This window comes from Cupressus sempervirens, chromosome 10 (genome assembly GCF_028749045.1).
Source record: "Cupressus sempervirens isolate cs-2001-9-10 chromosome 10, ASM2874904v1, whole genome shotgun sequence".
Lineage (NCBI taxonomy): Eukaryota > Viridiplantae > Streptophyta > Pinopsida > Cupressales > Cupressaceae > Cupressus > Cupressus sempervirens.
This window is the reverse complement of record NC_143127.1, coordinates 74,174,356-74,246,444: the sequence shown is the minus strand read 5'-3', so window position 1 is coordinate 74,246,444 and position 72,089 is coordinate 74,174,356. Positions and strand designations below refer to the sequence as shown.

The 72,089-nt window shown below is 35.8% G+C and overlaps 2 protein-coding genes and 1 pseudogene across 3 annotated transcripts; all 3 read right to left on the bottom strand.

The window, feature by feature from the left end:
- Positions 1-12,662: 12,662 nt before the first annotated feature.
- LOC149532654 (uncharacterized) lies at positions 12,663-42,814 on the bottom strand. Of its 2 annotated transcripts, none has more exons than XM_089807735.1 (5): positions 42,572-42,814; positions 42,390-42,463; positions 13,760-13,892; positions 13,296-13,607; positions 12,663-13,191 (listed from the first exon to the last, which is right to left on the bottom strand). In XM_089807735.1, the coding sequence occupies exons 1-5, from the start codon at positions 42,743-42,745 to the stop codon at positions 12,919-12,921; spliced, it is 966 nt and encodes a 321-aa protein (XP_089663861.1). In that variant the 5' UTR covers positions 42,746-42,814; the 3' UTR covers positions 12,663-12,918. The 2 variants fall into 2 exon arrangements, with proteins under 2 accessions (XP_089663861.1, XP_089663862.1); XM_089807736.1 differs by having other exon boundaries at positions 13,760-13,889.
- Positions 35,445-36,521, bottom strand: LOC149532655 (uncharacterized). Its single transcript, XM_089807737.1, has 2 exons — positions 35,721-36,521; positions 35,445-35,613 (listed from the first exon to the last, which is right to left on the bottom strand). The coding sequence occupies exons 1-2, from the start codon at positions 36,426-36,428 to the stop codon at positions 35,533-35,535; spliced, it is 789 nt and encodes a 262-aa protein (XP_089663863.1). The 5' UTR covers positions 36,429-36,521; the 3' UTR covers positions 35,445-35,532.
- A 2,479-nt stretch (positions 42,815-45,293) lies between the features above and the next one.
- On the bottom strand, positions 45,294-47,100 carry LOC149532653 (heat shock cognate 70 kDa protein-like; annotated as a pseudogene).
- Between the last annotated feature and the right edge of the window lie 24,989 nt (positions 47,101-72,089).

Genomic DNA, 72,089 nt, shown 5'->3' with positions numbered 1-72,089 from the left:
CCATGATGCAATTAAAGTAAATGAAACCACAAACCATACATGATACATCATCACAAAAGATATAAACATCCATCATAAAAGATAACCATTTATCAGAAACATAAATAACTAAGTGCACAGTTCCTCCCAACTGTAAATAGCATCATTAGACCATCATAGATCTTAGCCATCCCTCCGTGCGTAACATTCCAAATCACCGAAGAGATCATTGGCTATTAACATAGTTAGGAATGTCACTCCTAAAACATCCTACATCATATGCAGAGAGAAATCTAACATGCAAAGTAAAGCATAAGATATCATCATCTAACATATGCAAATCATCAAAGTAAGGATACATGTCCACCATCATAATCCATGAAGATAGATGCCAACAAAGAATGCATCAGCCACGGTGTCTCAAACGGATCTCAAATGATAAGAGTGATAAACACTACCACCTGACCACGTGGAACCTAAGTGGTCCACTCCCACCGTGCTGAGGAGATAATCTCAAGTCCCAAATAGGCTATCAAAAATCACATGACAAAGATATTCTCTAAGTCCAAGAATCTTAAAAGTATTCTAACTCAAAGATTCCAATCACAAACTAACATCTAATCCTAGAGGCACACAATGACATGTAGGAACCTACTATGCAAGCAGGAAAGTGTCGCATATATCATGTAGAAGTTACCCTGGCAGTTAGCTAAACTCCACGGGTCCCTACTGATCCTCATGCAGCCACTAGTATCCTCTCATACTGACAAGGCATACTATGGAATGCAAGGTCGCAACCAAGCGTTCTCTCTACTCCCATCCTAGTCTGTACTAGCACTCGAAGCATGGGCGAGACCCAAAACAATTATCTTTTTAGGTTCATTTAATCCTCATTTAGTGTAAATGTTATCACTTATTAACAAAACTTACAATGAGTTACCCTGGCAGCCACTTAGGGCCTCGGCCCCCATTGCAAGCCACTTCCCAACACTACAAGTAGATAACCTACCCTAAGCTCATAGAATCATAAATCACCCCAGTCCTATACAAGCGACTGAAAAGAAATACCAAAAGATAATCCATAATAAGAACATCAAATATCCACAATAAAAGCATCAAATCTCCATGAGCATCTGAAAAGCATCCATAGATAATCATGACCACAACAGTTCTCTATTGGCAACTGAAGGTATCACTGATAATCAAAAGTATCCATTGGTTCTCAATAACCAAAATATATCTCAAAATCATACTGATTGAAGACTCCAAAAAGGTTGAGTCAAACATGTCACAACATGACATCATCAAGAAATAAATCAACATTTCAGTCCCATCATGACAACTAGAAAATAATCCAAAGATAATTGATCGATGACTCAAAAATGGTTAAGTCAAATGTCTCAGATACATAAGAATCTCAACTATAACAATCAGTAAATACAAACATCTCATAGAGCATTCCATCACATAACCATGGTTGGGCTTAGAAAGATCGAGACCAAATAAGATCAACATGCCATCACATCTCATAACCCCCGAGCCTCTGGTAACATCCTAAGACTGGTCAACACTAGTCAACCCAAAAACCCAAAACAAGAAATATTGAGAAAACACAATGCAGACACATGTTTTGGTTTACTAAAATCACATAGCTGAATAATGTGTGGAGTTTCAGTTTCTGTTTACCAGTATACTTCAAGTGTATTTTATCATTTGACCTACAAGTCAACCCGTTTGTTCCCCGATAGCATTATCCTTCCATTAATTAAAAATAATATTCTAAGAATAACTTAAGAGTAAATACTTTACTCATTAAATTGGTCATCATTGACCTTTAATTAGATTGCTCTTTATTTAACTAAGATCCATATTCTAATTGATTAACTTTTCTTTAGTGTTACTTCAACTTTTCAAACTAAACCCAAGGATCATATTCTTTTAAATTATAAGAAAGCCAATTACTAGTCTTCGAATAAGAAGATTATAACTTTATGACCAATTAATTCAATCAATTAACATAGGTACACAATCCATGATCTTTTATCATTCTAATAATACTTAATTAAAACTCAATTAAATATTACTGAATTTAAGCCTTTTAATATTAATCGTTATAACAATTAAATCATCACTAATAACCATTAAAATATCTAAAGTCATTATTCAAGTCATTAGAATAGGACTCATCAACTTCGATGTAAATACTTCACAACTTCACTAGAGGAATCGATATTAGCATATCAATTAGAACTTTATTAATTATTAATTAAATTTAATTAACTCGAATTAATTAATTTAATTAATAATTACATAACCATACCAACAACCCAATAAATATCAGTTGATTAATAACTAACTATAATTTGTACGTTAAAAGTCACAAATACTCATATTCATAGTTCAATAATAATAACTTGTTAATATTTAATAACAAGCTATATTGGGAATCTTATTAATAAATCTATAATGACCACCTTCGTCATTCTTTCAATGAACACTAATATTTCTTTAACAAATTTGTATTATTGATGCTCATTTAGACCATTATGCTATTATTTATTAATAATTTGCTAGACCCAACAAACATTAATAAATAGTAGACTCGTCAAAACTATTATTAATCAATCTAGAGAAACCTTACAAAGACTTCATTAGTTAATATTTAACTAACTCTTAACACCATTAAGGTATATCAATAAGTTATTTAATAATACATAATGTATTAATCAATATAATAATAATTCAAATCGTAGCTATGTTATAAAAATGTTGTAATGTAACAATGACTCCTTGTCAATTTAATAATACTTAATCTAAATCCAATATCATTAAAATTTGAGTCTCTTAATTTAAATCATTATAATAATCATCATTTTTAAGGAAAATCCATATTCCACTAAATATTAACTAATCTTAATTAAATAACATTTAATTATATTGATTAATAAAGTATATATAATTTCGCAATCTATACTTCTAAATTATTTAATAATAGCTCAATGAATATTCATCGATTAATGACTAACAATAATTTTGTAAAGAATCAACTATATTATAATCCATTATTAGTAAGTTAATGATAACTTGTTAATAAACAAGTTATATTAAAATTCTCATTAACAACTCTACAACACCGGATCCTTCATCATTTTCTTTCGAATATTAATATCTCTTTTAATAATAATCAACAAGTTCATATTTAACAATGTTAATACATTGAATTAATATTTTTTAACAATATATATTTACATTGACATTGATTTATTACCAAATATATTAATAAATTAAATCTTATATAACATTTTTTAAAATATATATATATATATATATATATATAAACTTAATAATATAATAACAACTAATTTACATCATATCATAAATCGATATATCCAAAATCGAATTACCAAATCTTAAATCACATATATATATTTATATATATATAAAAACTTAAATAGCAAATATAACACTTACCTTATACTAATGCATACGAGTGCAGGCTTCTTTTTAAGCCGCTGACACTCCATATGAGAACAGCATATGCTTTAAATAACGAGGCATGCGGCAGTAAAAGGGTCTATCGCGGGTACCCTGCGACCACAGTACCCGCTAACGCATCAAAATAGAGGGGAGTACGGGGGGTGGGGAAAATATCCCGCCCCTCATATACATATAGTTTTTATTTATCATTTTCCAAAAATGTTACCCATATGTTATTCGAAATTTTAACAAAGTTTGCCCATTGCAATTTTAATATCGATAATTCCATCAAAGCTAATACATATATATATATATATGTATATATATATATATATATATATATATATATATATATATATATATATATATGTATATATATATATATATATATATATATATATGTATATATATATGTATATGTATATGTATATGTATATGTATATATGTGTGTGTGTGTGTGTGTGTGTGTGTGTGTGTGTGTGTGTGCAAATTAGTATCTTCAAAGAGAACATATTCATAATGTTTAAACCAAAAAAGTCTTTTTAATTTGGTGAACTAAGAATTTTCTCTTTAAAGGTAATTGTTCTATAAATTATCTATTAATTTTTCTAATAGATTTGACTGTAGATTTTGAAACCCTTTTCAAATCTATTTAACAATTCGATTCTAATTCGAACCCAAATCCGATTTAGATCTAATTTCTTTCTTAAATTAAAACTAAAGTTTTTCTATTATTTTCTTCTCAACCAATATCTAGATTCTAATTTCAAAATTAAAGATTCATTCACAGAGAATATTCAGACACATATAACAGTCACGAAGAAGACAGGGAGAGAAAGAGTGCAAATAGAATATGCGAAAATCACGAGTGCACCTAGACACTGATGCTAATTTTTCATGCCTTAGAAGTCCATAGAAAAAAATCCCTTCCTTCTCCAACATTCGCAATTCCTCCAAGATCCAAGCCAACCGAAATTCCCACGTGACTAGAAGTGCTTGTAGAAGCATATGAGCATGTAGAAACATATGAGCATGTAAAAGCATATGAGCTTCTCAAATGCATGTAAGCTTTGAAGCTTGTCCAAACACACTAGGAGGGCCTCTATTTAAAGGCCTCTAAGATACATCTAGAATGTGTCTAGAAAGAACTAGAAGATAAGCATGACAACTAAGCATGAGTCTTCTCCAACCTTCTAGATGAGTCATAAGGTTGTAGACACCGTGTGCTCAAATAATATGCTAACTCTTAAGTGTAGACAACTTGTGCATTCTTAGAGTGCAAACTTCTGTGTGAACAAATATTAAAATAATACACAATAATTAATTTAATATTCACTTTATTTATTTTCAATTTAATTTATTAATTTTTAAATCTCATGCACTAACTTTAATAACTCCACTTGTTTTATCTTAATATATTTATATTTTAATCACATGTGCACATCATGCAATTTAGAATCTTTTAATAATTTAATATCTTTTCCACTTTTAAATTCATTTTGGAAACTTTAATTGCTAAAATATTTATTAACTTAAATAAATATTATCACATTTCATCATTGAAATTATAACTTTTATCTTCAAATTTAATTATTTTATTTAATTAATTTCCCAGTTAATTAAATAAAATAAATATTAAAATATCATATTAATTTTTCATTAAATTAAACCATTAATTAAATTTTTGAATTAGGCTTAATTAATAGAAAATACACTAAAGACTCATAAAATAAAATACGAAAACCCACCATAGCAAAACACATACAAAATCAAACCAAAAGGGTTAATATCACAAATTACGTCATCTGACGCATTCGGAGAGTACTCAACTCAAATACTTGTCCTAATTTCCAATTAGGACAAATGGCTTAAAGGGTTGGGATTTGGACTTGAGAATTTATCTCCCCTCTCTTACCATTGAGATAATGCGATAGGGTACACTCATCCTGGCAATTCAGGGAAGTCGATACTCAGTACCTGCAACCTACATAAAAACCACGCATGTACATACAATATATACTAGACTAAACAGACAATGGCAGGAAGTGGTGCATCGTGTAGATCCCGACTAACAGGTGACTACGACTCCCTTTCTTAACCACATCAGACACGCCATACATAAAGAAAACAAACACGCACACCATACACATGCAAGTATGGGGTAAGTATCCATAAGAAAACACATGTGACAATAAACCATCTAACTAATCATCTTCAATAAATTAAATCACTGAATAATCATCATGCATACATAAACTATAAAGTACCAAGTAATCTCATCATATATTAACTGAATCCATAGCACAATATCTGATAGTCTCAAAACAATGCTACTATTAACCATCAATATAAAACTAGCTCTAAAAGAGTTCGACATTGATAACAAAATACGAACCAGGGGCAAGCACTACATCTGATGCAGGAGCATCCAGTCGTGTAAGGGCAATCCTGTGTCACCCAAAAATATGCTTAGAGATAGTTTATGTTTAATATGTTTTCATTTCTGGATACCCATTTGGGTCAAATAAAGGTTCCAACTCTCACAGTTCCACTATTAGTTTTATGGGTTAGAGTTCTATCAACTTTTAAGCACCTTGGGATACATGTAAATGCCGAAAAAGTAGGACTATGTAATTGAGCCATAATTATGGTGAGTTAGAGGGTGTAAATTAGAGGGAAGGTTATATTTGTAATTTAAAGCACTCCAGAAAAAGAACCATGTCAAAAGGGTTCACGGTTAGAAAGTTATTGCAATTTTTTAGTTCTTGGAGACTTCCTAGGAGCGCTTCAAAATCAAATATGGGGCACTAAATGACCTCATACAGGGCCAAAAAATGGGGGACAAGAAGAGCTAGTCCACAGGGCTATAGAGCGCTTTGCGAGCTTTCAAGAAATGTAAACAGTTCGTCAATCGGAGTTATGGTTCAAATGTTATGCCTCCCGAAAGTTGGACTACTATTTTTGGATTCCTCTAATTTTACACCGACTTCTAATTGATTTCTGGAACCTTCTATATTGGCGGTGGATGCCAACTAGCATGTTCTAGAATGTATTTCTAACCCTAAACCATTTGGGGCTTATTTAAGAGCATTTCTGGCATTGTAAAGGCAGCTTTTAGTGGAGTTAGAGAGAGGGTACTATGTGGAGGATTACTTTCTCCAAAATCATACTATTGTAAGCCCATAGGGCATTTTTTATTGATAATAATATTTCCCTTTTCCTGTGTGTTCATTCTTGTCTTTGGATGTGTCTCCATCAATATGTCTTGTTATCTCCTTCTTTCATTACCCATAGGGTTAGTATTCCTAGGCATTCTACTATTTGCATTGTTACCATTAAACTTAGTTTTCTTATATTCTACTTCCTTAGTCCATAACCATGATAATTATAACAATAGAAATTAGTAATAGGTTTAAAAGACTTACCTGTGCAATTTCTCTTCATGTGTCCAACTTCAATACAAATGAAGCATCTACCTCTAAATTCATGTCTTACTTCCTTGGGTGGTTCATCTTGCTTAGATTTATCAACTTGCTCTATTTTCTTAGGTTCATCAATTTTAATTGTTAAATCAATTAACTCGACTTCCTTTGATATTCCAATAGATGTGCTTGATTCTACTTTACTCAGATCAGATTCTTTAGGGGATTCAATAACTGGATCTAGTTCTCTCCTGATTTCAACTTTCTTGGCCGATTTCTCTCCAATCAGATATCCAGGTCTTGTCTTGTCATAAGAAGGTCTCTGATGAAATATTTGTTGATCTATCTTCTCACTACTAGAATAAAGTTTTTCTAATTGTTGTTTAGCTTGTGTCAATTCTCCTTTCACAATAATGTTGTATTTCTCTAACTCAACATGTTCGATCTTGATAGTATCTAATTCAAATGTAACTTGACTTAACTGGAATCTTAGATCTACATTCTCAGTTTTCAATCTCGGTTCACTAATGCCACCATTTTTCTTAAGACTTAAGTTCAACTATTTTCAGTTCATGTTTCAAGATTTCATTTTCCTTCTGAAGATCTCCTACTTCATCATTGTCACTAGTCTACGCAATTGATTCCTTGCCAGATTTAAGATCATCAATCTCATCTTTTAGTTTGCTAATGTACACTTTTTCATCTTTGTATCTATATTTCAAAGTGTCTCTTTATTCTGTAAAAAGATCTATCTGCTCAAAAGCTTCTTCAAGATTCTTCTTCAATTGTTTCATATTCATTGTGATCTTACTTAAGTTGTTAAGCCTCTTCAAAGTAACTATGCTCTGATACCAATTATTAGAAATAGATAATATTGAGAGGGGGGGTGAATCAATATTCTACAAAATTTTGTCCACAACTGAATATTGTTACTTTCTTTATAACTTGCATATGAAAGTAAACCAACAATGTTGAATAGTAAATATAACCGTGCACATAGATAGCTCATAACACCATTATCTGTTAACTAGGGAAACCTTGGCCAAGGGAAAATCCTGGTGGGGATGATATCCACTAGATGAATCACTAAACAATAGGATCATGTTAAGGATATTGACCCTGTTAGGAGTCTATGAAGTACATATAGTGTCTCAAGTCCCCGTTAAGAGACTAGGCCTTGTTAGAAGCCTCAACCCTGTTAGGAGTTGGTAGAACAAATACAAGCTATGCAAGAAGAGCCCACTACCCTAACATGCAATAATACAATTCAGTTCTTCACAAGATAGGTATACATACAATACTTGCTTTCTTGTTGTAACTCGCATTTGCTCTGATCAAACATCAAATCTCGCATCACATAAGGCTTGCATGATAGTTCACATCACAATTACAACATCTCATCATTCCACATTACTTTGCATCTCTCACTCTAACTGTGCATTATAAGTTCTTTACTTATACATTGCACATTCACAAAGCTTTGCTCAATCGGCGTGCATGTGTTCGCACGCTCGACATAATATAAAACAACTTATGGATTAATATCCACAAAGTCGGCTTACCAAAATAATTCCTCAAGCCATACAGCTCTGTTTACTTATATGCTTTTTTTAGCTCTATTATATACTCGTACTGATATTTTAATCATATCTTGCATCGTATAGTCTGTACACATATGTGCACTTAACCACATCATCACGATAGTGTCACGAATCTTTCCTTAACTGTGGATAAGCTAGCTCTAAACGAGTCATCCGTACTCTTAAGATTCTTGCTCTATACTGCTACAAATTGTCTAACACTTAGACAGTTTTCTAACACTAAATGCATAAATGAAATACTGAATACATGTTTCCATAAATGACAACCATCAAGACATCTATCTAACCATATTGCCAACATTTGCTTCTTATGTCATTTGCATTTTGTGTATTAAGCATTGGGGCATTTTATGGTCACATTGTTTCAATGGTCTTGCATATCATAGTGCATCTTATTATGCTCTATTATAAATTAGGTTGCTCAAACAAAGAACATTTTGTATAAGATTTGCAACATAATCATACGTATTTCCTCTTAAAAGAAATTGTATTTCCCATCATGCTACTTCAAGCATCAAACTCTTTATCTTTGATTTTTTGTATGCTTCTTTCTTTGAAAAGTTGGTTCTTTTAGTTGTAACACTCTTTCAAAGGGGTAAACTTAGATGTGCAAGTCCCACCACCTTCTATTGTCAATCTTGCATTCATCCTAGGCAATTCCCTATCGCATTACCACAATGATTAGGTGCACATGTCATCACATTCCACTAGCTAATTAATTGTCTTTGAATCGGTTATTGAACTTCTTTTATAATTGAACAATTATCATATTTGCCTATTGGCATCATTTCATAATCAACTAATAATTTATTTTTACTAATTAATCATTAATTTTCAAACGAATTCATGCGCATACAATTAATTATGTAGATAATTGATTATTCATATAACAAATTTGGTAAATAAACTTCATATCATATAATGTAATTTTAAGCTTACTACCTTTTGTCAGAAAAAATGTCAAAAGTGGGTTCATTTCACTTGTGTAAATTTATTATCCCCTAAATCATCCATGAAAATATATTCTAAAGCATCTCAACCGAATGCCTTCTCATCTAAAACTTGTGGGTTCATTTCACTTGTGTAAATTTGTATTTCCTAAATCATCCATGGCTATTCTAAAGTATCTTAACAATTCATTTTCTTGTGTAAAACTTATAAATGCCCTAAATTACCTTAATCCATCAAATGGAAAAATAACATCTCTAAGCATTCACACTTCAAACAAGATCAAATCCATTACTCTATGTGACATTTTCATGATTATAAAATTTAAAACATTCAATTATTATTCTAATTCATTGCAAATAAGCCATGATGTTTAAAAACCTCATTATCATTAAAAAAAGAATATTGAGCCTCAAGGTGAAATTTTCAAAATGGTTATAGATAATAAACCCCAACCTCCATGAAATTCAATATAGAAGAGAATGCAGCTACACCAATGTTATGGTGATTAATACCAGTAAGGATGACCACATCTCGACGTATAAGAATTGGCATGATATATGAAGTTTGTGTTATTTATCCCTTTCCTAAAGCATTAATTGAGAAAAACCTTGTGATCACTTACAATTTGACCTCTTGGTCAAATGTTCACATAAGTTTGAGCTAAGCTAAGTCAAACTTCTTTATTTTGCGCATAGAGGAGCTTTTATCTAATGTCTTCATAAGTTAAGGCTTCCCACCTCCTGCTTGGTAAAAGGACTTGAAATGGAATTCTTGTCGTCATGTGGAGCCTAATCAAACTCAAAAGTCAATTTTTCACTTTATTCGGTGTAACTTTTCACAATTTTTTCTACCAAGATTCACATGCTAGGGGTCAAGGGGCAACACCCCTTGCAAGTCCTTGAGGCGGCATCTTAGGCACAGTCAAGGAGCAACGGGAATTAAATTTCTATTGGTCAAACTATTCTAGCCCTAATTTTGTGAGTGATAAAAAGCTTGTATAAAATGGCTTAGGGTAAAGGTTTCTACTATGTACGATGAGTTGTACAATGAGATAGTAATTAAGTTGTAATCAAGTTGTATAGATTTTACTATGCAGCAATATTGAGTTGTAAGGGATTGCAAGTTATAATCAAATTGTAATTATTGGATAATAATAATATTGGACTCACTGTTTTGTGGAAGTAGCCTAAAGATTCGATGAACCACATTAAATCTTTGTATCTTGTGTTCTCTTTTGTATGCTTTATTAGTTTCTAATATTAGTTATATTTGCATGTAATTGTTATTTTTTCTCTCTAATCTTAACAATTCTACCACTACTTATTAAATTAAAATTATGAATATTACTTCAAAAATTGTTTACGTATGGGACTTTTATTCTATCCCCATTTCTAGCTTTTTCAGCGTAAAAAGGACCACCCATTTGTAGCTTTTTCAACTTAAAGTGTATTGCAATCCAATCTTGAGCCTAAAATTGATTAGTTTCTTTTAGAAAGTAGCCTGCCAAGGTTTGTGTTTAGGTGAACATTACTTATTCACGTGAACATTGCTCACCAAGATGACCTATACAAATCTTTGATACTTTCAAGCATCATTTTTTAAGTTTTTCACTAGCACAAACTTCTTGGAATTAAGATCCGAGTGTATTTTATGTCCTCTCACTTCGCGTCATTTTCTTAATCGAGTGATTTATTTGCGTAAACAAAACCTTGGTTAACTTATATAGCAATTATTGAATGTCTTTAAAGCTTAGATATTTTTGAGCTATAAAAATCATTAATGTTCTTTAACGCAAAGTTTACTGCTCATTTCTTCTCTATCTAGAAAGTTTATTTTGTCCCCTTTGCTTGCTTTCGAATCCAAGCACAAGCCCAAAAAGTGGCCTAGGAATCTGGGCACCTCTAAGACCTAGTCAAACACGGGTAATGTCCCTTGCGCCACAAGCAAAATGCCACAGCAAGGGCCCATTTGGCTGCTGGTATTAGCCAATGCTGCATTCCTCTTATATTCGGACTTGGCATTTGTTAAGTGGGAAAAAAAAAAACTGAACATTTGATTTAATTCCAATTCCACTTCCACCTCTTGCAGTAGAATTAACAAATCCCCATTTCAGGCCAAAATGGGAATTCAAAACTCATATTCCAATTCTGGTTTGACACATCCAAACTGAGGATTTAAAAAATTTAGAATTTGTTCCTACCAATTCCAGTTCAATTCCAGTAAACAAATGGGCCAGTACAACCCACTCCCAAAAGACGTTTGTGCCAGAATAATTTCTCAGTCTCCTAAACCAAGGGTTTGGATGACTGCACCACACAAGAAAACTATTGAATTGTTTATGTCACTACACAACATTATTTCCTAATTTAGAAGTGTTTATGCTTCTTCATCTAGTCCCTCCCTCCAGTAAACCCTTTTTACTGAGTTGTTCCTCACCTATGGGTGGTTCTACATGCCTTAGGATTGGACCATGTTTGTGTTCCACCGGTTGAGAGGCTGCTAAATCTTCAATTTATAAAGCCAAAATGAAAAAATCAGAAACATAGAAAGCACGTGTATTCTGTGGCTCAGGATTGGGCCTCCTTGGATTGTTTCATTGGCTTAGGGGCCAGTAAACACACAAATTATGAAGCAAAAGATAATGTAATCCGCATTAATTCCATGCCGCCCAGTGATTAGACATTCGTGCTCCATTGACCAAGGAGGGCTATTGAACCCCCACTGTGCCAAGCAAGCAAAAACAAGATAGGTGAGCAGGGTTTTCAGCATTGTTAGTCTCTCTGCTCTCTGAAACATCGAATTTGTTTCCCATTTGCCAAAAAACAGTTTATGCTAAACCCACATTACCTCAAACATATCAACCCAAGCACGTGGCTAGTTAAACATGGAACAACTAGTGCATGGCATTGTGTACCCCTGCATCTAAAACTGGACCAACTCCAAAGGAATGAAGTCATAACCATATGCTATCACTGTAAACATACTTTTGCAGCTGTTCTATAATTACTTAGAAAAAAGATCAAAGAAATTTAATGATTTAGTAAAAGCATGGATAAGAATAAACATCATGTATTTATAACAACGGAAAGAAAAAAAAGAGATAGTTTTTTTTCTAATCCAGATGAAGTAAACAAAAAAAAAACAGAATGAACTAGTAAAATTACAGTGCCTGAAAGAGCAATTTCAGGTTTTGGTCAAATATGTTTTGAAAGTATTAATGCAACAAGAACTGTTAATCAACTTGACCAACCTAATTTTGCAGTCTCGATATACCAAATCAATATAACATGTACAAGTCATAATGTTCCAAATACTCAAATAACTCAATCCATATCACACAATGTTGTGATGCTGTTCTGAATTCGTTATGACATAAAACATAGAAGTCTATATTTCAAGCTATTGACCTGCCCCAAATAAGAAAGGAGAATCCAATAGCTTAGTCAATCAACGTTAGACTTACTGATTTTATGTTACCAGCATTTACTTTACACCAGTGAAATGCTGCTTTCCCCTCCTGGTGGCTTTCTGACACCACCTAAACAATCTCTATTTTCTGCCTTTCCATCAGCAAAAATATCACTTCCACTCATCTCTCTCAACTTTGCTCTACTCAGAGACTTCTCAGCAGAGTTTGATGGAGGATCTCCATTGAAAATGTTGTTGCCAGTCAATTCAGCAACCTTCTGGTCATGCACCTTTTTAATAGTCTTGGGTGTAGTCTCCTGACCAAAGATAATTCTGCTATGACCTCCAGCAGGCTGCATATGTATGTCAAATATAAGTAAAAAAGTGAAATATGATTTGGCTTCCAGAAAAATGCAACATTTATTTGCATCACAAAAGCAAATATACGAGTCCTTACATTAGAAACCTTTACAGACGTTCGGACATTTCGTTGTGCTGGTTCATTACTTTCATTTGCTTCTTCCTTACGCTCCCTATTGCGGTTTAAGGACCTAGGTAGCACCTCTGATGGAGGGCCAAAAATATCATGACCACTTAGTTCCTTTGATTTGGCCTCAGAGATCTGTTTCCTGACATGCATGTCAGAAGCTGTCTCCAGATTCCCACTGAGCTCTTTCTGTTTCGCCACTTCTGTTAAAGATGCTGGCTTCTTGGGTGAAACGCTTTCATCGGAGCCAAAAGATATTTGACTTATTATTCCTGCAGCTTGCTACACAATATTTGTACAAGGTAACTATATAAGAGAGTGCAGGTATTTAAATGTCTTCACTTTTCTTGTTCTAAACTCAAATAAATCTATAAAGGAAGAAAAAGAAATAAACATTTTAGATACATCTGATCAAAATTGTACCATCCCAGTACCTGGTAATGTTTTATAGCAGCCTGGTCTGGAGTAGACTTGTGGTTCACAGAATCAGATGCATCATTTGGATTCTCGCTATTAAATATTCCACTCCCAGTCATTTCTCTCCACTTTGAGTTTGAGCACGGTCTTCTGAGTATATGCCATTAGCAGAATATTTTAAAAGATATTGGGAGTAGATATAATACAGGATAATCAGAAACAAAGTAAACCATTCTTTATACTGAATTTAGCCCTCACTGACCCACATTCTAAGGTAAATCAAAACTCAACACAAGTAGCTTTCAAAAGTTTCTAACATAAAATAGCAGTACCAAACAATAACTGACAGAATCAAAATGCTCAAAATGCCGAAGAAAGACATCCAACATTATTAAGAAAATAAAAATACTACAACTGTATATTTGCTTCTTCAGGACAACATAATGCAGCAAACCAAAAAGACAGTTGAAAAGGTAAGAAAGAATTCTGTGGAGAACAAAATGGATATCCATCCTTAAAAATATCAAAATAACAAGAATCAGAATCGGATCGGAATTGGCAAGGCTGAATCGAATTGCCTATCGGCCATGAATCTGAATTGAATCAGCAACGAATCGGCAAATTTAAAAACCCCTTGAAATTTAGAGATTTTAACAATTTAAAACTTATTTTATGCACCCTTTATTGAATATAATTTAAACACACTACAACATCATCAAATAGAAGCTAACATACATAAACACAGAACATAAATGATAAATCCATCACTTACGTAACATTACACATAAAATGTAAATTGTAGCTGATTTTGGCAATTTTTTGTGATTCACAAAGGTAATTTTGGCAATTTTTTGCATGAATCAGCGATTCATGCGATGAAATCACTGATCTGGTTCACCAGTTCAAAAAAAAATCAGGAACCATGAATCGAATTGCCAAATCGGCGATTCAGGCGATTTCAAGGCGATTCACGCTGCTATGCAAAATATAATAAATTCACAACATAAATCATCTTCTCATACACAATGCAATTAGTCATCTACTGAAAATAAGATGGAACACATAGGAGAGATTAGTTAGCTTATGTATACATTACAAAGCCAAATGCTTGAAACATAAGGATTTGATGAGGCCCCTTTTCCAAAAAGCTATAGCAAGCTTGGACTACTCATTTAGCATGAAATATTAGGAATGGATCACAATTCTAGTATTGCAAAGCAACATTAAACCATGTTGAGAAAACATGTTCTGTAGGTTCTACAACAGTTTAAGGTGCAAGAAATTGTAATAGTTGACAAAATCGCACTGCTATCACAACAAAACAGTGAAAAGCTTTTAATCTTGGATAGTATTTTTTTATGCTTATTCAACCAAATGCTGCCATATGGAATGAGATAGAGAGAAAATTGTCTTTCCTTTCAACTTTAAGAACTCAAATTGTCCAATAGAACATAGAAATAATTTACAATTGCACATCACAGATTTATTACCAATTTGGAGAGGTAAAAGAAATTATTATAGAGGTTGCCACCTTAATTCAAAATTGTAATCTTTGACACGACAAGGTAGACTTTGTTTAACTTGCAAAGTTTCCTGCTTCTTGAATGATTGCAGAGCCACGAATCAACATGGGTGAACATTTCAGATGCTAAAATGCTATTAGAGCACAAAGGTTTTTTTTCCATGATTAAAATAACGCTGTGATCTTTCAATTGTCACCACCATAGACAAAAAAATACTAAAACATTACCAAAAGAATTGCTATACGAGCTGCAATGAGTGCCATTTATGTTTTTCGCACCATGAAATTTTCAAATTGCCCTTTGGCATCACTGGTTCTTACCGCCATACTTCAACAATTACTGATTCAAACTGATGTAACCTCTTTTCCACTTTAAAAACCATCATTCATTCCTCCTTTATAGTGCTTCAAACTAGATGGGAGTTGGGTTACATTATTTGGCATCTTCCATGCTGCACTTGTTACTGCTGTCTTTAATTTCCTAACACTAAAGGAAACAAAATCCTGCTGAAAGGCAGCTTTACAAGCTGCAACGAGTGCCATTTTGATTTCAGTTTATCTCACCTTAGAAGTTTCAAATTTCCATCTGTATTCAGTGATTCTCTCCACCACACTTTGGCAATCAGCAATTATCATGTTGCTTGTAGCCAATGTATATGCAGGCTTTTTTACTCTCCTCTCTGAGACAACGAATAATTGAAATAATAAACAGAATTAATAATGCATGCCAAATACAGGAGTAGAAATATATCTTTATGTATACAAGTCATGTGATTTCCAAGATCATAAGGCAAAAGAGAACTCCATAAATTATGTGCACATAAGAAGCCAAATGCTATTATCAAGGATGAATGGTGTGTACATAGTAGGCTTGCATGTATAAGCAAGCTAATGGAGGCAGGACTTTATAACCCGTTTTCGGTGCCTATCTTACATACATATAGCACTCGACGATTGGTTGAGCATATCATCCGTTAGTTTCTATAACTTCCTACAACTATCTGAGAAACAGTTGTAATTGTATTGCCATAACAACCTAAAACATAAAGTATCATTATTAATGACTTTGTCTTTGCTCATCCATCTCCTCGTGTCCTCATTTGCCATGTCTTCATCATCAAAATCTCATGTTTCCTAGTGTACTAGTGTGGTATCCTCCTCTTTTGCATGCCCAATCGCAATGCCCAGACCTTTGGCCATACGGGTCATGTCCTCAATTGTGTGGATTATTCCTTTGATTGTAGGAGTTGAACCTTTCGTGGTAGGGATGACAACCTCACTCATGGGGGTAACATTTCCAATGAAAGGTGCAACCATCGATGCTATGGGAGTAGCATGCTCAACTCCTCATGAGGGCGCGATGCAAATAATGGTTGGCGCCACCCTATGTGCCCTTAGTTGCGACCAAATGTGTGGTAGGTGAGAGTTGTGTTAAAGTGAACACAATATTTGGCACTATAGACCATTTAGCACTAATGCGATCCTCTCTAGTACAATGCTCTTTCCAATGGCTCCTTACTCGCTCTCCTCTCCAACCGCCTCATGCATCCCTCTAATTGCTTCACTCTCCCCTTCAACCATTTCCTCTATCTTTGCACTACCTACTCGATACAATGCAATGAGGAACCACTCTCACTCTCTAAGGAAGAGAGTGCCATTATATCCCTCTTCTTCTTTCATTGCCCGCATCTTCTTCCTCTATACTCACAGTGACCTCTTGCATGGGCCTCTCTTTTGGGAGGGTTTTGTTCCTCCGCCAATAGTAAGTGTTGAAATACATCCAATAATACATAGTTTACTTGGCTCCACTCCACTAACTGGTACAAATTTCCTCCATTGGACTAGTGTTTACCTATCCCCTCAAGGCTTTTGAGAACAATGCAATAGCAAGGTGTGGCATGCAGAATGTTTTATATCTGAGATGAAAAAATTACTTCATGTGTTTTGAAAGTACATGTCCCCAATTGTATACCCTTTCATTTATAAGGTCACCCATCAATTTAACCATCCAAATGGCAATTTTTGATGCCCTACTGGCTCCCCTGAACTAATTCGTCACTAAATTCATAATGCATTTCCACTCAAGGGAGACAATAAAGGATTTCTTAATCCCCCAATTGTTGTTATTGTTCCACAGCCTACTCCATTTTTGTTGGGAAAGGTCAGGCCTACGTACCAAATTAAGCAATAGTAAGGACATTTCTTATGAGGGTTTCATTGACAAATAAAACTTTAACACACCAAATATTGTGTATTCTGTAGGCTCAAATGCCACCATCATTATATGGTCAAAATCCCTAATTGTAGACTTGTTGGTATGGTTATCATATCTCGCAACCATAGACTGCAATACTCGTTCAAACTCCCTACGATTATATATTTATATTAAAAAACCTGGACTTTCTCAGCGAGTCCTTCACCGTGTGGTTGTCTAGAGTGCTTTTCCACCATGCTCTACACACACTACCAACACACTTGAATGTAAGGGTTTGCATAGTCACTAATTCACCCTTTTGAACCTTCCATATTTTCTTCTTACTACTTGAAGTGGCCATAGTTGCAATATTATTTTTTGTTGTTTCCATCTTTGTCCTTGATCTCATAACTACTCACGCTAGGGTCTTCGTGACTACACCATTGTACACACCTTTCCTATTATTTTCTTCTTACTACTGGAAGTGGCCATACATTCTTGCAATTTTTTTTCTTGCTGGTTCCAGCTTTGTACGAGATCTCAAAACCACCCACACTAGGGCTTTCGTAACTACACAATTGTGCCTATCATTCAACCATAAAACCCCCTTTATTTTATGGTATCATTCATATCATAGATGGCAAACTTGCCAGTTAATCATCGAGTATTTCAGCCCTGCGAGTTATTCAGCCAAAAACTCTCCAGAAAAACTCAACTGCAAAAACTTGAAAAAAGAAACTCACCCACACACCAATTCCAACTTTTAAACACAAAAAGGCCAGTTTTTAATTCTGTTTGTTGTTTGCAGTGACTTGACGTGTGAGTGGAGCAGGAAAGTAGTCTTCCAAGCCTTTGTTGGGTTATTGCAAAGTATTGGAGGCAGACTCAAGTGTATTTAAGGCGGATTTCAACCGGTTTTGCAATAAAAACCACATTCCCAGGTAGCTTTGTTGAGTTTACTTTTAATATTTTATGTCTTTTAAAAACTTATTATTCTTTTTCTATTGCATCTAAATAAATTCAAAATCATTCCTAAGTAAGTTGGAAATAATTTTGAATCGTTAAAAGAAGATTCAACATCATTTTTGACAAGTTTTGTTGAATCTATCACCAATTTTTGAAGAAGAAATAGTTAATTTTAAATAACAAACCCTAACAATTTGTGTAAATTTTTTTTACTCTGAATGATGTCTAAAAATATTCAAAATAATTTAGATAGTTTCCAACTTTGTTTAATTGTTTTTTTCTAAAAATTATCGTGTTTTAAATTTCTATGTGTAGTGCAGCAATTAACCATTAAATCAGCATGGCAAACTAGATGAAATGTGGCCACTAACACCATGCCCCTCAGGATATATAGGCACCCGGTCTGAAGATGTTAGGGGTAAGGCATGGAGGTATGCCTGTGAAGCATCAAATGATGCCTGGGAAGGTGATTTGCATAAGGTGTGAGTAATTTTTGGAGACGTAGACCACCTCAAATACCACATTGCAGGCATTAGGGAGCATGATACAAATACTTGTGACAAAAATAATGGAAAATATAAAAAGGATTTATTAATGCCCTACTTGTAGCTGGTGAAAAGGAAAAATTGCATGGGAAGAGGGGAAGATTAGCTATGAGGACAGGCCATAGCAAAAACCCAAGGTGCTCCTATTGACATTGAAGAAGAAGAAGCACTTGAGAACATAGTAGGCTCTCTTCATGGCGTGCAGATTTGCAAACAAAGTGTCTCCTCTTTTACAGCTTTTACTTCCTCTGTTAGAGTACCTAGTTCTTCACAGGCATCAGCATCAAGGGTAGGCAGTTATTTTGTGCACAGGAACACACCCAATCACAACTATCATTAGAGGCCACTAGATGGACGAAAGAGGCATGTGAGAAAACTCATATTGCATGTGTTGATTTTTGGCATTTCAACAATCTCCCATTGAGTGTTGCTGAGAGTCCCTATTGCCTGAATTTGATGACTGCAATGACAGTTTTGGGAAAAGGGTACAAGGACCCTTCTCGCAAGGATTTGAGTAGAAGGATAGTAAATCATCAGTATCCACTTGAGTTCATTTTTTAATTTTAATTATTATTTCTTCTTTATTAAATCAAAATTGTGTATTGAGACTTGATTTCACTTTGACTATGTAGGTTGGTCATTTATGTGATTGATAGGGCAAGAGAAGTGGTGGAGGAACCAAAAAAAAGAGTGGAGTAAATATGGCTGCGCCACTCTATGTAATGGGTGGGCAAATGGGAAGAATACGAATATTATTAATTTTTTGGTTGCTTGCAAAGTTAATGTGGTGTTTTGGAAATCTACTGATGCCTCCAACATAGTGAAAAATGCAAAAACATTGGCATTAATGTTGGGGAATGTTATCATGGAGGTAGCAATAGAGAATGCGATGCAAATCATCACAGATAATGCAGCAACATATGTGGCAGCAAGTAATTTTAAATTATTTTGTTGCATATAATTATCATTAAATATTGTAAAATGTTATTTATTAGTTTAGATTTGATGTAAAATATGGAAAGTTGGAAACTAATTATTGATTTTTTATTAATATGTTAGGTAGAATCCTCCAAGAGAGGCACTCTTTTTTTGGACACCTTGTGCAGCCCATCTCCTTGACCTTGTGCAGCACATCTCCTTGACCTTATTGGGTGATTTCAATTATGGAGATGCAAGGCGAGTGACAAAGAATATCTATAATCACCCTTGGGTTCTAAATTTGATGAGACAATTCACTAAAAGGAGATATTTGGTGAGATCAGTTGTCACAATGCCTGCAACAATTTTCTTGACATTGTGAGTCCACCATGGCTTGACTCAAGTTATTCAAAGAAGTGTGAAGGTGAGGTTGTATCGTTCATAATCTTTGACCAAATTTTTTTGGTCAAGGCTACTAAGACTGTGAAGGGAGCTTCAAAACATTAATTTTTAGTTATTCTTAATTCAAGTCTCTCATTATTTAATTTGTAACTTACTACATTAGTAACTTCATAATTAATCTTTTTGTAAACTTATTTGTATTTTTCAATTTTCAATTATAGGTGTAAGAGCCCTCTGGTTAGACTTATGTGCTTAGTTGATGGGGATCAAACCACACTAGGGTGTTTTGTTAGGAACCTGTGTGTTCCTTCTGTTTATTTTGTTAGAGTAGTGTTGTTGGACGCATATGCTTTGTAAGTCGTCCCGTGAGTATATTTTATTATCCCACATGCATAGGTAGTATTACTTTTCTAGATCGTACTCAGTATATAAGAATAGGTTGAGGCCCTTGATGGGCACGGACGAATTTATTGTATTGAGCTTGCTCAAAGGAGGTTACCCCCTCGAAGTGGCCTGCGATCAGTAGATTCATTCTGAGTTCTGCTATCACTTTGTATTCTGTTATTTCGAGCATTCTCACGATATTGCTATAAGGAGGTTCTTCACATCTGGTATCAGAGCACTCTCTTGGGCTCGCTGGGTGGAAATTACATCAAATTTTTTTTTCTGTCGTGGCCTTCAGGTTCCTCTCACTTCTAATATCTCTTGTTATTGCAATAACTCTTTTCAGTTGTTCTGTCTGTGAGTGAATTTTTCTAAGTCGACTGTTCGAAAAAAACAAAAAAAAAAAAAAAAAAAAAAAAAAAAAAAAAACCTTGCTTTATGGTTGTTACGCGTACAGGAGCAAAAATCATGGAAGAGGAAATTGCATCCCTCAAAACCAAACTTCAAGATCTGGATGACAAAATTCTGGGTCTTAACTTTCAGCAGTCAGCCATGAGCCGAAACCATTCAGGAGATACTGGGTCCTCTTCTGGCAATTTCCGTGGACCAAAGCTTGATTTTCCACGCTTCGATGGTTCTGATCCGACTGGATGGATCTATAGGGCAGAGCAGTATTTCAGCTTGCATAATACTTTGGATAACCACAAAGTCTCCCTTGCATCTTTTCATTTGGAACATGAAGCTCTTCAATGGTTCCGTTGGTACATCAAGGCTAATGTAGGCCCAACGTGGAGAGAATTGTGCACCCTCATTTTGGAGCGCTTTGGCCCTAGTTCCTTTGATGATTTCACAGGAGCACTCACTAAACTGCGTCAAACATGCACTGTAAGAGAATACCAGACAGAGTTTGAAAAATTAGCTAATTACACAGAGGGCTTGTCTGATGAATTCTTCCGTAGTTGTTTTGTCAGTGGTCTGAAGGATGCACTTCGCTCAGAAGTCAAAATGTTTCGACCTACTACAATGATGGAAGCCCTTGGGTTGGCTAAGTTAGCGGAAGACAAGATTAGTGCTCTACAACGCTCCAGATCTAATTTTGTTCCATTCAGAAATACAAGTTCTCACAACCCTCCAGTCATACCAGCTCCCAGAACTACTCCGATCAAGCACTTGTCTGAAACAGAGATGCGAGTCAAGCGAGACAAAGGGCTTTGTTATAATTGTGATGAGAAATGGTCTCGGGGCCATAGATGTGTTCAGCAAAAGCTCTATCTCTTGGATGTGGATTCTCCACCGGAACTGGAAGAATATGTAGATGCTCAGGAAACAGTGGATGATGAGGTTGAGCCTCACCAGCCTGAACCTCCTTCACCAGAAGCTCCACCAGAGATATCTGTCCATGCTTTGGCAGGAGTCACTACTCCACAAACCATGCGGGTCCAGGGTTTCTTCAAGAAGATCCCTCTTACTATACTCATTGATTCTGGTAGCACTCATAACTTCATTGACCCACGAATAGCCAAACAGGCTGATTGCTTTATCCATCCCTACTCTAGCTTTGAAGTCATGATTGCCAATGGGGGCACTTTACCTTGTAAAGGGAAATGTCGCAATGTGCGTCTCTCTATTGGAGATTATAACATGCGCTCTGACATGTTTGCCTTACCCTTAGGTGGCTGTGATGTGGTTTTGGGTGCCCAATGGTTACGCACTCTTGGCCCCATTCTCTGGGATTTTGCTGAACTTTGGATGCAGTTTTCAGCCGAGGGGCACCAACACACTTTGAAAGGCTTACAACCAGGGTCTCTCAGCATCATCAGTTCACACCGTATGGAAAAACTTCTTAAGAAGAATTCACATGGTGTCATCGCTCAGCTCCATTCCATTCAGATGCAGCCATCAGCAGTCTCTAGCACTCCTGCCGATCTCCAACACATTTTGGACAAGTATTCTGGTGTATTTGCTGAACCTGTGGGATTACCTCCTTCTCGTCCAGAGGACCACCGTATTCAGCTCCTTCCTGGCAGCGTTCCGCCCAACATCAGGCCCTACCGCTACCCATTTCATCAGAAGACCGAAATCGAGATACTTGTCCGTGACTTACTGAAGCAAGGTATTATTCGCCCTAGTACCAGTTCCTTTTCTTCTCCAGTTCTGCTTGTTCGCAAAAAAGATGGGTCATGGCGACTCTGCATTGATTTCCGAGCACTTAATCATCTCACTATAAAGGACAAGTTTCCCATTCCAGTTGTTGATGAACTTCTTGATGAACTTCATGGGGCTCATTTTTTCTCCAAGTTAGATCTTCGTTCTGAGTATCATCAAATTCGGGTTAATAAGGAGGATATACCTAAAACTGCCTTCCGCACACATGATGGTCACTATGAATTTTTAGTCATGCCCTTTGGCCTCACGAATGCTCCTTCAACATTTCAGGCAGTGATGAATAACATATTTCGACCATACCTCCGGAAATTCATTCTGGTCTTCTTTGATGATATCCTCATATATAGCAAAACTTGGGCTGAGCATCTCCATCATCTGGAGCTTGTCTTGCAACTTCTCTCTGATCATCAACTCTGTGCAAAACTATCTAAATGTGTGTTTGGCCAGGAGGAAGTGGAGTATCTCGGGCATATTGTTGCACACCATGGAGTGCGGGTGGATCCTACAAAAATAGATGCCATGAAAACTTGGCCGCATCCTAAAACTCTCAAGAGCCTTCGGGGTTTTTTGGGGTTGACTGGCTACTACCGCAAGTTTGTCAAAGATTACGGGAAAATTGCAGCACCATTGACAGCTCTGTTAAAAAAGGATGCCTTCTCCTGGACCCCTGTTGCTGAGACTGCATTTGAACAATTGAAACAGGCTATGTGCAGTACACCTATTCTCGCGATGCCAGATTTTTCCAAACCCTTCACTATTGAGAGTGATGCTTGCGGCAATGGATTGGGTGCTGTTCTCCTGCAAGATGACCATCCTATTGCGTTCACTAGCAAAGCCCTCTCTGGTAAGAATCTAGCCCTCTCTACTTATGAAAAAGAAATGATGGCTATTTTGCATGCTGTACAGAAGTGGCGGCCATACCTCTTAGGGAGTCATTTTTGCATCAGAACCGATCACCAAAGTCTGAAATACTTCCTGGAACAACGAGTATCCTCTCCTACACAACAGAAATGGGTCAGCAAACTCATGGGGTATGATTATGAGATCACCTACAAGAAGGGTAAGGAGAATATTGTGGCAGATGCTCTTTCTCGCACATTTGATAATCAAGCTTCCCTTTCCGCTATTTCTATGCCCATTCCCAATTGGTTAGCGTCTGTTCAGCAGGGCTATGACAGTGACTCTTCTTTATCTCAAATCATTCACCAGCTAGCCAATAATCCTTCTGCTATACCACATTACTCTTGGGATGGTGCTTCTCTTCGATACAAGGGTCGGCTAGTGCTTCCTCAGAACCCAGCTCTACATCAGGCTATTTTTTATGAACTCCATGCTTCTCCTTCAGCAGGGCACTCAGGCTTCCTCAAAACTTATGAGCGAGCAAGGAGAAACTTCTTTTGGAAAGGGATGAAACAGACGATTCAACAGATGGTGGCTGAATGTGATACTTGCCAACGCCACAAGGGTGAAACGACCCTCCTTCCTGGCTTGCTCGAACCATTGCCCATCCCTACACGGATTTGGACTAATATTTCTATGGATTTCATTGAAGGGCTTCCTAAATCCGGTGGCAAGACAGTGATCTTGGTTGTGGTTGATCGTCTCTCGAAATATAGTCATTTTTGTGCCCTCAGCCACCCCTATACTGCCTCCTCTGTTGCACAAATCTTCATGGACCAGATATTTCGTCTTCATGGACTCCCTTCTTCCATTGTCTCTGATCGTGATGCAACTTTTACCAGTCATTTTTGGACTGAACTGTTTCAGAAAACTGGCACCAAACTGAAGATGAGTTCGGGCTATCACCCACAAACTGATGGTCAAACTGAAATTGTCAATAAATGCTTGGAAACTTATCTTCGTTGCTTCACTTCCGAACAGCAACATCAGTGGGCCAAGTGGCTCCCTTTAGCTGAATGGTGGTACAATACCTCTTACCACACTGCCTCTAAAATGACTCCATATGAAGCAGTCTATGGTCAGGCACCTCCAGTGCTCCTTCCCTACACTCCCAACAGCTCACCAGTCCAGGCAGTTGACATAGTTCTCCGCAGCAGGGATCAGATTCTTCGTACCTTACAAGATAATCTTCACATGGCCCGTAATCGGATGAAACAGCAAGTAGATCAACACCGTTCTGAGCGCTCATTTCAAGTTGGGGATATGGTTTTTCTTCGTCTACAGCCATACAAACAATCCTCCCTAAAGCTGAAAGGGCGTCATAAGCTGGCCCCAAAATTTTATGGGCCTTATAAGGTTCTGCAGAAGATTGGTTCAGTTGCTTATAAACTGGAACTTCCTCCTTCTTCCCGCATTCATCCAGTCTTTCATGTTTCTTGTCTAAAGAAAGTTCTGGGTACCACTGTCAGAGCACAAACTACTCTCCCTGAAATGGATACGGAAGGATCCATTATCCTGGAGCCGGTGGCAATCATTGACCAGCGCACTCGCCAGCTTCGCTCTCGCTCCATCTCTGAGGTCTTGATTTAGTGGCATGGCATGCAACCAGAGGATGCTACCTGGGAACCCCTTCTTCAGATTTAACAACAATTTCCACACCTTAAGCTTTGAGGACAAAGCTTTTTTCTAAGGGAGAGGGGATGTTAGGAACCTGTGTGTTCCTTCTGTTTATTTTGTTAGAGTAGTGTTGTTGGACGCATATGCTTTGTAAGTCGTCCGGTGAGTATATTTTATTATCCCACATGCATAGGTAGTATTACTTTTCTAGATCGTACTCAGTATATAAGAATAGGTTGAGGCCCTTGATGGGCACGGACGAATTTATTGTATTGAGCTTGCTCAAAGGAGGTTACCCCCTCGAAGTGGCCTGCGATCAGTAGATTCATTCTGAGTTCTGCTATCACTTTGTATTCTGTTATTTCGAGCATTCTCACGATATTGCTATAAGGAGGTTCTTCACATGTTTTTAAGAGGCAATGGATAGGGCCAAAGAATCTATTAAAAATTACTACAGGGGGGGCGTATCCATATCTATCGTCATCATCGTGATTCTTTGAACCATCGTCGTGGCCTCGGAGAACCATAAATTCGATCCATCGTCTGCCAGCCCAGTTGTACGTACCGAGCCAACTGGGACAAACCTGAGCTCAAGTAGACCGATTAATGCAAAGGTCCTGTAACTGCACTCTGTGCGTGCTTTGGGCAGCCCTATATTTTAAGGCCGGCGTACGGAGATCTCTAGTTTGGAGCTGACTCCCCCTATTAAAGGCCTATAGAAACAACAGGGAGCGCCCCTTACAATTTTATAGGTACCTCAGTCGGCAAATTCATTCAGGGGGGATACACTCAATTTTGATCATATTTGGGAGATTATTGATAGGAGGTGGAACAATTGGCTCCACCAACCCATTCATACAAGCAGGGTACTTCCTCAACCCCCATTTCAAGTATGATGATTCACTTCAATTTTATTGAGACTAGGTTTCATTTTGTTTTTTTAGGTTGTATACTAAGACTAGATTTCACTTTTTTTTTTAGGTTGTATACTAAGACTTAATTCACTTTCTTTTGTTTCAAGCATGATGAAACCTTTTCAAATCCTAATGGAGAGATCATAGAGGACCTCTCTTTATGCATTTAGAGGAAATCTGGTGTTGCACAAAGAAACTTTATTCAGATCAATCAACAAATCTGTGTAAAATCAAGGGGTATTTAATTCTCTTCTAAGCTAGCAAATAAAGCAAGAGGCACGCAAACCCCAAGTAAATTGTAAAACATTTGCAATTTTTCCATTTGATAAATTATGTTTTCGCATATCTCAATGCTTTATAGCTTCTTAATATTTTATTTTGTAGATTCCTTGTGGCAAAGTTGGGGTGGAAATAGCCCCAATCTAAAGCAATTTGCTCTCAAAATTGTGTGCCATTGTGAGCGCAATTGGAGCTTATTTGAGTCCATCCACACAAAGAAGAGAAACAAGTTAGCCCAAAAATGCCTCAATAACCTTGTTTATGTGCAATATAATCTTAAGTTGCACATAAAAGACCCAAGAAGTAGTATTTGGTCCAATTGATTTGGACAATATAGATCCTTACCTTGATTGGATGGCACAGGAGCAGCCTTCATTGTTTATACAAGATGACATCACTAATTTGGAGACATGAGCCATTCAGGAGGAGGTGTATTGGATCTCACATTGGATGACATTAAGGAGGACAATGAGTAGCCAATGCCAGAGGCAGAAGGAGATACATCCAGGATAGAGAGGGAGTCAACAAAGATACTGAGCGAGGAGGCACAATCACACCCAATGCAAGGTTTCACTTAGAGGACTAGAGGACTAGATCCTCTCCCTTATTTGCTAGTAGAGATAGAAAGAGGAAGTGTTAGTATAAATACTTAATTAATACTACACTTTACTTAAGTTTACTTAGGTTAAATGCATTATTTTATTATTTACCATATAGACACCTAGGAGTATGCGTAGTTATATGAGTTGTCTTGTTGACAACATAGGAGTTTGCATATTCATCTGAGTTGTCATGTAGACAACACAGTTGTCCGCACTCTAATTAAGCACATGGTGTCTACAACATCTCTTTACGAGATACACCTATGTAAACTTATCCTCTCATCATCACACTAACTCCTGTGCTCAATGGAGGATAATCCACTCTTGGTGGACATGTGCTTAGTTGTAAGGTTTATCACTTTGTTGACTCCTAGTCATTCTAGATGCCTTTATATACAGGCACTTATAGTGTGTATGTACACATATGATATTCTCATTATTGTTATTCTGATCATTCATTATTGGTCCATATTGCGCTAGTGCTTGAGCTTCTTGATCTTGGTGTTATTTTGCCCCAAGGTAAATTCTTAGAGGAAAATATAATTGTAATGATGTATTTACTTCTAGTTTTGTAGAAACAATTTACTATTTTTTTTCTAGTCATCGACACTCTACATGAGAATGTGATTTTGTACCGATTTCGCATATATACACACACACACACATATATATATGTATGTATGTATATATGTATATATGTATATATATACATATATATATATACATATATATATATATATACATATATATATATATATATACATATCAGTTGAAACCGATCCCTCACTCTACCCCCTAATTCGAAGATATTTTCTCACAGATGCTTCTCCTTCTCTCCCTTCTTCTTTCTCTCTTGTCCTTGTTTGAGCTACATTAATTAAAGAATTTGTCCAAAGATTCAACATCTGTTTATTTCAAACACTTCTCCCTTTAGATCTTGTCCTCGTATTGTTGTAAAGATTTTTTTTGTGTTGCTCTTCTTGGCTCTCCTCTTGTTGTTCTTGGAATTCAATCAAGTTGCAAGCCAACAACCATAGAAGGCTTCCCTAAGGATTATACACTAGAGTGTTCCCCGTGAATTTGACAGTATTGTGTCAGTCAAGACCACTCTCTCCTGAGCCTCTCACTACACATGCTAATCAACTAAGACTTCCCATGAGTGAAACAAGACCTCCGTCAACTGATCTATTCAAGTCTCTTTTGTGTCCTCTCCATCGTTGTCAATCACTAGCACATGTTGATCAAAGGTATGGCCATTATTCTACCTTTTAGCCTTCCTTAAAGCTACAGATTGGATCAGGCAATAATGCCAAAATGTTTACTCCTTCCAAGATATCTAGTTTTGTGTACAAAGTAAATAAAGATTCAACCAGAACATGCATAGACAACTGATTTATCTTTTAACACATTGCACATAATGCTGGCAAATTGATATATCTTTTATTTCATGTAGTGTTTGCACCAAAAGTAACCCATTCTCAATGTCAGTCTTACACATATAAAGTACTTGACGGTGGATTGAGCATACCATTATTTCCAATAACTTCCAACAATTGTCCAAGAACCATTTGTACTTATATTGCCATAACAATTCAAAACATAAAGTCTTATTATTAATGACTAAACTATGGCTAACAAGTAGGAAACAAGTGACAAATCCTCCAATAATGAAACACTTATGAGCACACTTTTGACAAGTGTGAGTAAGGGGAAAGTGTGTATGGACTAAGTGAGTACACATGCCTCAACTAGATGAGGTGAGACAAAATACTGAGAGTCCCTGAGTAAACTTTGAGAAGTGTGAATAGGTCACCCTAGGAAGTGATAATGGTTTTAATTGATGGTACAAAATCCATTTGAAAGAACCAAATTCCAAGGGAAACACAACCATCAACTAACATACTTGTACAACCATCCAAACCAACAAACAATGAATACATAGTTTGATTAACCATATTAATGAAACATTATAATAGGCATTATACACTAACTACACAATCGCTAATTAGTAATTATTATTGATTCAAACTGGTGTGGCCTATATTCCAGTGTATAAACAATTATTCCTTCCATTTTTATGGTGTTTCAAACCAAATGGAAGTTGGAGAAGATCAACATTGCTGTACTTTGCCATCTTCCATCATGCCCTTATTGCTGCCTTTAAATTACCACACCTTAGGAAACAAACTATGACCTAAGGAACAGTTTTACAAGCACCAACCAATGCCATTTTGATTTCAGTTTATGTCACCTCTAAAGTTTCAAATTCAATCTATCCTCAGAGATTCTCGCAACATATATCGATTTATTTGCAGTTGCTAATTGTTATTAATTCAAATTAGTGTAGAGCGCATTCAAGTTACAATTCATCAATTCTTCCAACTTTTTATAGTGTTTCAAACCAAATGGGAGTTCAAGAAAAATACTTTGCTCTATTTTGCTCTCTTTCACGCTACTTTTATCCCGTGTTGGAAAAGTTTTTTCTCTAAATTTTTCACAATCAAAATCAATCCCTCAAAAGAGTTACTCGGCTCTCCTAAGTCCTGACAAACAAGCCTGTTATGTCTGCATGATTGTTGTTGCTACAATAATTACATGGGGAAACATGACGAGTTTAATTGGGACAGTATAGCCAACTTTCTCAAACAGATTTGAACATTGCAATCATATACTACACTGACGCAGAGATATCATCATGAATTCTTGAAAAGGAAATGGATATACATTGGCAATAGTGGAGCAGTTTAATAAAGATTATCAAAGCAAAAATAAGGCAATGCATCACAGAGACATTAATGTCAGTATAATGAGCAGGCCTTGCCTGCAGAGTCTGGGTATTTCAAAATTTCCGAGAAAAGATTCTACTGTGTCATAGCAAAGAAACATGCCATTTCTTCCTCTGCATGGTAGTGTCAAGTTGTCAACAGCTCTGGGAAAGTACTATCCATTTTCTGTCTGGCAACTCGTGTTACAGAATTTTTGACCTTGGAGGGTTCAGGAATCTCCAGTTCATTGGAGATTTCAGGCATCGCCAGTGCAGAAAATCCAGGAAATTTCAGGGGAGTATCCTGCTGTATATTTGTGTGCTGCAAGTATGGAGGCAGACATCTACGTCTTCTGAGCTGCTGGCAGAATTCTCTTGTTCAATGAAGGCTTTATATAAAAGGGATTCTTCCATCAACTATGGATGTTTGGAAAGTTTCCGAAATTTTGACCAGTTGGTCTCAATGGAATAAATATAGATTTGAAATACTGGTAGCTGAATCTGGTGTATTGTGCTCCTTTGTAAGCGTAACTGAATCTGGTGTATTGTGCTCCTTTGTAAGCTATGTCGGAGTTGTGAGTTAAATAGTATGATCTAGCTTTTAATTCTAGAGTTTGGGGATTTAGGAAAACATAAGATAATGTCTGAGTGAACCAGTTGAAGTAGATCCGTTATCTCTGAAATTGTCTCACGTTGTCTATGCACAGATCAAGAACAGGCAGGATTTTGACATCTTTCTGGATTTGAATATGAACCTCTCTTTTTCCAATGTTAGTTAAGTATTCTGAATTGGTTTCTGATGCAGGTCCTTGAGGTCTTCCATGTTCTGCTCCAGTGTTGGCTTCTCCAGAGAAAGAAAGCTCTCATTTTCAAGTACTGGAAGCTCCGTATCAGTCAACTGTAGAGATGGGAGCTCCCCAAGTCAATCCAGATATACTTTTGGAGGATTTCGAAGAGGATGGTCATCTTAAAGTCAATTACAAAAGCTTTTAATCCTTATGGAGCACTGAAACAGGAGTTGAAGAAAGTTTGGATAGTTTGGGAGGATTGAAGCAGTCAATCCTTCCTCTGGATTCAGTATAGTAAGATGATTACATTAAAACATGAAAGGAAGTGTAAGTTTAGAGAATATGAAGAAAGCCTTGATGGTGGCTCTAAACAATCCATTGATGGCTCTCTCACACATCAGAACAGAAAGATTCCACCAGTGGAAATATGAAGGTATTTATCATGAATGTTGGAGGATTTAACCCCCCTAACAAGAGATGTTTTCTTAAGCGTCAGTTGAAATAAAGTGATCCTTATCTGGTTTCATACAGAAGACCAAGCTCTCAGCCAATAACCTATGGCCTTTAGGCTTTATGTCTTGTTCTTGGCCAAGGTGGAAATACTTAGCAGTTGATTCGGAGGGTGAACTGGTGGTTTTGTGTACTTTGGAACCCACTATTTTAAATGTCCGGCTTATAGCTTCTTCTGTTATATGGATTTCAACTGAGTTTAAATGTTGTCAGAAGAATATGCACAACTAATGTTTAAATGTGTACTCGCCTGATTCACACTTAAAAAAATGAGAGCTAAAGGAGGTATCAATCTCTTTAAGTTCTTCAATTGGGCACACATTCTGCTAGGTGGAGACTTCAATGTGATCTCTGGACATATGGATAAAAGAGGTGATTGTAGCAAGACAAGAAAATAAGAATCAAATTCTAAAGGTTTTGTAGATCAACATTCCTTTTTTATTTGTTTCTGATGCCTAGTATTTTCTAGTGGAACAATCAGAGAAGAGGATTTTGTAACATTGCTGAACAGCTTGATTGATTTCTTGTTTACTCAGAAGGGCTTGTCAAACAGTGATTGTTTGAATTATCTATTCTTAATCTCTACTTCTGACCATTTCCGCATCTTGCTTGAAATTCAATTGGATTCTTTGCCAGATTACTGTCCCTTCAACTTTAAGTCTGCCTTCAGGCCGCATCCCAGTTTCCTATAACATCTTGGGCAAGGTAGGTGGTGGCTCCAAAATACTCAAAGCTTTGATATGTTTACACAATGTGTTGCAAAAGTAGTAAACACCACTGGGACATTTGGCTGTCCCAATGACAGTCGGAGCCATCAGAGACATCCCTCAACAATCTCAGGGACAGCCAGACATCCTCAACATCCCCTCAACAGGCGAGTTTTTCTATTTTTAATATTTATATTCATGACATATTTAAATACATACATATTGATGTCCCCCAAAATTGCCCTCAGCCTGTTGTCTCCATCCCCAAACACTGTGGAACATAGGTTTGGATACATGTCATTGCTCAACCCAGAATTCAATGGTCTGATGGAGAAGTGGTGGAACAGTTGCTCAGTCTGATGGATTGGATATGTCTCAAGCTGGAACATGTTAAATCATACCTTACAAATTGGAAGAGTGAGTTTGGAGACACTTTTGTTGAAAAGGCCTCATTTGAAAAAACAATTGCACACATACATATTGTCCTCTGACTGCTGTCTCCATCCAAGAGCTCTCCTCCCAATCAAATCTTACTATAGAAAAGAGAGGACCTTCTAAAGACAAAAATCTAGAGATAAGGTAATTGAAACTCCAAAACATCTCATCAGATTATGGTTGCTGGGAAATATATCAATAAAATTAGCTTTATTTCAGATTCTTCAGGACCTTTCACCAATGAACCTTCAAAGATGAGAATCGAAGCAATTCATCTTCTTTTGTCATCTTTTATTATTCCCTAACAACCAAAGTGTGAAAAAAAATTCTGACTAGCAAAGGCCAAAACAAACTGTATTTTGTACCTTTCAAGAAAGAACTAATAAGATATTAAGAAAGGTGACAAAGCTCCTGGTTTTGATGAATTCCAAGCTGAATTTGTTCATGCTCTTTGAGACATTTTAGGGCAAGATTTATGGCAGTAGTTTATGAATTCAGATATTCCAGTAAAGTAATTAAGGATTTCAGATGTAGTTTCCTGACACATCCTGAAAAAAGTTCAAACCTTCTGCTTAAACGGATTATAGATCTATAGCGCTATGCAACACCATTGAAACATTCATTTTAATTTTTAAAGGTGATAGCTGAAAGGCTAGAGCCGCTCATTCCATACTTGATTTTCCAGAACAAGGTGGCTTCATCCATGACAGACAAGTCATAGGTGGGTCACAGGTGGGATCATTCTAGCCCATACCCTTTGTTCCTTGAAAATTGATAAGAAATTTGTCATACATCAACAAAATTGGATCTTTTTAAGGCTTGTGGTAGCATTGACAGGTCTTTTTTTTAAGTTACTTGCCCATTTTGAAGCCTGTCCAGGTAGATTCCTCTCAAATTCTCCAGGTAGATTGCTCTCAAATTCTTAAGCAAAGTGATCCCCCTTCTACCCACGGTTTTAGTCTTATGGCAAAGGCATTTCACCAACTTAGATCTTTGTGAAGTGGACTCTTCTCAGTGGTATTAAAGGGTTGGAGGAAATGGACTCACTCACTCATTGACAGTTTGTAGATGACACCTAAATGACTATTTGGCAGGTCCTGAAAGATTATCAATTAGTTCCCAGGCAATCCTTTCTATGTGATCCATTAATACAAAGAACCTAAAGATTTCCCTTAGATGTTATTATCTCAGGATCCCACTCTTTGCTGGTTTGGATTGGTTCCCTCCGTGCCAAGATTTGATTGAAAAAATGCAGAGGAAACTTTCAGATTGGAATAGCTGTTGGCTTAGTCTGGGTACATTGGGTTAGTTTCGGTATCTATTCAGGCATTCCTGATTTACAAGTTTTATGTTGTTCTTGTTCCAGAAACCATCTTGAGAAAATATATCGGACATACAGAAACTTTGTATGGAAGGGAAATGTTATTGAGAAGAAGTTTACTCTGCTTCAATGGGAATGTGTGCAATCTTAAACCCTAAGAAGATGAATGTATTAAGAGTCTGGAGCTACAAAATTTAGGTTTACGGGCTAAGCTAGCATGAATGTTAACAGAACAAGCAAAGTCTTGGAGGAGGGTATTAAGAAGTAAATATTGCGCCTCTACAGGTTCTTCATCTCTTTTGAAATCACCATTCCTTGCAAAAGGGCTTGGCAATAAAGAGTTTCATCTCAACCTCTCATAATTTGATTGGATATTTAAATTTTCTATTATGGAACACGACTTTATTTCAGGATAACTCTCCATGCCTCTCCACACTTGGCAGAAGCCAGTATTCTTCATCAGCTCTCTGGGGAACTTTGGTCAAGGATTGTTGGATCTCTTCAGAAATTAGTGGAGTCACAAATCATGTTTGGAAATGTTTTTACAACCTCCCTTTTTCCAGAGGAGCAGAAACTTCTTCTCAAAGAGAAGCTTAACAAGGTAAGAATCCCTACTTCAAATAAGGATAATACTTAGATCTGGATCCCACATTCAACTGATAGTTAAATAAATACTGGCTATATAATTTTGTGGAACCGGAATTTCCTTCCCGTTATTGATTGGAGAATTAAATCAATTTTCAAGTGGGGTCAATGCTGGCTATACAATTTTGTGCCATGGTACTTATAAATGGGATGCGCTTCTCCAGTTAGTAAGTCTTAACGGTATTCTAAAGATAATAACCTCAAAAAAAGAGGTTTTCATGGTCCTTCTCACTGCATTTGGTGTCATTGTGCCAAAAAGATGGTCATTACTTATTGAAATTTTTGATTGTCTAAATAGATCTGGAACTCTGAGTTGGTTCAACCCATATATTATTTGAGTTTTTTCAGAAATCTTTGGATGCCACATATGGAGAAGGCCAATTGACTCTGAGATTAGAATTTATGTTGCATATTGCTTTCAGCTATAATATTTGGAAATTGGGACACGTGGCTGGAGCATAACCTAGGTTGCCGGTTCGTGGTTCGGTTCTGGGTTCGGGTTCGAGAACCGGTTCGCTGGTTCGACGAAATTTTGGAAAGGGGTTTGGGTTCGTTTGGGTTCGTTAGTACAAAAACATGTAAAAAAAAAATTTTTTTTTTTTAAAATATATATATATATATATATATACATTTTTACGAAGCATGAGTTAAAATTAGAATGTAGCATAGTACCATAAACACATTTAAAACTTTAAAACAGCATAAACAATAACATATCAATGTATCATGGTGAGCATACCATCATATAGTAACATAATTCAATCAACTTCAACATCAAAGATGAAAGATTCAAAACATTTAAAATGGTGTCATTGTTTCACGTTCAAGTGTCATTGTTTCACGTTCAATGTTTAACAGTAACTAATAGAATGAAAATCTATTAAAATTCTGAATTTCTAGTTCTAAGTTCTTCATTCTTCATCTTCATCTTCTTCATATTCATCTTCTTCTTCTTCATCTTCTTCTTCATCTCCTCCTTCGCCTATGTTATTACTTGCACCAAGGCCAATGGGATCAGCAGCAGAATCAACAATGGTATTGACATCAAAGTCATCAAAATCATCAATTGTAAGCGCAGCAGTGGAAGCATCCAAGTCCGCAATCTCTACATCTACATCCCATTTCTTTGTCTCCCCTTCTTTGTATTCTTGACTCTTGTGCGAAAGAAGGCGCAAGTTGTTATGTACAAATACTAGGTTCTCGGCTCTTTTTTATTGCAACCTATTGCGCTTCACCGAGTGGATGAAAGAATAGGTGCTCCAATTTCTTTCTGATGCAGAAGAACTAGCAACCTATAAAGACAACATAAGGTAGGCAATTAAAAAGGAATTAATTCAATCTTATTAAAAAATTCTTTTGAAGATAAAGTGAGCTAATTAAAAAATAAAATAAAACTTACTTGTGATATAACTTTGATTGCAAGGGGCTGCAATGTTTGGAATTTTTGGCCATGGAGGTACCACCAACCATGAGCATGCTTCTTGAACCGATGACGAAGAGCATCATTACTTAGACCTGTAGCATTGACAAATGCTATGAACTCATCCATGATTAGATCTCTTATATCATCATCAGGAAATATTCTTCTAAATGCTGCCTGGTACCCCTCAGACACTTCCATATCTCTATATGGTGGCAACCTTCCTAGTAGATCACAATATTGTGAGCTATAGTATTTGGGGGTCAAGGCATAGGCAAGCAAATGTAATGGAGTGGTCATTTTGTTCCATCTTTCATTAATAATTTTTTGCACTTGTTTGAAAAAGGTCTCTTGCGGATCTTGCTCCTGCTCATTTATAACTTGCCTGATCTTCTCAATCATTGAGTCTATGCCATCATAGATCTCTCCAAGGCAAGGCCTATCCATGTCAGTGTACCTAAGCATGCTCATAATGGGCTCGGTGATCTTAAGGAGATATTCCACACGTTCCCACCATGAGTCAGCCAATAGCCTATCCTTTATTTTGTTTGCCCTTTCAGTGTTCTTTTGCTTCCATACACCCCAATTGTTGCTGATTACCATACCTTGAAGTGCATATTTCACTTGCACAAGTCGTCTTAAGACGATTATATGTGATGCAAAACGGGTCTCAGCAACCTGTGACATAAATTAGAGCAAAAAACAACTATTAGATACATATTTTAGAAAACTAAGAAAAGTATACACATTGGCAATTGCACAAGTAAAATATGAAAAATCAGAAATTGTCAAATATTAAAAATTAAATTACTAATTTGAGTTCAAGTTCATTTACCTTCAATAGCTCCAATTTTGAGTAGTTCCTGAAAAGAGATTGAGTCATGTGGTGGTTTGTGACAAACATTTGTATGTCGTCAGCCTCTTCATACATTGTTTTGATCCACTCAATTTGGTTCCCAATCTTTTTTAGCATAAGATTGAGTGAATGGACTGCACAAGGTGTCCAAAAGATATGTGGATATCGTGATTCAACCAACAAACCTGCTGCTCTACAATTCTTTGTGTTGTCCGTTATGACTTGGACAACGTTTCTTGCTCCCACTTGTTCAATGGCCTCAATTAAGATATCAGCAATAAATGGCCCATCTTTTACTTTGCCCTCACAATCCACCGCTTTCAGAAACATTGCCACTTTAGGGGACACCGCAAGGACATTGATCAAGGGACGGTTCCTAGAATCCTTCCAGCCATCTAAAACAATTGTCACCCCTGTCTCAACCCATGAGTCCCTTATGGGCTTCAATTGATTTTCAACCCATTGGACCTCATCATCCAACAAGGTGGTGCGAACTTTCTCATACCCGGGGCCACAATACTCTTTTGGAGCTTCATTGGCACCCCTCAACATGTCCTTCCAAAACGGAGAGCGGACAACATTAAAAGACAACCCATTTGTATAGAGGCATCTTCCCACCTTAATGTCAGCAATTTCCCGAGCCTTGTTTTGAAAAGAAGTTTCTATTGGCCCCTTTCTTTTGTGTACAATGGGGATAGATTCGGTGTCAGTGTCCATTGTAGAATTGAAGAAGGGGTGGTCTTATACAATAACATCTAAGGGGGCTTGCATTCCCTTAGCTTTTTTACTTTTATTGCTACTACTACCGAGTTCTATTGCCCTGCGTCTTTCTCTCTCTTCTGCTGCTTCATGCTCTTCAATATATTTTAACACGGTGTGATTTGGTATAGGGACACCATTTTTGCCAGGGCATTTCTTGACTCCTCTTCCAGCATAACCACATAGATGGCCTACCACACGATAATAAGAACTATTTCTTTCTACATCACATCCTCGACATCTCCAACGGAATGCACCACCTCCTGGAATGGGATTTATAATGTCTACATACTTCCATAGAGGAGAATCGGAGTTGGTTTCCATTCTTTGTTCGGTGTTGCCTATTGATGAAGAGGTAGATGACATTAATTTCGAACCTTTCCCTATGGCAAGAAATTGCTAATTAGATATATGTTCATAATCTATATGCAAGAAAATGACGAATTTTGAAATAATGGAAAAGATTCAAGAACTTAGAACATATGAAGATTGAAAGAGAAATGAAATTTTTTTGGAAAAACTAGAACAAAACAATAGTAAATAGAATAAGATCTTACCTCTTGGTCCTTTTCCAGCCATTGCAAGTTTGCAAATGTGTATAAATGATGCACAAACACTTCAAGAACACCAACAAGTATTGCTTCAAACTCCTCCTTGCACAACCGGATGCTTGCTCAAAAACTTATGTGCTCTCCTTCAAGGTAAAACAACCTATTTAGAAACATCAAATGACTATGAGAGAGCAAAAAACCAATTCATAACACCTTTTTAGGGTACGTGGACTCCAAAAATTATAAAAAAATGCAAATAGGTCACTTTATTTCCGCGTCCGTGGGCGGGTTCTTGGTTGGGTTCGAACCTGGTTCGATTTTCCCAGCCTGGTCCACCCGAGTTCGAACCAGGATTCGAAAATCGAACCCTGGTCGAACCGGACCAGAATCTCGAACCGGTTTGAACCAATTCGAGGTCCGGAGGGGGGGGGAAGGGGTACCCGTGTAACTTAGAGCATAACCAATGGATTTTCAAAGATAAAGCTGTCTCTCGGAATATGCAGGAATAAATTTTAGTACCTGTTTTAGCTTATGCTTAGCTCCCTTTGGCATGAATGGAACCCAATCTCTTTAAGTAAAGGAAATACTAATCCAGATTTTAGAAGCCCTTATCACTTAACATTGATTTTGAACTTAGTGTTGGAGATTTGCAGTAACAAGTGCTCTGCCTGATCAGTTTTGGAAAAGAAATGCAAGGGCACTTGACTTGTTGCCCATCAGTTCTGCAATTCAAGCATCACAGATCCAACTGTCACAGGAGATAAGGTTGTAGAAAATAAATATAGATTTTTGTTGCTACTTCAATCATCTGATCGTTCTCAGCTATTTCAATTCCAAAAGTTGACAGGATTGCCAGGTCCTGGAATTGGTTTGAGGAAGGATTGGAGCTAACTAGAATCTTGATCAGTTGTCTGTCTCTTCTTTAAAGAGAAAGTTATGCTATGACGTACAAGAGAAATATAAAGTCACATTTTAACAGAAGATATTAGAGTTGTAGATATCCTTGAACCCTCCAGTAGTGTGCTCATTTTCATATGATGTTTATACTTACTCCAAAACTTTGATGAAGTTAATATTCTTTTGCTTATTGGTCTATCTTTGCTGCCTTCTTTCATCTTGGAATCTGTCAGATTTTTATTTCTGGTTGGCTCTTGAACAGCGTTGCATTTTGGCTTTTCTTGTTCAGCCAGTTCACGATCACATAAATTCTATTGGAAGGGAGTCCCTACAGAACCCAAAATCACCACCCTTTGACAGGGTCACCTGCCCATTATCTTCTCATTCCTTTGCTCATCCGTTGATGATTCATCCTCCATACTTGTTTCCTTCCTCCATATCCCCTTTCAAATGAGCTCTTCTCTCTTTAATATCTTACGTTTGAGGGAGTCACAGCTCTTCACTTCATGTCTTTTGACCATTCATTATACTTAATTAAATTCTAAATGTGTTCTTTTGTATTTTAATTTTATTATTTTTATTTATTATTAAATCCTATTTTAAAAAAGGGGGCATAACATTGGAGCCCATATTCTTTCACCCACTCACTAAGCACAATACACTAAAAAAGAGAGGAGAACTTAGCATGTGTGCATCCTTTCACACAAACAACATGGCTACTAGGAAAGGTTAATGAAGTTGTGGTATATGGAGCTAATGCATAATGACTTGGATGTTTCCATTTCTCAACATATTGCACTTGAGGAGTTTGAAAGATAGCACACTTTTAGTGCTGGAGCTAATGCATAATGACTTGGATGTTTCCATTTCTCAACATATTGCACTTGAGGAGTTTGAAAGATAACACACTTTTAGTGCAAGTGTGCACTGGCATTACTTGTAGTTCATCTTATGTCAATGATGATAATTATATGGATGATTTGGCCAATGCATTGAATGATTAAAACTAACTGTTGAACTCTAAATCAACAACTTATTATTTTATTATGATTCCACACATGTCCTTTTGTAATCTTTTCTTAACCAATAAAAATGCAATCAGGCATTAATTCTAAATAACTCCAATACTGATGAGAAAAGGGAAAAGAGGCAAGTTCATAACAGCAAGCAACAGTATAAAATAATTTGAACTGATAAATTAAAATAAATGCACATTCAAGATCTATATGTAGGGCACAACAGCCAAGACATGTCAAACACATGTATAAAGAGCATCCATAGAAAAATGAAAAGTTGCAGACATACGTCATGTAGGATAAATAATAATCATAAAAAGCCAGTTCAGCTCATGAAACTGAAATGGGAGTGTACAAAATTAAATATCTTCAGTATAAATTTTGTGTCTCTGTGAAATGAAACTGAGGATTAGACTCAAGGGACGAGACAAAATAAAATTAAGCAATAGATGTTCCAACTTTTTCTATAATTCAGCTACAGGTTGATTTCCAAAAGCTTTCGCTCTTTTTGAGACTCCTAATTTGGCAAAGAAACAAACAACACCAAGAAAGGATTGAATTCCAGCATTTATAATTATTAATTACATCAGATATACAGAATCTATTCAATCATTATCCTTCATAGAACGTGACTTAAGAAAAAAGCTATGATACATCAAACATGAAATCCCTGTTAAGACAAAATTATTCTGGAATCTAACCTACTAACCTTCACTAATACCAAAAGTCCCATGAGATTCATGAATGCTTTAAAAAGTTTGCAAATAAAGCTAGAAAACCAGCCATCCAGAGAAATTGAGCTTTTGCCAATGTGAATGGAAAACTACAAATTAATATGGAATGTTTAAACTATAGTAACACGGGGACTTGTCCACTACCTTTCTGCCCGACGTCCCGGAGACTTGGACACACCGAAGGTTTGGGGATTCCCTTCCCTTGTCCCCAGGGGCACCACCAAATTCTGCAACCTCCACTGTGGATGGGGGGACGTCCCGGTGTTGACTATTTTCTGATTCAACTACTTATGTTCAATGTTCCAATTAAATGCAATGTTCAAGTACTTACTCTTTTACATCTTTACATCTTATATTGCAATACATTTTTTCGAAATTAGCATTTTAAGTACCATATGTATGGTATATACAACCCCCCCGTCCTCCGCCACCGTCCCCTTGCCGTCCCTAAATTAAGACCCCTCTATCCCCCCATCCTGAAAACTTGTCCCTCCATTCCACCGTCCCCCCGTCCCCTAGGGCAGTGTAACTACGGTTTAAACCTTTTGAATCTTGCAAAAACTAAAAGGGTCGGTAACGCTAACCTCCATGAAATCGTAACAGCTCGGGTACAAAAAGACATGTGCTGTATACACTCCATCTGGGATGTAATAATAAAAAAATCCTGCATTGGCTTATCAAGAGCTAATCTACAGACGGACATTGTATATTAATGATAGTCACTAGTGAAAACATTAGGATCAGATATGGCCACACCTCACATGGAGATGCAAAAGAAAACTGAAGTAGTCTGGCATAGAACAAGGCTTCTACAAGATTAGATCAGTAGAAGGATGTAAACTTGTAACTGTTTAAGAAGTAGACTTAATGTAAACTGGCAAAACCTGCTTAAAGGAATCCATCAGTTTTTGTATATCTTGTTAAATATTCAGGGTATTCCTGGATATTTCATCCATTGCACAGGTCATGCTGGAACCTAATGTTTTGCGATTGGTCAAACATATTCATATCAAATGGAAGCTATTTACTCCTTCTTTAAAGCAAGTTGCATATTCTATCAAAAAACAAAAGCTAAAATGGAAAAGATTATGAAACAGCTGGAAATCCTGAAGCTTGGCGTGCATTAAAAACACAAGACTGATGTTTAAGGCTGCTAGAAATGGTTTCGAGCTCAAGATTATTTCAACTTTAGAATATCAAAGGCTAGTGGCACTCCAGCAATGTATTTTCGAAGGTTATTAACTTCTTCTTCATGGAAATATAGGCCTAAAGAGCAATTTCACCACAAACATGCGATCAAGATTTGGCATTGTTTCCTGTTGTGCATTGTGCACCTTGAACTTCAATTAGTTTTATTGACTTGCTGAAACATTCTATTAAAAAAAAAAAAGTCCCCAAACCTTCTCCCTCTAGAGCTTACGGACCTTTTTGAAATAAAGTGTTTATGCTCTAAACTCCGAAAGGGCACATCTCTCAAGCACAAATTGCTCTATTAAATCCGAAGATGCCCATAAAAATGACCACCAACTGCAGCTTAAAGATTTCAGCATTCAAATTGAAAAAAAAATGCATTATTCAAATTATTCATGAATATGACAACCCCAAAGCATGGCCGGAATCAAATCCGAAGCTCTGCCACTGACAGACAAATCTATTAAAAATGCAATAAAATGCTGTAGTGTAACAAGAAATGGAATAAATTGGAGCAATAGATAGACATTAAAACGAGCACCGTAAAACCATCCCAGATTTACCAGCTGAAAAACAAGATACAAATTTGAAAAAAAAACAAATAAACTGAAAAATTAACGACGACACAGTACATAAAATCATACCTCTTGAGAAATTCTTCTTCTTGTTCAGGAGTCACTTGTTCGTTGAACGAAATTGAGCTGATACCACCTGCAGGCTGTACAGAAAAAACTCAAAACTTAAAATGCACCTCCTGAAGTATCCATTTGGATACCTTTTTTAAAATGGGTTTGTACATTTAGGGTTAAAAATGAAGAGGGCGCACCTGACGATTGCGAGAGAGAGGAGATCCGGCGAGAGATTTAGCAGAGGAAGAGGCAGAAGGGAAAGGGGAGGCATCAGACCAGCTGAAGAGATCCAATGTAGAGGGACCCCCTGGCGGCGTTACATTTCTTCTCGCGGGCGTTTCCGGGTTTCTGCTGTTGTTAACACCCTGCATTTTCACCCCAGATTTGTGCAAATGCTCGCTTTGCTGTATTGTATTTCTGTGTTTGTGCGCGGCCAAAACAAGGATAAAACAGAAAAAGTTAACCCACAAGTACAAGTTCAAATTCAACAATCTGCATTCTGCGATGGCGTGGCATGCCAAGTCATCGTTTTGCAGATTTCCGGCGCACGAAAAGTGGAGATCAGTTCCCGTGCAGCGGTGGGATATTTGAGCGCTCAAATATCAGTTTCAAACTTCCGCTTTCCACGCCGCATATTAACGTTGTTTATTGTATTCGACGCTAACCCCTTTCGACCAGTTTTGCCACGTGTGGCTACAAAGCATTGACTCCCATGCGTAAGCAATATTACATTTATTCTCATCATCACAAAATTATCCTAATATCACAAAGTTATTGTTTTCCATTATCCTAACTATTTATATAAGGTTTTTTTAACGTTTGTATGCACAAAAACTTCAAATAATTTTTATATAAGGAATTGTAATGCTACACATATTCCCATGATCACAAAATTAGCAAAATTAGTATATCATCGAATTTCAATAAATTATTATTTTCCATAATTCTAACTACTTATTTTAGGTTGTGGTATAGGTTAAGCTTGTTCGTACAAAAGTATACATTTATATTTAAAAATAAATAAAAAATTAACCGTCTACTCATGTTTAAAATTTTTGTTTTCATTAATATAAACTAATTGTGTATAAAAATAATATAAATTTATTTATCTATTTGTCCATATTTGTCATATGTTCACACTTTTATGTTAATTAATAACATATAAATTTATAAATATGAGAGCATCTTTTGTGTTCTTTAGCATACACACATAAACAATGGACAAAAGAAATGTTATAAGACAACCATATTTTTATAGCATGTGAGTCTACCCTAACACACATGCATAAATAATAAATATGGGGAAATAAAGAGATGATAATGCATTTGAAAACTCCACATATATAAAATATGAAGTCTATCTTAGATCTACTATATCGATGATACCTAGTGGGAGTAAAATGTTATGGAACCAAATTGTTATATGGAAAGGAATACAAAAACAATATATACATTGACTAGACTTTTTCAAAACTATATAATGTTGAAGCTCAATATGATTTTTGCACTAAAAGCTATTGAAAGCATTGAAATCAAAACAAGGAAAGAAATTAATCTAATCTCACACAAAGGAGGCATGTTAAAGTTTAATGACCCTATATTGATAGTAATAAATTTAATCTCAATGATGTATTTTTTTTGCATGTATGATAAGCTTAATCTTAATTTGACACTATTTAAATTTATCATTTTTTAGAAAAATATAAATATTACACGAAATTATTTTTTATGGAGGGTTCAGACCTGCGACGCACGAAGCCTGCGAACTAACCAACGAAGGCCATATTACACGAATTTGATTAAATAGAAGTATTAGAATTTTTTAATTATTAAGATTAATTCTTATTGATAAAGAAATAAAATCATTGTGAGAAAGAGAAGCAAACCATCATATATCATTGTACAATAGAATCTATATAAACAATTACATACAAATAAACAAAATAGCAAATGTAGAAATAATTAGATTATTTGAGATGTCTATACATACTCAATACAAGTAATTTATGTCATTGTGCCAACATTTCCTAAAAGATTAAGAAGTTTAATAGTATTTCATCAGTAACTAAATGTAAATAACACTTAATAAGTAAATTAAGAAGCATATTACATGACAACACCTTAGATAATTAAATCAAAGAAAATCTACTAGGGGATGCTTGTTTAAAACATGGTAATAAAATAGTTTCATTCAACCTCGCACAAAGGAGGTGAGCAAAGTTAATGATGTTATATTCACATAATATTACCTTTATGATAAGTTTGACCATAATTTAGGTCTATTTTTATGTTTATGCTTTGTAAAAAGAATAAGTGTATTGGATAAATCAACATTGGATAGTACTTTTTAATCATTTAGATGAATTTGTATTCATGAAGATGAACTTGTATTCATTAAGAAATATAATCAGTTTGAAAGTAAAATATCATATTAATATGCAATTAATTAAATAAGAGACGCAAAGATAATTAATTACATTTACTTAAGATGTTTTGATGTATTTCTAAGAAAATCTTACATATCATTATATCAATTTTTTCTAAAAGATTTAAAAGATCGATAACATTACATCATTAATTATAATAAATATAAAATCTAATAAAATTTTAACTATAGAAGTGATGATAGGTTCTTGATTTAGTGGTGAAGTTGATTGTAAATGAATGTATTATATATCAATTTCTTAGTGTTAGTTCTAACGAAGTCTAAATCATACCCCAAACAAATTTTGATAAAATGGATAACTGAATTTTTAACTCTTAGCCAACCCTTAATCCAAAATATATATAAATGACAATGCTCTGTACGAAAATCTAGTAGAAAACAACAACAACAACAAAAAAAGGAGGAATAGTTTAGTTCAACCTCGTCAAAAGGAGGTGGGCAAAGTATTGAACTCTCCAGATTCTAATTATACGTTACTTCAATGACTTGCATTCCAACTCTACTTGTTTCAATTTCGCGTGCAGCTTCTCAACTCCTACACAGTCGTTCTTTTCCAGCCAATCCTTGGTTTCTTCCATGCTTTTTATAATACCCATCTCACTATTCTTGGCTTCCATTGCTCTGCTTTTCATGTTGTAAACGTAACATTCAAGTTTGTTTCTGGCCACTAGCTTCTCCTTTGCAGCTTCGTCCTCACTACGAAATTTGTGCGCTTCGGCCACCTTCCTATCGATCTCTTCCTTGCTCAGACTACTCCTCTCACTGGAAATGCCGATCGTTTTGCCCTTCCCTGTCTTCACGTCGAAGGCAAAAACTGTGAGAATTCCATCAGCGCCCACTTCAAAACAAACTTTGAATTCAGCGACTCCCGCTCGCATTGGTGGCAGTCCATCCAGATGAATTCTTCCCAGCAAATTGTTGTCAGCAACCAAAGCTCTCTCGCCTTCGTAAATACTAAGGGTTACAGACCGCTGATTGTCATACGGAGTGATGAAAGGTCTCTCCATTCGAGTGGGAATTCGAGTGTTGCGAGGAACAACCACAGACATTACGCCCATTCCCACTTCCATCCCCAGACTCAACGGCGCCACTTCCACCACTTCCAACTCTACTTTTTCCTTGTTCAAAACTGCAGCTTGAATAGCGGCACCATAAGCCACAGCTTCGTCAGGATTCACAGCTTTGCACATCTTCTTCCCTACAAAGACTTTTCCCAGCATTTCCTCCAGCTTTGGGATCCTTGACGAGCCTCCCACCAACACAATCTCGTTGATTTGGGCATTGTTCATCTTGGCGTCCTCCAAACACATCCTCACGATCTGCATGCACTTTATGAACAGATCAGCGTTCAGCTCTTCAAACTTTGCTCTGCTTATTTGCACGTGGAAGTCTTGCCCGTCGTGGAGGCTGTCGATGTCGATCACGGTCTTCGCCGTGGAAGACAAGCTCCGTTTCGCTCTCTCACACTCTGCCCGAAATCTCCTCAGAGCTTTGCCATTTGAGCACAGATCTTTCTCTGTCATGTGTCTTCTTTTGAACTCCTTGACGCAGTAATCGAGCAATCTGTTGTCGAAGTCCTCCCCTCCCAGATGCATGTCTCCCCCCACCGCTTTCACCTGTATTTTCCCCTTTTCCACCTGGACAATCGAAACGTCGAAGGTCCCTTCGCCCAGATCGAAAACAAAAACGTTCTTTTTCACGCCTGCAGATGCATGAAAGCCATAACAGATCGCAGCTGCAGTGGGCTCGTTGATCATTTTCATCACATTGAGGCCTGCAATTTTACCAGCATCTCTCATAGCCCTCTTCTGAGAATCGCTGAAATATGCAGGGACGGTGATGACGGTGTCTCTTACATCATAGTTGAGGAAATCTTCTTCTATCTTCTTCATCTTTGAGAGCACCATGGCGGAGATATCCTCGGGTGAAAACAGCCTCGTCTCGCCATCATAAGAAACTTGAATCATGGGTTTATCATCATTCTCTCCGAAAACAACGGTGAAAGGCCAGAGTCTGATGTCGGCTTGAACACAAGGATCAAAGAATCTCCTTCCCATTAGACGCTTGGCATTGAAGACAGTATTGTTGGGGTTATTTGCGATTTAGAATCTGGCACCGTCTCCAACAACTTGGAATTTGGAGGAGAAGGCAGCCATGGAAGGAGTGGTTCTGTTTCCCTGGTCATTTGCAATGATCTCAACACTGTCGTGCTGCCACACACCAACACAGTTGTACGTCGTTCCCAAATCAATCCCAATCGCCTTGCTTTTCATGCATTTTCCATCCCTGTTCATCGAAACAGAAACTGAAAGGAAAATACAACATTATTTCTGTAAAACGAATTTGACCACAGAAAACAATGGAATCGGCTTACACCACGACATAAAAAGATAGGGAAAAAAACAATTCAAATGCATTGCTTACCTGCATCTTCTGAAATACCTGCATCATCTGAATTACCTGCATCTTCTGAAATACCTGCATCTTTTGAAAAAAGGTGACCCATTTTCTAATATGTCAAGATCTGTAATATGTAATTCTGTGCTCCCTCCATGTTAATCGAAATGGAAAAGAAAAGACTCTATATTATTTAGTTACAATGAATTAAAGTAGAAAGAAAAGATCTCTAATAGCGTCGGCCTCTCCCATGCAAATGTTTATTTTGAGCCGTGAACTTTTGCATGCACCATTCAACTGAAGTGATTTCATTCTTCTTTGAGTGGAGGGCCCTTCGGCTAGAGGGCCGTTTCTGTGACAGAGCTAGTCAAGTTTCCTTTCATAACACCCTTAACATATAGACATGGCCGACTAACTTCAGTTTCATAAATACAAGATTGCATGCATATTCCCTTCTTGTAAAAGCTATTCAGATGGATTGCTTATTTCGAAACCCAGTCTCAATAAATCAGATCTCTGATATGTAATTATGCTCTCCCTTACTCCCTGTTAATCGAAATTAAAAATACAAATATTTTTTAGCCAGTAAGGAATTTGTGGAAGCTTTCTTCCCAATTTTAGTAATTATTATTAGATATCTATTTATTTATTATTATTATTAGTAAATATCGGGTTTATTTTTAATATTTTGGAGTTTTTATTATTTGTATTTAGCTTATTTTTATTTTATTTTTCGCTTTGTATGAGTTTTTTAAGCATGTCTGAAGTAAACATGTAAGCAAAGTATTGGAAATAACTATTTTTTTAATTTGCATGAATTTGAATTTTTAGGCATGTCATAAGTAAACATGTCAAAGTGTCAAAGTTCTCCCTAATAGTGCAGTGCATTTGGATTTTCAAAAATTTATAGAACTTTATGATTTGAGTAGTGGGTTTCTTTTTTAAAAAATATTTTAATACATAGACTATATGTGGGAAAAATTGTTAGTTCTTGTTGAAAATTTGTTAGCCCTTTCCCAAATTTATTTTCTGACCAATTTTAAATAAACTCACAATTAACTATTATTTATTTATTTTATTTTTTGCTTTAGTAGTTGCTATGAATTGCTTTAAACTTGTAGAAATAGTAGAAAACTACACATATTTGAAAATAATATCATAATTTTTATTCACTTTTTGAACAACTATTTTTTTTGTATTTCTTAATTTATGTCAATTCCCTATTAACTATTGTTTTTCCTATTTTTTATCTTTATTTTGCTTTAGTATCTGTAATGATCACTTTTAACTTCTAGAAAAAGTAAAAACTACACATATTTGAAAACAATATCATAAATTTTTTTAGCTTTTTGATAACTATAATTTGTTTGTATTTTTTTATCTTGATTTTTGTTTAACACCTTATGAGTTGCTTTAAATTTATCAAAAGAATAAAACCACTTACTTATTATCAAAATAATATTATAAAAAGGCAAGAGCCTACAACACAACGGTAACTTGTAATGGTCGTTTTTGTACTTTTGAACTATATACGACAATCTTTTTTTTTTTTTAAGACTATATAGAATGACATGTTATATTTTATAAAACTATCAATATGACACATTAAATTATTAATTAACTATAAAAATTTATTATAGACTATATATTTTACTTTATAATATAAATATATGCTATTAATTTATATATTTTTAAGTGATAGATATGAATGTTTCTAAACTTTAAATATTTTAATATGAATTTAGAAATTTCTAATTATTATATTAGTATATAGTATATATTATTTTTCACATATTACTAATGTATAATATTAATATGTAATGTAATATTTCTAATTTTTTTGTCATATATTTATGTTGATTCAAAATCTTTCTAAAATAAAGTGTACAAATCTAAAATTTGTCTAATTAATTTGAGAATTTTCGGCATGTATTATTAATTTCTAATTTTTTTCTAATTTTTTTTGTCTATTGAAGAAAAAAAATTATATATGATTTACTATGTATTATTACTTTATAAACTTCTAAACCCAAAAAAATATAATATTGATTCTTCAAAATAACAAAAATGGCAATCAAAATATTCATAAAACATAAAATGAAAAGTATCAAAAATGACTAAATTGTTATTAAAAAATCATATGACAAGTGGGGATGGCCGTCAAATTCCATTGTGAGCCTCTTATGTGGGAGGTCTTGGGTTCAAATTCGCTTAAGACATAAATATAATTAATTACAATAAATAAGAATAATTAATCTAGGCTTTGGCCATTTAACGATAAAAAATATATTATTATAAAATATATATATTTCTGAAAAATGAATATGTTAAATTCAAAAAAAATTATCGGTAAACGGCCAAGGCCTTGATAATTTTATTAATAAAAATTATTTACAAAAGCGTACCACTGTTCAAATGGGCACTGGTAGGAAAGAATAGGGAAGAAAACCTTCAGTCTAGCCCGGGACCATGGTCCTTTATTAGCACACTATAAAAGGGGCATACCCAAGTAGATTATCAACAATGCTTGTTATTACAATAGAATGATCTTATACAAATGGAAAATAATTCTAATTATAGCTGAGACATCCTTGAGGATTATTCCATCCACTTCTCTTTGTGTCCTTCCATTGAAGATAAATATGCTCACTCTGCTTAGCTATCTTGTCAAACACACCAATTAGTAATAATATTGCAATCATCTTTAGAACCTGAAATCTACCTTGAACCAAATAAATTATTACTCATACCTTTAAATAACATTACCAGTTTGCCCATATGTTAGTAATCCTTTCTTTCATAATTAAAGGCTTATCAATAAGGTTGTTAAAATTTAAACCCTTTCAGATAATTGTATTTAAATTGTGATTGTAAAAACACTGACCTGAGGCTTACCTAATCCTATACTTTGTTGTAAATTGGGATTGTGATGGAGAAAACACTATCCTGAATTATACCTAATATATTAGGGAATATAGTGTTAAGATCTAAATATAGACCCTAACTTGATCAAAACCAAAATTGAATTCCAACTATCTCAAATGAAATTCATTTAGTACTCGATCTACCTAACCAAATCAGCTAACCTCTTGATCAAAACCAAAGGAATTAAATGCCACACTCATTAAAGGATGAGCATAAGCATAAAAGAAGTGACACCACCCAACTAGATGATACAAAATGACAAGGGGGAAATCAAAAAACCAAAATAAATAAGGATAAAACTTATTAATAATAAAGAAGACAAAACAAGAGAAAGAGGGAACCACTACAAGGATAATAAAGGATCCAGTTTTAAATTAATTTGAAAATAAGGTTAGGGAGAGAATTACCCCAAACTATAAAATTGATTATATAAAAGGCCTAAGTATTAAATAATAATAAAGATAGAGGTGTTTAAGATCCATCTTTGATAATCATGGAGTTAACACCATCAACTCCTTTGTTTGCTAAATAATTCGCCTTCTAATTACCTTCTCAAAAAATGTCACATATATGGGTTTCTGCAAACTGATCTAAAAGTCCAAGAACTTCTTCTAGCTTAGAGTTAAGGACCCAGTTGGGAGTTGTACATTTCCTAATCACATTTAAAATGATTTGTGAGTCACCCTCAATGATGATTCTTGATAGTCCTAACTTATGAAAAAGCTACAGCCCTTTATCCAGGGCTTCTAATTCTGCCAAATTGTTGGAAGTTGGCATAATGGACATGGCTTTTTTAGCAATCCATTTGCCTATATCATCATTGATGATACAACTAATACCTGCCATTCCTGGGTTGCCTCTAGTTGCACCATCAAAATTAAGTTTAGCCCATCCTTTCAGGGGGGGCAGGCGACCATTTGCATCTTTCCCTAGCCTCCTTGCTTTTCTTAAAATATACAAGAGGAGGATTAATCAAGTTTATCCAATTGTTTTTCATTTGTCCATCCCAAATAGAGAAGGAGCCTTCTTCTTTCATGGAGTTTATGAGATGGGATTTAACTGTTTCAACTATGCTAGCTTCAAATTGTAATATCAACTCTTATGGTTTCAATTCTGAGTCACAGAAAATATGTCTATTCCTTTCTTTCCAAACTTCCCATACCAAGATGGAAGGACTGATGTTCTAGAGTTTATTATGAATTCCTTTAACTTGATTGGTAGGCCACCCTCTGAGAAGATCAAAAAGAGAATTTGGTAGAGGAGTAGACCACCCTAACATATGTCTAAGCCATTCCCAACATACTTGGGTAAATGGATAACTATATAATAGGTGATCCACATCCTTGTTGTTTTGTTTACATAACACACATCTCGAAGGACCCTGAAAACCTATTTTATTAAACGTGTTTGCCATCAAGATTCTATTTTGGAATGCCAACCACAAAAAAAATCCTACCTTCAAAAGACAAGCAGAGTCCCAACAAAGATTAAGTGGAATTTCCACTTTATCCCATTTTTGTGAGTGTGTCAAAGCTTTATATCCATTTTTCATGCTATATTTGAACCCATCATTTGATGTTGCCTAGATTAGTTCATCCTTTCTCTCAAGTAGCTTAACTTTCCTATCTAGCATGAACTCTTCATAAAAAAAAATTGTAGCTAGGTCCACTTCCATGCCCTCCAAAGGTTTCCAAATCCATCTAGATAAACCTTCTGAAGTAATCTTAATCTTGTAGTTACTAACTTTATTTCCCCGTAGATTGACTAATTTTTCTTTAAGATCCTTAGGGATGAAGCTAGTCTCTAATGGGCGATGCCCATCCCAAGAATCTACGCGGAATAGGCCATCTTCCACCTTACCGACATCCCAAGTTAGATACTTACTAACAAGCTGAAGACATTTAGTCATAAAATTCCAACTCTCTGGCCCTTTAGGAAGGGTCTTCATTCTAAAAATTGAAAGAGGATCGTCCACATTAAGATACTTATTATACATAATCTTCGCCCACTTGTGTTCTCTTTCCGTAAAGAGATGCCATATTAATTTAGCACCTAAAGCTTCATTTTTCCATTGTAAATTCTTAATCCCTAGCCCTCCCATGTCCTTGGGTTTACAAATGTTCTCCCATTTTATAAGAGCCAATTTTTTATCTTCATCGCAATCATTCTACAGAAAATTTTTGAGTTTGACCTTGAATTTGAGAAGTTGCTTGGATAGAGGAAGACAGGAAAGAGGGAAAGTTGGAATGGCAAATAAAATAGATATGATCTTGATACTCTTTCTAGCCTTTGAAAGCCATTTATCTTTTCAGCTACCTAACCTAGCATCCACTTTTTCCAAAGTGTTGTCCCAAACCTTACTTGACCTCAAGCCTTTCTCTAGAGCAATGCCCAAATACTTACTGGGAAACCAACCTTTCTTGTATCCCATGATATTATATATCTGATTTTCTACTACAAGTTTTGTGTTTATAAAATAAATATCAGATTTAAGTACATTTACCTTCTATCCAGAGGCCTCCATATAAGATTCTATGATGGATTTAAAGCCAAGTGCCTCTTTAACTACACTTTTGCCTTGCAGAATAGTATCATCTGCATATTGCTGATGCATTATGTTGGGTATGTTCCTAGTGATAGTGATGCCTAAAATCTTCTGGTTATCATGAGCTTCAGTAATAGCTCTCCCAAATGTCTCAGCCATAATGATAAAGAGGGAAGGAGATAACGGATCTCCTTGTCTAATACCTCTGGATGTTTCAAAAAAACCTTCTGGCGTCCTGTTAATAAGTACTAAAATTTTGGGAGAAGATATAAATTTAAAAATGAGGTTAATCCATTGACGAGAAAAACTGAAAGCTTCAAGAACCTTACAAAGGAACCACCAATCAACCATGTCATATGCTTTTTGAATGTCTAGTTTCATGAACATGCATGCTTCTTTGTTCTTGCAAACTGAATGAATTGTTTCTTAGATGGTAAGAATGCCATCGAGAATGGATCTGCCCAAAACAAATCATGTCTATTCCTCATGTATTATTCTTGGTAAGATACCCTTTAATCTATTTGCTAGAATTTTCAAAAAAAATTGTAAACTATATTACATAGAGCAATAGGTCTGAAGTCTCCTGGAGTTTTAGGCTCCATCTTTTTGGGAATCAAAGTAATAAAGGAATAATTGATTTTTGATAACAGGGCTCCACCTTTTCTAGAGGCTTTAATTGCTTTCCAAAGGTCAAGACCAATAATATCCCAACATTTCTAGAAAAAAAAGCCTTGGAAACCATCTAGGCCTGCAGATTTATTAGGTTTCATATTAAAGACTACCGATCTAACCTCTTCCAAAGTAATAGGTTGATTTAGAACCTTATTATCTTCGGTTGTAATAATTTTAGGGATAACTTTGAGTAACTTAGCTTGAGCTTCTCTATTTGACCCTTCATAATTGTTTAAATTTTTTTGGAAATGCTCCATAAAGACTTTCACAATTTCACTTGGTTTGTTAGTTACAATGCCCAAGTGGTTTTTAATGCTGGATATTTTGCTCTTAGTTTTGTTATATAAGGTGGAATTGTGGAAGAATTTTGTATTCCGATCCCCTTCATCTAACCATCTCTCTCTTGATTTTTGTCTCCAAAAAGTTTCTTTTTTGGATAATATATCCTCCTGTTTAGCGAGTAATACTTTTTTCTAACAAATAGTTGTAATTATTCATACCTTTCCTGATTACTTCTAAGTTTAAATCCTTTAGTTTCTCTTCTATTTCTCCTTTTTCTTTAAAAATGTTATTGAAGTGTTCTTTATTCCACTAGAGAATCTGCTCCTTAAGCATCTTCATTTTGGAAACAAAAATAAACATCTTGGAACCTTCAAAATTATCTTCAGCCCACCAAACTTTAATATTATTGATAAAGTGTCTAGAAACTACATTTTTTCACATTTAAATGGATTCCTAGCAGCTTTATGGGGTTCCAAAAATTCAAATCTAATTGATAATGATCATATCCAACAATCGACGTAATGGAGGATTGAATATTCAAATTGTTGACATCCAAATCACCTTTTATGAAAAACCTATCTAATTTTTCAACAACCTAAGCAAAATCTTTCCTCCTATTATTCCATGTGAAGCTCCCATTAATGAGTGGGATGTCAATCATGTTATGACCATCACACCATTCTTTAAAATCTTTGGATGATTGGGAGATTTGTTGAGTTCCACCTACTTCTTTGATTAAATTTAGAATAGTATTAAAATCTCCTCCTACTAAGAACATACTATCCTTAAAATTGTTCATAAAAACATTGATTTCTTCCCAAACTGCTTTTTTCCCCAAATTACTTATTGGACCATAAACATTAATTAGAATAAACCTTAGGTTTGATTTTAGACTTTGAACACTGCCACTGATCCAATTATTATTAATGTTTAAAATATCTAAGGAAACCTTCCTAGGGTTCCAAAGTATACCTAAACTCCCTGAAGCACCTGTTGACTCTTGAAGGATGGAGCTCCATAGACTTAACATTTTATCTAATTTAATCCCTTCTAGCTTATTTAATTTTGTTTCCTATACTAAAATGATTTCAGAATCAAATAATTTAAAGTTTTGTTTTAGTAGCCATTTTTTGCTAGGGGCATTTAAACCCCTAGCATTCCATGTAGTAATCTTCATAATTCCTTGGGAAGGCACTTCCCCTTCCTGATGTTGAGAAACTGATCTATCTTTTATTGTTCCCTATTGAGACCATCCGCTTCAATGAGTTCCTTCAAAGATTTCCTTCCTCTTTTACCTTTCACTTTGCCACATTTAGGTGAGTTTAGACCTTCCCAGTTCATCTGAATCCCAAGTTGCTCAATTTTTTTTTCCGCATTTTGAGTAGTAGACATCTTATTACAAACTTTCCCTTCTGCATCCTCATTTTCTAGTTCTCTTAAGATATGATTTATTAGATTTGAGTGATTTTCCATTTCTTGATCTAAACCTTTTTTGATGTCCTTATCCATAGTTTTATCCCTTTTCTCTATCAATATTCCATTTCCACATATCTGGGGTTGACTCTTGTCATTATCCTCAGCCTCAATCTTCAACAGATCTCTTCTTAAATCTTCACATGTATAGTTATCTCCTCCTAATTTGAGTATTCTCTAAATTAATTCTTCTTTCTGAGCATCAATGCTATTATCAACATTCTCCACATTAAACACTTGGATTAATTCCTCAGTTAATAGGTCAAGGCTATCTTCTTCTGATTTAGATGTACTCAAGATTTCTACTTCTAGTTCAAATATATTGTCCTTATTTAAGAAATCCTAGAGTTCTTCTAAAAGAGATTTTCCTATGCTCTTTGCACTAGCGATCTTTTCCTTTTGATTACTGACAGGGGTAAATGGTGAGCTGATTGTAGCTGATGGGGTCTGCCAAAATTTGGATAATCTATTGGAAACCCCTTTGAAAGGTCTTATGCTCTTGTCCTCTATTCCATGTACCTAACAATATTTAGTTTTAGTCTCTTCCATCAGGGTTTTGTATACCCCTTCATCTTCTATGTTAAACTCGAATAACAATGAATGCTTTATGTCCTCTACCTTACCCTTTCCACTATCCAGTATTGCCTTTTCTTGTTGCGATGCTAAGATAACTCTATCTTTGTCTTCTTCATGTGAAAGACTTCCATTTTTATCCATAGTATCTCTTATTTGAGCTATCTTTTGATCCTGGTCCTTAGTAACAATGGGGCTATCCTTATCCTTTTATGTTTCTTTAGATGTTAGTTGTTCATCAAAATGCTTTGAATTTATAATCCATTCAATTTTCATGGCTTTACCTTTTCCTACTGTCTTACTCTATCTTTTATTGTCCTTTGATACTCCATGCTTTCCTTTAGGTCTCTATTTTGTTTTTGGGTTATCATCTTGTGACAATCTTGGGCTTTCCTTATGATCAACCACTATAACTGAGTTAAGCTTTATTTTACCTGTTGATGTATTCCCCTTCCTTCTACTATTTATCCTTTCTGTGTAAGTAGGTTCTGTATGAATCTTGATCTCCCCTTGAGAAAATGTAGAAGCCTTATGTTCTAGAATCCTTTGGCATATTCTCTTTTCCTTGATTCTCATCATTGGGAACTTGTTGTTGAAGTTTGAAGTAAGTGGCATTGTCTTAAATCTAATCTTTTTGTTGTCATCTAGTCTTATAATTTTTGATATTTTACCCTCATATATATGCAGTTTTAAATCATATGTTGCTCTATTTGTAATCACTTTCCTTTGCATTTGTACCGGTTGATTAATCTTAGTTTTGATGAGCATTTTCACATTGTTACAGTATTGAAAGGATGCATCAATACCTATTAGTTCTCCCAAAGCAGTTCCTAATGACCTAAGGATCTCTATTTGGAGCAACTATGAGGGTAGCACTTGTATACTAAACTAGGTTGGTAACATCATATCTAACACTTCTTCTCTAAATTTTGGATGTCATTCTATAAATTTAACCACATAACCTTTGAAAAAGCACTTAGACACAAAAATAAAATCTTTTTTAACATATTCATCCATACAATGCAAATAAAGAATTCTATCTGAGAAGTGAGAAATACTTACCTGATCTTCACAGTTTTCCCCTAGCCAGTTAGAAAGATGAATTAAATCTTTCTTAGGGCCATTCCAAACTGTGAAGACTCTAACCTTTTGACAGTCAAGCCATATATCTTCAATTTCTTCATTGGTGATAAGGATGAAATTATCTTTAGGTATTGATGGAGTCTGAGAATTGGGATGTCTACTAGGCTTGGAGGGAGCAAGAGAATTCTTAACTACATGTCTACGATGGGGGGGAATGTAAGAACTAGGAGAGGCACTAGCATAGGATGGGTGCTCAAATCCTACCTTATTGGAATGGATCAGATCTAAAGACTCATGCCTAACTAGCCCTATTGGTTTTTGGTGAATCTCGCAGCGGTTGGGACAGGCATATTTCGTAAGGTTAAAAACCTTAATCTGGTTGTCTAGATTATCAAGAGTAAAGATCAACAGAGGTCTAAAGATACCTATCACACCTAAAAATTTGAGGGGAGATTCAACCATGAAACTCTTAATTTGGGGCGTATTGATTATATGCTTGAATCCTCCTGCTGGATAATTGCTCCATGATGGCTAGGATAACCCTAGTTTTCCTTCTCCTCAAATTTCTCTAGAATGGAGAATTTGTTTGTCATTTTGACCACATAATTTGATCCTACCAAATCTTTAATGGCTTGGGGACATTGTGATCTGGCTTGGTCCTTTAGGTTGGCTCTGGATTTATTATCTGCCCATTAGTGCGACCTAGGGTTTATGATCTTATTTCTATAGTATATCGAATGTTCTACTTTTTTCACTTTTCTACACAAGTTCACCATTTTCAATCTTTGCAATTATACGTTAAATTCAATTTTATAATATTTATTATTATTATTATTTAAAGCAAGATACTACAACACAACAGTAACTTCTGAGCCTTTCATGTGGGAGGTCTTGGGTTTGAATTCGCTTAACACATAAAAATAATTAATTACAATAAATAACAATAATTAATATAGGCTTCAGCTGTTCACCACTCGAAAAAATAATAATAATAATTTATAATATAAATCTACTACCATTTAAATAAATTAAATGCTAAATTAAAAATAAATAAAATAAAGTGTTGACTTAATAGTGTGACTTCAACTTTCACCTCTTATTTTAATGAGTCATGTGTGGTCATAAAAGAGGGATTAACTAAAACAAAATGTCTACTTTTTAGTATAGTTTAAGTAACCAATATATTAATAATTGTACTGATTGCAAACAATTTTGAGAGCATAAATATCCATTGATTACAATCAATTTTGAGAGCACAATTATCCATAATTTTTGCAGGTATGTTCATTTATAATATTGATTTTGTTCTAATGTTTTTATTGTGAGGGATACAAGGGCTTTTGCCCAATTTCATCAATTGATATTGAGATTTTCCAGTTTTTTTGTGTGTCATCAAATTTTGACTTTGAAGTTATTAGCATTGATTCTCTTCAGTCAAGGGTGAAAGAGGTCATCATAATTGCAGAAAAGTTAAAGAATAAAGAAGTTTTTGATGGTTTCTTTGTAAAAATCAAAATTATGCCTTAAAAAGTAAACAATGTTTTTCGTTGTCTAAAAGAGAAAGAATTGTGGATTTAAGAAAGAAAACCATCGATTGCAAATGATTTCGAGAGCAACCGTAATTTCCACAAGTATTTTATAATGTTGATATTTGTGCTATTTTTTTGTTGCAATAACAAACAAGGGGTTTCACCCAGTTCCTCTGCAACGATTTAGGTAATCACAATATATTGGTTTGTCTTGATATTATTTGGAACCCTATTCCTCAAGATGTGATTCTCTCTCTCAAAGATAACTCACAAAAAATGCTCTACATGCAAGTATCCATTGGTTTTCACAAAATTCACTAGAACTGCCCTTTAGACTTCCAATTTTTGATGTTTAGGATTTGAGAGTGATTAGCAGTTGACAATTAGAAGTTAAATTGTATCTAGTATTTTCTGATGGCTTAAATGCAAGTTTGAAATTTCAAATGATTATTAAACCCAAAAACAAGCTCAACATCTATAGAGAGGCCTCTAAATGATTATTTGACCTAAACAAAAGCTTAAAAAAGGTTCGAATGGTGAAATATTCAAACCCCTTTTTTTATTGTAGTACTTGTCAAGTGTGCTTTTGACTTTCTACACAATGAAGAGTTAAAAAAAATATTGTAGATAAATTTCATCTATTAGCCTTTTGAGCTTGAACACTTCCATGATTGTCTAAATCATATGCATGCACTACAATAACCTAGCAAGCTACATAGTTGCTTGTGTATTTATCTTTAATAATGTTGTACAATGATTTGCCTATAGTGATATTGGTAACATGCTTTTAGAATTCTCATTAACCGACTCCAGTTTTCTTGCTTGGCTCAAAAGTACAATGATTTGTACTTAATGATGTTGGTGGCACATTTTTAGAATATGGATGAGCATGATATGCCTAATACAAGGTCATCCATTAGCCTTGTAACCCCAGTGTAGGTGTTTTAAGAATGTGTATGAATCTAACTTTTTGTCAACATATTATTAGTAATTCTATTGTTTGCTATAATTGGATGAGAAGGTGCACCTAACATTAAGCCATGAACTTTATGAAGATTTCCATATATTTTGTTGTTAAAGCAAATAGGAATGTAAGAATATAATTCACTTACTAATAATTCAGTTCACAATCAATCAAAAGGAATTGATTTTAATAATTTCAATTGTGTCTGTTCATTGACTCGTTTGTCTTCGGGGTAGTATTATCTATGGTAACTTGGTATTTGCAAAGTTTTTTATTAGAGTATAAATTATGCAATTTGAAAAAACATAGTGTAGGATAATGCAAGCTGCAACTAAATTTAGTAATCACAACTTCTGATATATGCTCTTGTGTCTATGAAGTCCTAAGTATTTGAATCATCTAGTTTGTAAATTTGTTTTCAAGTTGAGGGTTTTATTGTTGGGTATGCTTTTAGTTAGTGTAATCAATTATTTTATTGGCCATTGGTCTTCCAATTAGTACAAGAAAGGCATTTAGTCATTTTAGTTTATTAGGGGTGGACTAACTAAGTTTGGATCATCTTCCAATCAAATTATTCAGGTTAGTTTGAGTTGTAATTAATATTTTGCATTACCATTATCCACAAACATTGTGTGATGATGCTTGAAAGTGCCATGTAAAGAGTTAGTTAATACAATGAGAAATATGTGGCAAATCTACTTGTAAAATGAGTTGGCAAAATCTGGAAATGAGTAAGTTAAACCTATTTAGTATTTTTTGCCCTAACATTATATCATAGGACACCTTACAGAACCCTTAAGTTGTGTATATGTGTAAATGTGGCTTCTGTTTAACACACACTTCAACACGGTCTTTATATGTGGAGTCATCTTGGAATGAACATGAGATTGTTCACCCAAGAGGAGTCTTACAAGATGACCTGTTGCCTTCTATCTAGGTGGATTTTACCTACTTATGCTCTCAAATTTGAGGTACAGGTAATCAAACCATTCTAGAATGAAGGTTTTTAAGATGATTAATCTATATGAATATGCAAGTAATCTAAATGAATTATGCAATTGTTCTAAGAACTTGTAAAATAAACTAGATTAAATGTATGCATATTAAAACTAAATGACATTATTCTAGGAAATAAAAGTCTATGAAACTATAATGAGCTTAGATGAGTATGCAATTCAACAACAATTTGATAGCAATAAAATTCAACTTCTGTAATGAGGAATTATGAGTCTCTTAAATAGAATTACTAGAATAGATCAATGGTCAGGATCAACCTTGATGAATGGTTAGGATTAGATAGAAGATTCAATTAAGATGGAAACTTCCTCGTGCAGGTGAAGTGAACTGGTTCAAATCTAAGTGTGATGAGTAGTTAACTAAACTTGTCATAAGTGTGAGAGCAAGTTAACTAGATTGATTCTAATTTCGAGAAGTATTTCACTCAAAGTTTCCATTTAGAACTGAAGAGTGGATTTTGAAGATATTATTTAATTTAATAGGTGAGATATGACCTCACAAATAACTTTTTCATTTAATTGAATAATCTAATTCAATTGATTAAAGTAGGCATAATTATTAAATAAAATAGATTTAATCCCTCAGTACATTAGCCTTAGGTGATAATTTAATTTGATTAAAGTATAAATACTTCAAATTAAATTAAACCTTAATCAATAGGTTTAATGCAACTAATATGAGTCAATAGTTTGGGAATTAAATAAAGAGTATAATGAATGCAGATTTAGGGTTTTTTGCATTTGATAATTAAGTCAAGTAACAAGTTAGCAGAATAAGAATTACCTAGTGACATAGGACTTAGGATTGATTGAAAATAGACTAGAATTGGTGATCCTGGCAATGAGCCAATTTTGGGGTATTACATTTTCCCCTCTTTGAATGAATGTGCAAGCAACATGTTCAATTCAAAGAAAATCAAAAAGCATGATGCGAGGATCAAGAAATGAGATTGGTTCCAAAATTGATGATATGAAGACCAATTGATAAGCTTTTAAGGATCATCCCCATAATGGAGCTTAATCCTAAGGAATCCAAGTAGAGCACCTAGATACCCATATTGATAAACATTTTAAAGATTTCCTTTAGAATGAAGTTTAACCTTTAAGGATCCAAATAGAACATCTAGATACCTAAGATTGATAGCATTTAAAAGATTATCTCCAAAATGAAGCTTAATCTCTAAGGATCCAGATATAACACCTAGATACTTGAAATTGATAGCATTTAAAAGATTGTCTCCAAAACGGAGCTTAATCTTTAAGGATCCAGATAGAACATCTATATACTTGAGATTGATAAGAATTTAAAAGATTGTCTCCAGAATGAAGCTTAATCTTTAAGGATCCAAATAAAACATCTAGATACTTGAGATTGATAAGCATTTAAAAGACTATCTCTAGAATAGAGCTTAATCTTTAAGGATCTAGATAGAACACCTAGATACCTAAAATTGATAAAAGACAGCAAGATCGAATTATAATTCATAGAATCATCCCTAGAACGAGGCTTGATTTTCAGGAGTCGAGGTTCAGATTGTGTCGATACCTGTCCATCGAATTCTTTATAAGATGTGATAGATGGCAAAGATGCCAAAAAGAGGGGAATAAGATGCCCCAAGTGATGAGATGCCTCGAGTGATGAGGACATAAGATGGGAACAAGATGGCCCAAGCAATAAAGATTCAGATCAATTTGAATTTCAAGTTCAATGATGTAATCATCTTGCCCCCTCGAGAGCCAAATCAAAAGATGACACACTAGAAATATGATGTAAAGCAGTATGAAAAAAGATACAAGAGAAATCCAAGATTTAGCAGAATGTAGAAGGGATTAGAATGATCAGAAGAAAATTTAGAGTCGATTGGAAGTGAGTTCAAGGTCCAAAACACCAAGTTTTACCAAAAGTTGACCAGATTTGATCACAATTAACTTTTTCCAAATTGAATTTTGAAAACATTAAGAATTTTGAGTTGAAAAGATTCCAAGGATGACAAAGTATCAAAAAAAATTGGACTGCACGAGCATTTGATCACGTTGGTCCCAAAAATTTAAAACACATTTTTGAGCTACTTAGGTGTGTCAGATTTCGAATTTGATCCCAAAAATGGATTCAGAATGGTCAAATTAGCCAAGGGGTGATTTTTATGCAAATCAGAGCACTTTGAAAAATTAGGTCAAACCCTATATAAGGGCCTAAGGGGTCATTTTCAAATCATTTGAACCTTTTGTCTTTAGTGAATAGGAGCTCTGAGAGAAAGATGGCAGTCAATGTGAGATATCACCGTTTTGAGCGTTCTTGATGACACAGTCGACCAGCAGACTACAAACCACCGGTGAGTGATTGATAACCTTCCTTTTTACTTTTGTTGTCACACTTTTTGAGGTCATTTATTGCATTTTTTTAGCATGTTGTAGGAAGTCTCAATTGGTCTTTGTGTGAGACTATCCTTTCTCGTGCGAAGCAGTCTCTTCTCGCATGAAGATTCACCAACCCGATGTTTCTTCATGTGCGTCAATGGGAATTCTCATGTGGGAGATACCCACTTCTCGTGCGAGAGGTGAGAGAATTTGGGCAAATTTTGCTTAGGTTTTCACCGTCTTTCATGCAAGATAGTCTCTCTTCGTGTGAGAACTTAACTCTTTGCATGAGATAATCTCTTTTCACGCAAGGACTTAATTTCTCACACAGGATAGCATCTCTTCACGTGAGGACTTGATTTCTCACGTGAAGATGCACTATCTCACATGAAGTCAATTCTCACATGAGGAAATGAATCTTTGCATGAAAATCCATGACAACAGGTTAATTAAAAATTGCATGTTTGATGTTTTAGCTTTGATTTTCATTGATTTTGTCATCATTTTGACTTTATGAGCAAGTAATGAATGTTTGCACATTGTTGTTGTTCATGTGTGTAGGAGGTATTCAATGATGTCTCATTTAGATCACATTATCTTCCCTATGGAGCTTTGTTGCGTAGTCTAGATGCGGCTGACATGGCCCATATTGATAGATTGGGGCTCACTTCTCCATGCCGGATCATAGCATTGTTGGTGAATCACGGCTTATTGATTGCCTTAATGGAGCATTTCCATTAAAAAATGAACAACTTTCACTTGCCACAAGGAGAGATGATGATCTCTCCCAACAATATATACAGGATTCTATGGATCCCCTTCCATAGGCCGAGAGTAGCCTATGACACAATGCCCTAAGCAGGTATCGAGTCCTTGTGTGCCATTTTTTAGAGGCAGCTAGTGATTGGACGAGCTATCACCTGGGATGAGCTTGTCCACACATATGGGTAGACATATAGATTAGCGTCAATTTTGGCCATATTTATCAGCTATTTCTTGGTACCAAACAGAGGGCAGCACAGATTGAAGTGCGGATAGGGGGTCATGCTATAGCGCATGCTCGATGCTCTAGAGAGATTTGGGTGGGGCCAGTGTATGCTTGCCCATATGTTCTATGAGATGCATGAGATTGTATATCATGAGCGAAAGAGCATGGTCACTAGTGTATATGTTCTCCAGATCTGGGCATGGGAGCACCTGCCAGTCACACAGCCCATTTTTTAGGATGCCTGGGAGCTTGCAGAGCCATACATTTGCAGATATAGAGGGCAGATTACCCAGGCAGGCCTGGGTAAGATAGAGCACTAGAGGGCTCATCTTGATGACCTAGTCTCCGTCGTATGGTGGCCCTAACGAGAGATGGAGGACTGAGATGACGCTCCTAGGGAGCTAGGATGGATGTTTTGCTTGCGACTGCTGGTGGGGAGGATGACACAAATTATTGAGTGATTTTCTAGCATGCGAGTGTGGAGGCAGTATGGGAGGTAGCAAGATATCTCCTAGGAGTTTTGTGCCTATACACGAGTTGCGAAGGACTTAACACGAGGATGGTTGGCGAGGCTAGATGCAGGGTGATCTATGATCGATGTGTGCAACCTAGTTGCCACACAATGGGATTACCTACCAGAGGTATTGGATGCAGGGGTGACGACAGTGTATCAGGCATATTTCATCAGTCACCCTATCCCACAGTTCATAGATCCCCTAGGGGAAGCAACACTAGCCCCATAGCAAGCACCAATACAATAGCAGTAGGTTCCCCAGCAGTAGGCACCCTAGCAGTAGGCACCACAAGGCCCACTACCAGAGGCATGATAGAGAGTTAAGCAGGTGTAGATCCCCACATGATAGATGGGGTCAGACCTAGGTGCAGGAGGTAGTGGCAGAGAGCAAAGGTGGCGATAAAGATCGAGGGTGGAGGAGCAGGCACCCATAGAGCAAGCACCCAAGATGCTCAATGAGGAGATGTAGGAGGAGCTAGATAGAGGATCTCAGGATGTGTTTCGACGACAAAGGGAGTGGATCTGACAGGTATCTCGACAGATTAGAGAGCTATAGATATAGGTAGAGATGAGAGACGTACAAATTGTAGAGTGGGATCAGGAGATTTAGTGACTACAGGATTGAGTATAAGCTGCCAAGTAGATGGCAGAGATGCTACAAGATGAGGTCTGATTGCAGATGGCCTAAGCGGCTTATTACTTTGCAGTGTACTCTATAGTTGTGCTTGATGAGGCTCAGCAAGCTCCTCGGTTCTCACAATATACCTAAGATTCCAAGGGTGCACATCCTCCTACCATAACATATATGCCACCTCCTCCCCCTCCTCCATCTGTTGGGGGTCAGAGCTAGCCTCATGTTATTGTCACCCTGATTTTGATTCTAGTTATGTATTGATTGGTGTTATAGCACCATTTTGTATCATTTTTTACCAATAGCACTCGAGTAGCGCTCATTCTTTTGTATTGACACATTTTTGGATATATATATATATATATATATATATATATATATATATATATATATATATATATATATATATATATATATATATATATATATATATATATATATATATATATATATATATATATATATATATATATATATATATATATATATATATGAGATTTTGGGTCGAGTAGCCTTGTGTTTGTGCCATTGTCAGTGTTTGTCTTTTCCTTTGATGTACATGAGATGTTTTTATGCTTACAATTATGAGATGTAGATGTGATGTTAATGTATGGATTTAATGCATATGAAAATGAATATGAGATGTTTATATAATGATTATGAAATGTGAAATGCGATGTAATGGATATGTGAATGATATGAGTGTAATGCATATGTAAATGAACTGACATCTCATGAAGTGTTGTAGTTTTTTGTTTGACAGTGATAGGTATCCCTTTGAGGAGCACACAAATATGAACCAAAGAACCAAACGCTTGTGCAGCCATGGAGAATCCTAATACATTTAAAGAGATTCACAATCCCTCATCATGAAGGATGGAAACAAAGTTGCAATTGAATCGTGTGCTTATGCAAGTGAAGTATACAATGCAAGAGTGTGTAAAATGCAACTTTAGGTCTAATTACCAAGCCTTGATCATTTATCATCACTGAGCATAGGACGAAATCCCATATGTCAAACAATTCCCACTAACATTACAATCATGGGAATATGAATAGGACATATGTCATAAGTTTGTCAGGATTAAATGTAAACATTCGAGGCACAAGAAGCCAGAATGACCAGAATACTTGTGTCTTTTATTGTAGCAAGTTAACATAAGCATCAAAACATAAATGTTAGGATGACCAGAATGTTGCTTGCATGGCAGACACACCAAACACACAAGAGATCCATCTTATGCTAAGTATTTAGTAAGTATTCTATCCGCAATGACCCTTGCACTCATAACCTGAGACAAAAATGTGCTAGGTATACTTGCAGTGACCCATACGTTCACTTAGCAGGACGAGTATCAGTATGTACTATAGCATGAAGAGTTCACTCTAACAAACAAGGAGAAGAACCAACATTATTGACGTATTCGTATAAGGAGTCGAGGTACACTCGGCCATCCAATACAAGATGGAGGCTCTTATAGTGGACATCTCTTTTATAGGAATATGTCAACTAATTAGAATGAAACCACAGACAAAAAGCAAAGAAAAAATCATGCCCCCAGTCATTACTTCTCTAGTTAGAAATGACATCATTGAGTTGCTCGAGGAGACATGACAAAGCGAAAATAAAGAAAATAAAGAAAATGCTCAACATATCCAAACAAGTATGTCATTTTGAGTTCAATATTTTTGGGATTGATGTCAAGTGTCAGTGTTTGAAACATGGATCAGTAGGGTGACAACAATAGGCAGACATAGTCAGAATGACTAGTGACTGAGGTCAAAGAGGAATCTTCAAGGTGAAGAACCTAAAGAGGATTAAGTGACAATAGACAGACATAGCCAGAATGACTGGTGACTGATGCAAGAGAGATCTTCAAAATAGGAATCTCGAAATGTAACCCGAGCAACAGTAGGCAGACACAGTTGAAACAACTGGTGATTGTTGCAAAAGAGATTCGATGAGGTGAATCTTGACAAAGAGTGACATTGGTGATAGTAGGTAGACACAATTGAAACAACTAATGATTGTGGCAAAAGAGATCCTATGGCATTGAAGGGGAATGCCCCCAAGTTGTGACAAGACTTAATCCATGGATACATGAGCAAAAAGCAAGAAAAATAGTAAAGCAACTGTACAGATAGCTAGAAGATGCATTGCAAGATGGAGCATTGGGAACAAGAGGCACCTGTTTACCAGGTTTTCACCTTCTTAGCAGGGCTTTCATTTTTTTGCTACCATGGTGCCTATTTCCAGGTTTTCATCAATGACACTTTTTTTGTTTTTCAATTTTATTTTATTTTTTTGTATTTTTTAATTTTTTTTGTATTTTTTTGTATTTTTCAATTTTTTTGGTGTTACCAAGGCGCCCATTGCTAGGTTTTCACCAGGGTAACAATTTTTTCAGGACTTTTTTTTTTATTTTTAGTATTTTTTTAGGTTATATAGATATGCACAAAGAACTATTGAGAAAAGATCAACTGTAAAACCACTTTAGGTGGAGAGTGTTGATAGGTTCCTTGAGCACTTCTCCTTCAGTTGTGGAAAGCTGGTAGGCACCGAATCCATATACTGCAGTAATGATGTAAGGACCAAGCTAGTTTGGTTCAAACTTTCCTTTTTGGACTCGCTATTGTTGATTCTTAGGGTTCTCTCTTAGGACAAGATCACCCAATTGGAAGTCACGTGGCCTAACTTTCCGATTGTAGCTTCTTGACATTCGTTGCTGATAAGCTCATAGATGATCACACACAACTTTTCAACGTTCATCCAGTAACACTAGTTCTGGAAGCTAAGCTATCTTGTAATCATCATCAGTAATAAGGCCCTTCATAGAGATTCTCAAGGTAGGAATCTCAACCTCTATTAGAAACACAACATCTGCTCCATAAACCAAAACAAAGGGTGTCATACCCATTGGAGTCCTAATGCTTGTCCTATATGCCCACAAAGTTGGATTAATCTGGAGGTGCCAGTCTCTCCCAAATTTGTTGACTGTGTGATGAAGGATATTGAGAATCGCCTTATTAGAGGCCTCAGCCTGGCCATTACCCTGGGGGTAATAGATGGAAGACCAATGTTGTGTGATTTTGAATTTCTTGCATAATTCCTTGAGGTCTTTGTTTTTGAATTGTCCTCCATTTTCAGTAATGATTGAGGATGGTACACCATACCTGCAAATAATGTAGTTTGTGATAAAAAGAGCTACAATTTTGCCATTGGCAATTACGAGAGGTACTGCCTCTACCCACTTCGTGAAGTAGTCTATAGCTGTGATAATGAACTTATGTCCATTAGAAGAGGTTGGGTGAATCTGACCCACCAAGTTGAAGGCCCGTTGTTGAAATGGCCATGTTGTAGTAGAGGGAATCAACTCTCTAACTAGATCATGGATTAGATTCCCATGAAGCTAACACTACTTGCAAGACCTAGCATACTTGATAGCTTCTTGCTCCATTTTAGGCCAATAGTAACCAGCTATAAGGAGTTTGCCAGCTAGTGTGAGGCCATTTGAGTGGGATCCACAAATGCCCTTGTGAACATTAATTAGTGTGTGTTTGTTCTCTTCGGGTTCTAAACACCTAAGGAGTGTTCCATTGAGACCTCTCCTATATAAATCATCAACAATAATGACATAACATGAAGTATTATGGATAAGGTAATGTTTCTCATTTTGGGTCAGACCTTCCAGAATGGTTTAATTATGGAGATAGGAATAGATGTGATGGTAGTGGGATGAATCTTGTCCTACAATAGAATAGATCATCCTAGAATCAAGGGTGTCATAAGCTGGGTAGTGTAACGCTTCCACCAAGAACTCATGTCAGAGATCATTTTTCAGGCATTTGTAGCAAGGAGACCAAAGTAGCCATAGCATCAGTCACTTTATTATCTACTCGTGGAACTTGCTGGAAGGTAATGTGCACAAAATACTTCTTCAAGTCATCAACCATGCATTTGTACAGAATTAGTTTCTCATCCTTTGTTTGGTACACATCGTTAACCTAATTGATGACAAGCTAAGAATCTCCCAAGATGTCTAACTGATCCACTCTCCATTCAGCTACAATTTTCATGCCATTGATCAAAGCCTCGTATTCAACAATGTTGTTTGTACAAGGAAATAGAATCTTGAACGCTTTGGGAAATGAGTATCTTTGTGGTGTTACGAAGAGTAATCCAACACCAAATCCCTGTTGTGTGAAGGACCCATCAAAGAACATAACCCATGTTTGGTGCGTGAGTGTCAAAATTGACTCATCAGGGAAATCAATGTTCATTAGAACAAGACTTTGCATAGGTGCATCTGCTAGCTTATCTGTAATCGCTTGTCCCTTGATAGCTTTTCTTTCAACATAGTGGATGTCAAATTCACTGAGTATCATGACCCATTTAGCCAATCTTCTTGTGAGAGCTGCCTTACTAAGTAAGTGCTTTAGTGGATCTATCTTAGCTACCAGTCGCGTAGTGTGGGCAAGCATGTAGTGTCTCAACTTCTAGGAAGCAAAGACAACTTCCAAGCAAGCTTTCTCAATGATACCATAGTTTCTCTCATAAGAGATCAGTGTGCAACTCAAGTAGTCAATAGCTCTCTCTTTGTTATTATTGTCCTCTTGAGCCAATAGGATTCCCAAAGATGTTTCAGTTGCTGAAATGTACAAAAGCAAAGGCTTCCCATAGATAGCAGGCATCAGGATTGGCGGATTGGCAAGATATTGTTTGATCTTTGTTAAGATTTGCTCACAATCATGAATCTAGTTGAATTTCACACCCTTATGTAAAGTCTTTGTGAAAGGTTGTGATCTATTTTCCAACTGTGAGATAAACCTGCGAATAGATTGGAGTCTTCCTTGTAAACCTCTCATTTGGCTGATGTTTCGAGGGGGAGGCATATCCATAATTGCTTTAACTTTTTTCGGATCCACCTCAATTCCTTTTGCAGACACAATATATCCTAGTAACTTTCCTAATGTAACACCAAATACACATTTCTTAGGATTGAGCCGAAGACTGAACTTTTCCATGTGATCTAAGATGGGTCCCAAATCTTGTAGATGAATATTGTGTTTAGCACTTTTGACCAAGGTATCGTCCATGTAGTTCTCCATGGCCTTATGCATCATATCATGGAAAATTGCAATTACTACTCTCTGATAAGTTGCACTAGCATTCTTCAAACTGATCAGCATTACATTCCAGCAAAATGTTCCTCGTGCACATGTGAAAGTAGTTTTCTCCTGGTCTTCTGGCACAATTTTTCTCTGATTATAACCAGAAAACCCATCCATAAGCGAGTACATCTCATAGCATGTCGTCATGTCCACTATCATACCAATATTGGGAAGTGGAAAATCATCCTTTGGACATGCTAAGTTGAGATCACGGAAGTCAGTGCAAACTCTGATAGATTTATCATGCTTAGAGACTGGGACAATATTGGATATCCATTTGGCATAATCAATTACGCAGATGAAACCAACTTTCAAGAGCTTCTCCAATTCTACTTTGACGAGCAATGCAACATGAGGATGCATTTTTCAAAGTTTCTGTTTAACTGGTCTGATGTCTAGTGCAATGGACAAGTGATGCATGATAAGATCAGGATCCAATCCCAGCATGTCAAAGTATGTCCAAGAAAAATTTATCTTCTTCTCTCAGAAAAAGGTAATGAACTCTTCCTTTTCTTCAAGTGATAATGACTGTGCCAGATGTATCATATGAGGATGTTATTTTGTACCCAGGTTGACTAGTTGTATCGGCTCTATCAAAATGGATGATCTATCTTGAAAATGACTTGGAAGCGCATCAAATATCTCATCTACGGGCGCCTCAGAGAGGTTTTCACCCTTGGATACATCTTTTATTTTTTATTTTTTGGGTTTTGATACTACCACAATGTGGTTTTCACCATCAAACCTTTTGCATTTTTTCTTTTTAATTGTATGACTAAGATATTTGATGTCAACTTCAGTCATGTTGATGCTCTGTTCATTAGTGGAAGACATTACAAGTTCGATAGCATTTAGATAGCAAGCAAGAGCATAGTCATTCTAAAACGTGGGGACTTCATTAGATACATTAGGGTTCTATTCTATAAGCTCAAGATGTGTGAGTGAAAGAGGAGTTATTGGTTCAATTGCATTCATGGTATAGTCATTAAGTGCTTGGATCAACAATTCGAGACCTACGGTGACTTTGTCCATAGGTGTGTCCGAATGCCTCTGAGTACTAACATCAGCAATTGATGACTCTAGGACACTAGTTGGATCAGACCCATTCAACCTAACCATAGATGTTTCACCCACTTCAATTTGGTTTTCATAGACATGAACTTGGTCAATGTCTTTATTAGTGATTTCTTCTGAAAGAGAGTCGAACTCATATTCCTTAGAATCAGTGCTACATGGTGAGAGACAGTAGAACTCCCCAATAGTGATAGGGACATACTCGCCTTCATCATCTGGGCTCTTGCACAAGTACTAAATATGCAATGACTGACTAGACTCTCCCTTTTTTGAATGAGTTTTGGGTTGATTAGTATTGTCCTCAGAAGAATCACTAGTATCATCCACAGTGCTAACACGCGGCATAAAGTCACTTGGTTCAACAAAGAATTTAGCTAGATCGTGAGGAATAGGATAAGGATAGGGATCCTCCTCGTTAGATTGTTCCTCTTGAGTGTCTGAATCTGCTTGTGACTCATTTCTAGATGAACTCTCAGGTTTTGGTATGAATTTATTAGGTCCCAAATGAAAAGGAACCTTCTTAAATCCTAGGCTAGTTGTATCGTTGTTGCTTCAAGTTGTTGCCTTGATAGGATCAATTAGGCCGTTGTTATTGCACCCAATAGGACCAGTTCCCTTGTAGCCAAAATGCTTCATGAGCCTAAGACCAGACCCATATTTCTCAGGAGCGATTTCTCAAGCTTGCTTTGTTAAGTCTACTGGAGTCTCTTCTCTATAAAGTCATGCAGCAATGGCTCTCTTTTCACTTTCATCCTCTAGGGGAACTATAGCTTTGACAAAAGTACCATTATACTTGGTTTGAGGTGCCAGCACAAATGGCTTCTTTGCTTTTGAGGGTCTCCCATAATGACGGGAGACTCTGGAAGAGATGTTAATGACGGTATTGGTTAAATATGATATTCTCCCATGCCAGTTTCTTTCAGTTTGAATGACTGGTTGATTTTTTTTAGCTTATTATCATGATAATCAGTGGATTCCAGGTTAGCAGGGATGAAATTTTTAGCAACTTTGAGCATATTGCAGGTATAGCTAGTGGTGGCAGGAATAGTAACTTCAGAGCCATGAAACGAGAA

Excerpts from the sequence above, each read along its gene's own strand:
- LOC149532655 (XM_089807737.1), bottom strand. The coding sequence starts at position 36,428 with ATGTCACAGGTTGCTGAGACCCGTTTTGCATCACATATAATCGTCTTA. Across the intron at positions 35,614-35,720 it reads CAATCAAAGTTATATCACAA|GTTGCTAGTTCTTCTGCATC; the intron begins GTAAGTTTTATT and ends TTGTCTTTATAG.
- LOC149532654 (XM_089807735.1), bottom strand. The coding sequence starts at position 42,745 with ATGCAGGGTGTTAACAACAGCAGAAACCCGGAAACGCCCGCGAGAAGA. Across the intron at positions 42,464-42,571 it reads CTCTCTCTCGCAATCGTCAG|CCTGCAGGTGGTATCAGCTC; the intron begins GTGCGCCCTCTT and ends TTTTCTGTACAG. Across the intron at positions 13,192-13,295 it reads CGTCTGTAAAGGTTTCTAAT|CCTGCTGGAGGTCATAGCAG; the intron begins GTAAGGACTCGT and ends ATACATATGCAG.